Source organism: Syngnathus typhle, unplaced genomic scaffold (genome assembly GCF_033458585.1).
Source record: "Syngnathus typhle isolate RoL2023-S1 ecotype Sweden unplaced genomic scaffold, RoL_Styp_1.0 HiC_scaffold_53, whole genome shotgun sequence".
NCBI classification, from domain to species: Eukaryota; Metazoa; Chordata; class Actinopteri; order Syngnathiformes; family Syngnathidae; genus Syngnathus; species Syngnathus typhle.
Window position 1 is genome coordinate 182,212 of NW_026871959.1, and position 71,795 is coordinate 254,006.

The 71,795-nt window shown below is 42.9% G+C and overlaps 1 protein-coding gene across 1 annotated transcript; it reads left to right on the forward strand.

Moving 5' to 3' along the window:
- Positions 1 to 32,292: 32,292 nt before the first annotated feature.
- On the forward strand, positions 32,293 to 42,220 carry LOC133148311 (uncharacterized). The gene is made up of 2 exons (XM_061271405.1): positions 32,293 to 32,991; positions 39,165 to 42,220. The coding sequence occupies exon 2, from the start codon at positions 39,492 to 39,494 to the stop codon at positions 41,652 to 41,654; it is 2,163 nt and encodes a 720-aa protein (XP_061127389.1). The 5' UTR covers positions 32,293 to 32,991; positions 39,165 to 39,491; the 3' UTR covers positions 41,655 to 42,220.
- Positions 42,221 to 71,795: the final 29,575 nt, after the last annotated feature.

Sequence of the window (71,795 nt, forward strand, 5' to 3'; positions counted from 1 at the left end):
CGAGAAAATGCGATTTAAGCAATAAAATTAAAAATGCTTATAAAACATAAACCAAACGTTGGAGTGTCATTTCTTCATGCGCAGTGATAAACTCGGCACTCTAAAGCACCCGAGAGCGTTTTTTTCGATGCCAACCTAACCAGAGTGACGGGAGCGGCACAATTCAGAAAAAGCGCTCAGCTCGCCGAGAAAATGCGATTTAAGCAATAAAATTAAAAATGCTTATAAAACATAAACCAAACGTTGGAGGTGGTCATTTCTTCATGCGCAGTGATAAACTCGGCACTCTAAAGCACCCGAGAGCGTTTTTTTCGATGCCAACCTAACCAGAGTGACGGGAGCGGCACAATTCAGAAAAAGTGCTCAGCTCGCCGAGAAAATGCAATTTAAGCAATAAAATTAAAAATGCTTATAAAACATAAACCAAACGTTGGAGGTGGTCATTTCTTCATGCGCAGTGAATAACTCGGCACTCTAAAGCACCCGAGAGCGTTTTTTTCGATGCCAACCTAACCAGAGTGACGGGAGCGGCACAATTCAGAAAAAGTGCTCAGCTCGCCGAAAAAATGCGATTTAAGCAATAAAATTAAAAATGCTTATAAAACATAAACCAAACGTTGGAGGTGGTCATTTCTTAATGCGCAGTAATAAACTCGGCACTCTAAAGCACCCGTGAGCGTTTTTTTCGATGCCAACCTAACCAGAGTGACGGGAGCGGCACAATTCAGAAAAAGTGCTCAGCTCGCCGAGAAAATGCGATTTAAGCAATAAAATTAAAAATGCTTATAAAACATAAACCAAACGTTGGAGGTGGTCATTTCTTCATGCGCAGTGATAAAGTCGGCACTCTAAAGCACCCGAGAGCGTTTTTTTCGATGCCAACCTAACCAGAGTGACGGGAGCGGCACAATTCAGAAAAAGTGCTCAGCTCGCCGAGAAAATGCGATTTAAGCAATAAAATTAAAAATGCTTATTAAACATAAACCAAACGTTGGAGGTGGTCATTTCTTCATGCGCAGTGATAAACTCGGCACTCTAAAGCACCCGAGAGCGTTTTTTTCGATGCCAACCTAACCAGAGTGACGGGAGCGGCACAATTCAGAAAAAGTGCTCAGCTCGCCGAGAAAATGCGATTTAAGCAATAAAATTAAAAATGCTTATAAAACATAAACCAAACGTTGGAGGTGGTCATTTCTTCATGCGCAGTGATAAACTCGGCACTCTAAAGCACCCGAGAGCGTTTTTTTCGATGCCAACCTAACCAGAGTGACGGGAGCGGCACAATTCAGAAAAAGTGCTCAGCTCGCCGAGAAAATGCGATTTAGGCAATAAAATTAAAAATGCTTATAAAACATAAACCAAACGTTGGAGGTGGTCATTTCTTAATGCGCAGTAATAAACTCGGCACTCTAAAGCACCCGAGAGCGTTTTTTTCGATGCCAACCTAACCAGAGTGACGGGAGCGGCACAATTCAGAAAAAGCGCTCAGCTCGCCGAGAAAATGCGATTTAAGCAATAAAATTAAAAATGCTTATAAAACATAAACCAAACGTTGGAGGTGGTCATTTCTTCATGCGCAGTGAATAACTCGGCACTCTAAAGCACCCGAGAGCGTTTTTTTCGATGCCAAGTGACGGGAGCGGCACAATTCAGAAAAAGTGCTCAGTTCGCCGAGAAAATGCGATTTAAGCAATAAAATTAAAAATGCTTATAAAACATAAACCAAACGTTGGAGGTGGTCATTTCTTAATGCGCAGTAATAAACTCGGCACTCTAAAGCACCCGAGAGCGTTTTTTTCGATGCCAACCTAACCAGAGTGACGGGAGCGGCACAATTCAGAAAAAGTGCTCAGCTCGCCGAGAAAATGCGATTTAAGCAATAAAATTAAAAATGCTTATAAAACATAAACCAAACGTTGGAGGTGGTCATTTCTTAATGCGCAGTAATAAACTCGGCACTCTAAAGCACCCGAGAGCGTTTTTTTCGATGCCAACCTAACCAGAGTGACGGGAGCGGCACAATTCAGAAAAAGTGCTCAGCTCGCCGAGAAAATGCGATTTAAGCAATAAAATTAAAAATGCTTATTAAACATAAACCAAACGTTGGAGGTGGTCATTTCTTCATGCGCAGTGAATAACTCGGCACTCTAAAGCACCCGATAGCGTTTTTTTCGATGCCAACCTAACCAGAGTGACGGGAGCGGCACAATTCAGAAAAAGTGCTCAGCTCGCCGAGAAAATGCGATTTAAGCAATAAAATTAAAAATTTTAATAAAACATAAACCAAACGTTGGAGGTGGTCATTTCTTAATGCGCAGTAATAAACTCGGCACTCTAAAGCACCCGAGAGCGTTTTTTTCGATGCCAACCTAACCAGAGTGACGGGAGCGGCACAATTCAGAAAAAGTGCTCAGCTCGCCGAGAAAATGCGATTTAAGCAATAAAATTAAAAATGCTTATAAAACATAAACCAAACGTTGGAGGTGGTCATTTCTTAATGCGCAGTAATAAACTCGGCACTCTAAAGCACCCGAGAGCGTTTTTTTCGATGCCAACCTAACCAGAGTTACGGGAGCGGCACAATTCAGAAAAAGCGCTCAGCTCGCCGAGAAAATGCGATTTAAGCAATAAAATTAAAAATGCTTATAAAACATAAACCAAACGTTGGAGGTGGTCATTTCTTCATGCGCAGTGAATAACTCGGCACTCTAAAGCACCCGAGAGCGTTTTTTTCGATGCCAACCTAACCAGAGTGACGGGAGCGGCACAATTCAGAAAAAGTGCTCAGCTCGCCGAGAAAATGCGATTTAAGCAATAAAATTAAAAATGCTTACAAAACATAAACCAAACGTTGGAGGTGGTCATTTCTTAATGCGCAGTAATAAACTCGGCACTCTAAAGCACCCGTGAGCGTTTTTTTCGATGCCAACCTAACCAGAGTGACGGGAGCGGCACAATTCAGAAAAAGTGCTCAGCTCGCCGAGAAAATGCGATTTAAGCAATAAAATTAAAAATGCTTGTAAAACATAAACCAAACGTTGGAGGTGGTCATTTCTTCATGCGCAGTGATAAAGTCGGCACTCTAAAGCACCCGAGAGCGTTTTTTTCGATGCCAACCTAACCAGAGTGACGGGAGCGGCACAATTCAGAAAAAGTGCTCAGCTCGCCGAGAAAATGCGATTTAAGCAATAAAATTAAAAATGCTTATAAAACATAAACCAAACGTTGGAGGTGGTCATTTCTTAATGCGCAGTAATAAACTCGGCACTCTAAAGCACCCGAGAGCGTTTTTTTCGATGCCAACCTAACCAGAGTGACGGGAGCGGCACAATTCAGAAAAAGTGCTCAGCTCGCCGAGAAAATGCGATTTAAGCAATAAAATTAAAAATGCTTATTAAACATAAACCAAACGTTGGAGGTGGTCATTTCTTCATGCGCAGTGAATACCTCGGCACTCTAAAGCACCCGAGAGCGTTTTTTTCGATGCCAACCTAACCAGAGTGACGGGAGCGGCACAATTCAGAAAAAGCGCTCAGCTCGCCGAGAAAATGCGATTTAAGCAATAAAATTAAAAATGCTTATAAAACATAAACCAAACGTTGGAGGTGGTCATTTCTTAATGCGCAGTAATAAACTCGGCACTCTAAAGCACCCGAGAGCGTTTTTTTCGATGCCAACCTAACCAGAGTGACGGGAGCGGCACAATTCAGAAAAAGTGCTCAGCTCGCCGAGAAAATGCGATTTAAGCAATAAAATTAAAAATGCTTATTAAACATAAACCAAACGTTGGAGGTGGTCATTTCTTCATGCGCAGTGAATAACTCGGCACTCTAAAGCACCCGAGAGCGTTTTTTTCGATGCCAACCTAACCAGAGTGACGGGAGCGGCACAATTCAGAAAAAGCGCTCAGCTCGCCGAGAAAATGCGATTTAAGCAATAAAATTAAAAATGCTTATAAAACATAAACCAAACGTTGGAGGTGGTCATTTCTTCATGCGCAGTAATAAACTCGGCACTCTAAAGCACCCGAGAGCGTTTTTTTCGATGCCAACCTAACCAGAGTGACGGGAGCGGCACAATTCAGAAAAAGTGCTCAGCTCGCCGAGAAAATGCGATTTAAGCAATAAAATTAAAAATGCTTATAAAACATAAACCAAACGTTGGAGGTGGTCATTTCTTAATGCGCAGTAATAAACTCGGCACTCTAAAGCACCCGAGAGCGTTTTTTTCGATGCCAACCTAACCAGAGTGACGGGAGCGGCACAATTCAGAAAAAGTGCTCAGCTCGCCGAGAAAATGCGATTTAAGCAATAAAATTAAAAATGCTTATTAAACATAAACCAAACGTTGGAGGTGGTCATTTCTTCATGCGCAGTGAATAACTCGGCACTCTAAAGCACCCGATAGCGTTTTTTCGATGCCAACCTAACCAGAGTGACGGGAGCGGCACAATTCAGAAAAAGTGCTCAGCTCGCCGAGAAAATGCGATTTAAGCAATAAAATTAAAAATGCTTATAAAACATAAACCAAACGTTGGAGGTGGTCATTTCTTAATGCGCAGTAATAAACTCGGCACTCTAAAGCACCCGAGAGCGTTTTTTTCGATGCCAACCTAACCAGAGTGACGGGAGCGGCACAATTCAGAAAAAGTGCTCAGCTCGCCGAGAAAATGCGATTTAAGCAATAAAATTAAAAATGCTTATAAAACATAAACCAAACGTTGGAGGTGGTCATTTCTTAATGCGCAGTAATAAACTCGGCACTCTAAAGCACCCGAGAGCGTTTTTTTCGATGCCAACCTAACCAGAGTGACGGGAGCGGCACAATTCAGAAAAAGCGCTCAGCTCGCCGAGAAAATGCGATTTAAGCAATAAAATTAAAAATGCTTATAAAACATAAACCAAACGTTGGAGGATGTCATTTCTTAATGCGCAGTAATAAACTCGGCACTCTAAAGCACCCGAGAGCGTTTTTTTCGATGCCAACCTAACCAGAGTGACGGGAGCGGCACAATTCAGAAAAAGTGCTCAGCTCGCCGAGATAATGCGATTTAGGCAATAAAATTAAAAATGCTTATAAAACATAAACCAAACGTTGGAGGTGGTCATTTCTTAATGCGCAGTAATAAACTCGGCACTCTAAAGCACCCGAGAGCGTTTTTTTCGATGCCAACCTAACCAGAGTGACGGGAGCGGCACAATTCAGAAAAAGCGCTCAGCTCGCCGAGAAAATGCGATTTAAGCAATAAAATTAAAAATGCTTATAAAACATAAACCAAACGTTGGAGGTGGTCATTTCTTCATGCGCAGTGAATAACTCGGCACTCTAAAGCACCCGAGAGCGTTTTTTTCGATGCCAAGTGACGGGAGCGGCACAATTCAGAAAAAGTGCTCAGCTCGCCGAGAAAATGCCGTTTAAGCAATAAAATTAAAAATGCTTATAAAACATAAACCAAACGTTGGAGGTGGTCATTTCTTAATGCGCAGTAATAAACTCGGCACTCTAAAGCACCCGAGAGCGTTTTTTTCGATGCCAACGTAACCAGAGTGACGGGAGCGGCACAATTCAGAAAAAGTGCTCAGCTCGCCGAGAAAATGCGATTTAAGCAATAAAATTAAAAATGCTTATAAAACATAAACCAAACGTTGGAGGTGGTCATTTTTTAATGCGTAGTAATAAACTCGGCACTCTAAAGCACCCGAGAGCGTTTTTTTCGATGCCAACCTAACCAGAGTGACGGGAGCGGCACAATTCAGAAAAAGTGCTCAGCTCGCCGAGAAAATGCCATTTAAGCAATAAAATTAAAAATGCTTATTAAACATAAACCAAACGTTGGAGGTGGTCATTTCTTCATGCGCAGTGAATAACTCGGCACTCTAAAGCACCCGATAGCGTTTTTTTCGATGCCAACCTAACCAGAGTGACGGGAGCGGCACAATTCAGAAAAAGTGCTCAGCTCGCCGAGAAAATGCGATTTAAGCAATAAAATTAAAAATGCTTATAAAACATAAACCAAACGTTGGAGGTGGTCATTTCTTAATGCGCAGTAATAAACTCGGCACTCTAAAGCACCCGAGAGCGTTTTTTTCGATGCCAACCTAACCAGAGTTACGGGAGCGGCACAATTCAGAAAAAGTGCTCAGCTCGCCGAGAAAATGCGATTTAAGCAATAAAATTAAAAATGCTCATAAAACATAAACCAAACGTTGGAGGTGGTCATTTCTTAATGCGCAGTAATAAACTCGGCACTCTAAAGCACCCGAGAGCGTTTTTTTCGATGCCAACCTAACCAGAGTGACGGGAGCGGCACAATTCAGAAAAAGTGCTCAGCTCGCCGAGAAAATGCGATTTAAGCAATAAAATTAAAAATGCTTATAAAACATAAACCAAACGTTGGAGGTGGTCATTTCTTAATGCGCAGTAATAAACTCGGCACTCTAAAGCACCCGAGAGCGTTTTTTTCGATGCCAACCTAACCAGAGTGACGGGAGCGGCACAATTCAGAAAAAGTGCTCAGCTCGCCGAGAAAATGCGATTTAAGCAATAAAATTAAAAATGCTTATTAAACATAAACCAAACGTTGGAGGTGGTCATTTCTTCATGCGCAGTGAATAACTCGGCACTCTAAAGCACCCGAGAGCGTTTTTTTCGATGCCAACCTAACCAGAGTGACGGGAGCGGCACAATTCAGAAAAAGCGCTCAGCTCGCCGAGAAAATGCGATTTAAGCAATAAAATTAAAAATGCTTATAAAACATAAACCAAACGTTGGAGGTGGTCATTTCTTAATGCGCAGTAATAAACTCGGCACTCTAAAGCACCCGAGAGCGTTTTTTTCGATGCCAACCTAACCAGAGTGACGGGAGCGGCACAATTCAGAAAAAGTGCTCAGCTCGCCGAGAAAATGCGATTTAAGCAATAAAATTAAAAATGCTTATTAAACATAAACCAAACGTTGGAGGTGGTCATTTCTTCATGCGCAGTGAATAACTCGGCACTCTAAAGCACCCGAGAGCGTTTTTTTCGATGCCAACCTAACCAGAGTGACGGGAGCGGCACAATTCAGAAAAAGCGCTCAGCTCGCCGAGAAAATGCGATTTAAGCAATAAAATTAAAAATGCTTATAAAACATAAACCAAACGTTGGAGGTGGTCATTTCTTAATGCGCAGTAATAAACTCGGCACTCTAAAGCACCCGAGAGCGTTTTTTTCGATGCCAACCTAACCAGAGTGACGGGAGCGGCACAATTCAGAAAAAGTGCTCAGCTCGCCGAGAAAATGCGATTTAAGCAATAAAATTAAAAATGCTTATAAAACATAAACCAAACGTTGGAGGTGGTCATTTCTTAATGCGCAGTAATAAACTCGGCACTCTAAAGCACCCGAGAGCGTTTTTTTCGATGCCAACCTGACCAGAGTGACGGGAGCGGCACAATTCAGAAAAAGTGCTCAGCTCGCCGAGAAAATGCGATTTAAGCAATAAAATTAAAAATGCTTATAAAACATAAACCAAACGTTGGAGGTCGTCATTTCTTAATGCGCAGTAATAAACTCGGCACTCTAAAGCACCCGAGAGCGTTTTTTTCGATGCCAACCTAACCAGAGTGACGGGAGCGGCACAATTCAGAAAAAGTGCTCAGCTCGCCGAGAAAATGCGATTTAAGCAATAAAATTAAAAATGCTTATTAAACATAAACCAAACGTTGGAGGTGGTCATTTCTTCATGCGCAGTGAATAACTCGGCACTCTAAAGCACCCGAGAGCGTTTTTTTCGATGCCAACCTAACCAGAGTGACGGGAGCGGCACAATTCAGAAAAAGTGCTCAGCTCGCTGAGAAAATGCGATTTAAGCAATAAAATTAAAAATGCTTATAAAACATAAACCAAACGTTGGAGGTGGTCATTTCTTAATGCGCAGTAATAAACTCGGCACTCTAAAGCACCCGTGAGCGTTTTTTTCGATGCCAACCTAACCAGAGTGACGGGCGCGGCACAATTCAGAAAAAGTGCTCAGCTCGCCGAGAAAATGCGATTTAAGCAATAAAATTAAAAATGCTTATAAAACATAAACCAAACGTTGGAGGTGGTCATTTCTTCATGCGCAGTGATAAAGTCGGCACTCTAAAGCACCCGAGAGCGTTTTTTTCGATGCCAACCTAACCAGAGTGACGGGAGCGGCACAATTCAGAAGAAGTGCTCACTCAGCTCGCCGAGAAAATGCGATTTAAGCAATAAAATTAAAAATGCTTATAAAACATAAACCAAACGTTGGAGGTGGTCATTTCTTAATGCGCAGTAATAAACTCGGCACTCTAAAGCACCCGAGAGCGTTTTTTTCGATGCCAACCTAACCAGAGTGACGGGAGCGGCACAATTCAGAAAAAGTGCTCAGCTCGCCGAGAAAATGCGATTTAAGCAATAAAATTAAAAATGCTTATAAAACATAAACCAAACGTTGGAGGTGGTCATTTCTTAATGCGCAGTAATAAACTCGGCACTCTAAAGCACCCGAGAGCGTTTTTTTCGATGCCAACCTAACCAGAGTGACGGGAGCGGCACAATTCAGAAAAAGTGCTCAGCTCGCCGAGAAAATGCGATTTAAGCAATAAAATTAAAAATGCTTATTAAACATAAACCAAACGTTGGAGGTGGTCATTTCTTCATGCGCAGTGAATAACTCGGCACTCTAAAGCACCCGATAGCGTTTTTTCGATGCCAACCTAACCAGAGTGACGGGAGCGGCACAATTCAGAAAAAGTGCTCAGCTCGCCGAGAAAATGCGATTTAAGCAATAAAATTAAAAATGCTTATAAAACATAAACCAAACGTTGGAGGTGGTCATTTCTTAATGCGCAGTAATAAACTCGGCACTCTAAAGCACCCGAGAGCGTTTTTTTCGATGCCAACCTAACCAGAGTGACGGGAGCGGCACAATTCAGAAAAAGTGCTCAGCTCGCCGAGAAAATGCGATTCAAGCAATAAAATTAAAAATGCTTATAAAACATAAACCAAACGTTGGAGGTGGTCATTTCTTAATGCGCAGTAATAAACTCGGCACTCTAAAGCACCCGAGAGCGTTTTTTTCGATGCCAACCTAACCAGAGTGACGGGAGCGGCACAATTCAGAAAAAGCGCTCAGCTCGCCGAGAAAATGCGATTTAAGCAATAAAATTAAAAATGCTTATAAAACATAAACCAAACGTTGGAGGATGTCATTTCTTAATGCGCAGTAATAAACTCGGCACTCTAAAGCACCCGAGAGCGTTTTTTTCGATGCCAACCTAACCAGAGTGACGGGAGCGGCACAATTCAGAAAAAGTGCTCAGCTCGCCGAGAAAATGCGATTTAGGCAATAAAATTAAAAATGCTTATAAAACATAAACCAAACCTTGGAGGTGGTCATTTCTTAATGCGCAGTAATAAACTCGGCACTCTAAAGCACCCGAGAGCGTTTTTTTCGATGCCAACCTAACCAGAGTGACGGGAGCGGCACAATTCAGAAAAAGCGCTCAGCTCACCGAGAAAATGCGATTTAAGCAATAAAATTAAAAATGCTTATAAAACATAAACCAAACGTTGGAGGTGGTCATTTCTTCATGCGCAGTGAATAACTCGGCACTCTAAAGCACCCAGAGCGTTTTTTTCGATGCCAAGTGACGGGAGCGGCACAATTCAGAAAAAGTGCTCAGCTCGCCGAGAAAATGCGATTTAAGCAATAAAATTAAAAATGCTTATAAAACATAAACCAAACGTTGGAGGTGGTCATTTCTTAATGCGCAGTAATCTCGGCACTCTAAAGCACCCGAGAGCGTTTTTTTCGATGCCAACCTAACCAGAGTGACGGGAGCGGCACAATTCAGAAAAAGTGCTCAGCTCGCCGAGAAAATGCGATTTAAGCAATAAAATTAAAAATGCTTATAAAACATAAACCAAACGTTGGAGGTGGTCATTTCTTAATGCGCAGTAATAAACTCGGCACTCTAAAGCACCCGAGAGCGTTTTTTTCGATGCCAACCTAACCAGAGTGACGGGAGCGGCACAATTCAGAAAAAGTGCTCAGCTCGCCGAGAAAATGCGATTTAAGCAATAAAATTAAAAATGCTTATTAAACATAAACCAAACGTTGGAGGTGGTCATTTCTTCATGCGCAGTGAATAACTCGGAACTCTAAAGCCGATAGCGTTTTTTTCGATGCCAACCTAACCAGAGTGACGGGAGCGGCACAATTCAGAAAAAGTGCTCAGCTCGCCGAGAAAATGCGATTTAAGCAATAAAATTAAAAATGCTTATAAAACATAAACCAAACGTTGGAGGTGGTCATTTCTTAATGCGCAGTAATAAACTCGGCACTCTAAAGCACCCGAGAGCGTTTTTTTCGATGCCAACCTAACCAGAGTGACGGGAGCGGCACAATTCAGAAAAAGTGCTCAGCTCGCCGAGAAAATGCGATTTAAGCAATAAAATTAAAAATGCTTATAAAACATAAACCAAACGTTGGAGGTGGTCATTTCTTAATGCGCAGTAATAAACTCGGCACTCTAAAGCACCCGAGAGCGTTTTTTTCGATGCCAACCTAACCAGAGTTACGGGAGCGGCACAATTCAGAAAAAGCGCTCAGCTCGCCGAGAAAATGCGATTTAAGCAATAAAATTAAAAATGCTTATAAAACATAAACCAAACGTTGGAGGTGGTCATTTCTTCATGCGCAGTGAATAACTCGGCACTCTATAAAGCACCCGAGAGCGTTTTTTTCGATGCCAACCTAACCAGAGTGACGGGAGCGGCACAATTCAGAAAAAGTGCTCAGCTCGCCGAGAAAATGCGATTTAAGCAATAAAATTTAAAATGCTTATAAAACATAAACCAAACGTTGGAGGTGGTCATTTCTTAATGCGCAGTAATAAACTCGGCACTCTAAAGCACCCGTGAGCGTTTTTTTCGATGCCAACCTAACCAGAGTGACGAGAGCGGCACAATTCAGAAAAAGTGCTCAGCTCGCCGAGAAAATGCGATTTAAGCAATAAAATTAAAAATGCTTATTAAACATAAACCAAACGTTGGAGGTGGTCATTTCTTCATGCGCAGTGAATAACTCGGCACTCTAAAGCACCCGATAGCGTTTTTTTCGATGCCAACCTAACCAGAGTGACGGGAGCGGCACAATTCAGAAAAAGTGCTCAGCTCGCCGAGAAAATGCGATTTAAGCAATAAAATTAAAAATGCTTATAAAACATAAACCAAACGTTGGAGGTGGTCATTTCTTAATGCGCAGTAATAAACTCGGCACTCTAAAGCACCCGAGAGCGTTTTTTTCGATGCCAACCTAACCAGAGTGACGGGAGCGGCACAATTCAGAAAAAGTGCTCAGCTCGCCGAGAAAATGCGATTTAAGCAATAAAATTAAAAATGCTTATAAAACATCAACCAAACGTTGGAGGTGGTCATTTCTTAATGCGCAGTAATAAACTCGGCACTCTAAAGCACCCGAGAGCGTTTTTTTCGATGCCAACCTAACCAGAGTTACGGGAGCGGCACAATTCAGAAAAAGCGCTCAGCTCGCCGAGAAAATGCGATTTAAGCAATAAAATTAAAAATGCTTATAAAACATAAACCAAACGTTGGAGGTGGTCATTTCTTCATGCGCAGTGAATAACTCGGCACTCTAAAGCACCCGAGAGCGTTTTTTTCGATGCCAACCTAACCAGAGTGACGGGAGCGGCACAATTCAGAAAAAGTGCTCAGCTCGCCGAGAAAATGCGATTTAAGCAATAAAATTAAAAATGCTTATAAAACATAAACCAAACGTTGGAGGTGGTCATTTCTTAATGCGCAGTAATAAACTCGGCACTCTAAAGCACCCGTGAGCGTTTTTTTCGATGCCAACCTAACCAGAGTGACGGGAGCGGCACAATTCAGAAAAAGTGCTCAGCTCGCCGAGAAAATGCGATTTAAGCAATAAAATTAAAAATGCTTATAAAACATAAACCAAACGTTGGAGGTGGTCTTTTCTTCATGCGCAGTGATAAAGTCGGCACTCTAAAGCACCCGAGAGCGTTTTTTTCGATGCCAACCTAACCAGTGACGGGAGCGGCACAATTCAGAAAAAGTGCTCAGCTCGCTGAGAAAATGCGATTTAAGCAATAAAATTAAAAATGCTTATTAAACATAAACCAAACGTTGGAGGTGGTCATTTCTTCATGCGCAGTAATAAACTCGGCACTCTAAAGCACCCGAGAGCGTTTTTTTCGATGCCAACCTAACCAGAGTGACGGGAGCGGCACAATTCAGAAAAAGTGCTCAGCTCGCCGAGAAAATGCGATTTAAGCAATAAAATTAAAAATGCCTATTAAACATAAACCAAACGTTGGAGGTGGTCATTTCTTCATGCGCAGTGAATAACTCGGCACTCTAAAGCACCCGAGAGCGTTTTTTTCGATGCCAACCTAACCAGAGTGACGGGAGCGGCACAATTCAGAAAAAGCGCTCAGCTCGCCGAGAAAATGCGATTTAAGCAATAAAATTAAAAATGCTTATAAAACATAAACCAAACGTTGGAGGTGGTCATTTCTTCATGCGCAGTGAATAACTCGGCACTCTAAAGCACCCGAGAGCGTTTTTTTCGATGCCAACCTAACCAGAGTGACGGGAGCGGCACAATTCAGAAAAAGTGCTCAGCTCGCCGAGAAAATGCGATTTAAGCAATAAAATTAAAAATGCTTATAAAACATAAACCAAACGTTGGAGGTGGTCATTTCTTAATGCGCAGTAATAAACTCGGCACTCTAAAGCACCCGAGAGCGTTTATTTTCGATGCGCCCCTAACCAGAGTGACGGGAGCGGCACAATTCAGAAAAAGTGCTCAGCTCGCCGAGAAAATGCGATTTAAGCAATAAAATTAAAAATGCTTATATAACATAAACCAAACGTTGGAAGTGGTCATTTCTTCATGCGCAGTGATAAACTCGGCACTCTAAAGCACCCGAGAGCGTTTTTTTCGATGCCAACCTAACCAGAGTTACGGGAGCGGCACAATTCAGAAAAAGCGCTCAGCTCGCCGAGAAAATGCGATTTAAGCAATAAAATTAAAAATGCTTATAAAACATAAACCAAACGTTGGAGTGTCATTTCTTCATGCGCAGTGATAAACTCGGCACTCTAAAGCACCCGAGAGCGTTTTTTCGATGCCAACCTAACCAGAGTGACGGGAGCGGCACAATTCAGAAAAAGCGCTCAGCTCGCCGAGAAAATGCGATTTAAGCAATAAAATTAAAAATGCTTATAAAACATAAACCAAACGTTGGAGGTGGTCATTTCTTCATGCGCAGTGATAAACTCGGCACTCTAAAGCACCCGAGAGCGTTTTTTTTCGATGCCAACCTAACCAGAGTGACGGGAGCGGCACAATTCAGAAAAAGTGCTCAGCTCGCCGAGAAAATGCGATTTAAGCAATAAAATTAAAAATGCTTATAAAACATAAACCAAACGTTGGAGGTGGTCATTTCTTCATGCGCAGTGAATAACTCGGCACTCTAAAGCACCCGAGAGCGTTTTTTTCGATGCCAACCTAACCAGAGTGACGGGAGCGGCACAATTCAGAAAAAGTGCTCAGCTCGCCGAAAAAATGCGATTTAAGCAATAAAATTAAAAATGCTTATAAAACATAAACCAAACGTTGGAGGTGGTCATTTCTTAATGCGCAGTAATAAACTCGGCACTCTAAAGCACCCGAGAGCGTTTTTTTCGATGCCAACCTAACCAGAGTGACGGGAGTGGCACAATTCAGAAAAAGTGCTCAGCTCGCCGAGAAAATGCGATTTAAGCAATAAAATTAAAAATGCTTATAAAACATAAACCAAACGTTGGAGGTGGTCATTTCTTAATGCGCAGTAATAAACTCGGCACTCTAAAGCACCCGAGAGCGTTTTTTTCGATGCCAACCTAACCAGAGTTACGGGAGCGGCACAATTCAGAAAAAGCGCTCAGCTCGCCGAGAAAATGCGATTTAAGCAATAAAATTAAAAATGCTTATAAAACATAAACCAAACGTTGGAGGTGGTCATTTCTTCATGCGCAGTGAATAACTCGGCACTCTAAAGCACCCGAGAGCGTTTTTTTCGATGCCAACCTAACCAGAGTGACGGGAGCGGCACAATTCAGAAAAAGTGCTCAGCTCGCCGAGAAAATGCGATTTAAGCAATAAAATTAAAAATGCTTACAAAACATAAACCAAACGTTGGAGGTGGTCATTTCTTAATGCGCAGTAATAAACTCGGCACTCTAAAGCACCCGTGAGCGTTTTTTTCGATGCCAACCTAACCAGAGTGACGGGAGCGGCACAATTCAGAAAAAGTGCTCAGCTCGCCGAGAAAATGCGATTTAAGCAATAAAATTAAAAATGCTTATAAAACATAAACCAAACGTTGGAGGTGGTCATTTCTTCATGCGCAGTGATAAAGTCGGCACTCTAAAGCACCCGAGAGCGTTTTTTTCGATGCCAACCTAACCAGTGACGGGAGCGGCACAATTCAGAAAAAGTGCTCAGCTCGCTGAGAAAATGCGATTTAAGCAATAAAATTAAAAATGCTTATTAAACATAAACCAAACGTTGGAGGTGGTCATTTCTTCATGCGCAGTGATAAACTCGGCACTCTAAAGCACCCGAGAGCGTTTTTTTTCGATGCCAACCTAACCAGAGTGACGGGAGCGGCACAATTCAGAAAAAGTGCTCAGCTCGCCGAGAAAATGCGATTTAAGCAATAAAATTAAAAATGCTTATAAAACATAAACCAAACGTTGGAGGTGGTCATTTCTTAATGCGCAGTAATAAACTCGGCACTCTAAAGCACCCGAGAGCGTTTTTTTCGATGCCAACCTAACCAGAGTGACGGGAGCGGCACAATTCAGAAAAAGTGCTCAGCTCGCCGAGAAAATGCGATTTAAGCAATAAAATTAAAAATGCTTATTAAACATAAACCAAACGTTGGAGGTGGTCATTTCTTCATGCGCAGTGAATAACTCGGCACTCTAAAGCACCCGAGAGCGTTTTTTTCGATGCCAACCTAACCAGAGTGACGGGAGCGGCACAATTCAGAAAAAGCGCTCAGCTCGCCGAGAAAATGCGATTTAAGCAATAAAATTAAAAATGCTTATAAAACATAAACCAAACGTTGGAGGTGGTCATTTCTTAATGCGCAGTAATAAACTCGGCACTCTAAAGCACCCGAGAGCGTTTTTTTCGATGCCAACCTAACCAGAGTGACGGGAGCGGCACAATTCAGAAAAAGTGCTCAGCTCGCCGAGAAAATGCGATTTAAGCAATAAAATTAAAAATGCTTATTAAACATAAACCAAACGTTGGAGGTGGTCATTTCTTCATGCGCATTTAATAACTCGGCACTCTAAAGCACCCGAGAGCGTTTTTTTCGATGCCAACCTAACCAGAGTGACGGGAGCGGCACAATTCAGAAAAAGTGCTCAGCTCGCCGAGAAAATGCGATTTAAGCAATAAAATTAAAAATGCTTATTAAACATAAACCAAACGTTGGAGGTGGTCATTTCTTCATGCGCAGTGAATAACTCGGCACTCTAAAGCACCCGAGAGCGTTTTTTTCGATGCCAACCTAACCAGAGTGACGGGAGCGGCACAATTCAGAAAAAGCGCTCAGCTCGCCGAGAAAATGCGATTTAAGCAATAAAATTAAAAATGCTTATAAAACATAAACCAAACGTTGGAGGTGGTCATTTCTTAATGCGCAGTAATAAACTCGGCACTCTAAAGCACCCGAGAGCGTTTTTTTCGATGCCAACCTAACCAGAGTGACGGGAGCGGCACAATTCAGAAAAAGTGCTCAGCTCGCCGAGAAAATGCGATTTAAGCAATAAAATTAAAAATGCTTATTAAACATAAACCAAACGTTGGAGGTGGTCATTTCTTCATGCGCATTTAATAACTCGGCACTCTAAAGCACCCGAGAGCGTTTTTTTCGATGCCAACCTAACCAGAGTGACGGGAGCGGCACAATTCAGAAAAAGTGCTCAGCTCGCCGAGAAAATGCGATTTAAGCAATAAAATTAAAAATGCTTATAAAACATAAACCAAACGTTGGAGGTGGTCATTTCTTAATGCGCAGTAATAAACTCGGCACTCTAAAGCACCCGAGAGCGTTTTTTTCGATGCCAACCTAACCAGAGTGACGGGAGCGGCACAATTCGGAAAAAGTGCTCAGCTCGCCGAGAAAATGCGATTTAAGCAATAAAATAAAAAATGCTTATAAAACATAAACCAAACGTTGGAGGTGGTCATTTCTTAATGCGCAGTAATAAACTCGGCACTCTAAAGCACCCGAGAGCGTTTTTTTCGATGCCAACCTAACCAGAGTGACGGGAGCGGCACAATTCAGAAAAAGCGCTCAGCTCGCCGAGAAAATGCGATTTAAGCAATAAAATTAAAAATGCTTATAAAACATAAACCAAACGTTGGAGGATGTCATTTCTTAATGCGCAGTAATAAACTCGGCACTCTAAAGCACCCGAGAGCGTTTTTTTCGATGCCAACCTAACCAGAGTGACGGGAGCGGCACAATTCAGAAAAAGTGCTCAGCTCGCCGAGATAATGCGATTTAGGCAATAAAATTAAAAATGCTTATAAAACATAAACCAAACGTTGGAGGTGGTCATTTCTTAATGCGCAGTAATAAACTCGGCACTCTAAAGCACCCGAGAGCGTTTTTTTCGATGCCAACCTAACCAGAGTGACGGGAGCGGCACAATTCAGAAAAAGCGCTCAGCTCGCCGAGAAAATGCGATTTAAGCAATAAAATTAAAAATGCTTATAAAACATAAACCAAACGTTGGAGGTGGTCATTTCTTCATGCGCAGTGAATAACTCGGCACTCTAAAGCACCCGAGAGCGTTTTTTTCGATGCCAAGTGACGGGAGCGGCACAATTCAGAAAAAGTGCTCAGCTCGCCGAGAAAATGCGATTTAAGCAATAAAATTAAAAATGCTTATTAAACATAAACCAAACGTTGGAGGTGGTCATTTCTTCATGCGCAGTGAATAACTCGGCACTCTAAAGCACCCGATAGCGTTTTTTTCGATGCCAACCTAACCAGAGTGACGGGAGCGGCACAATTCAGAAAAAGTGCTCAGCTCGCCGAGAAAATTCGATTTAAGCAATAAAATTAAAAATGCTTATAAAACATAAACCAAACGTTGGAGGTGGTCATTTCTTAATGCGCAGTAATAAACTCGGCACTCTAAAGCACCCGAGAGCGTTTTTTTCGATGCCAACCTAACCAGAGTGACGGGAGCGGCACAATTCAGAAAAAGTGCTCAGCTCGCCGAGAAAATGCGATTTAAGCAATAAAATTAAAAATGCTTATAAAACATAAACCAAACGTTGGAGGTGGTCATTTCTTAATGCGCAGTAATAAACTCGGCACTCTAAAGCACCCGAGAGCGTTTTTTTCGATGCCAACCTAACCAGAGTGACGGGAGCGGCACAATTCAGAAAAAGCGCTCAGCTCGCCGAGAAAATGCGATTTAAGCAATAAAATTAAAAATGCTTATAAAACATAAACCAAACGTTGGAGGTGGTCATTTCTTCATGCGCAGTGAATAACTCGGCACTCTAAAGCACCCGAGAGCGTTTTTTTCGATGCCAACCTAACCAGAGTGACGGGAGCGGCACAATTCAGAAAAAGCGCTCAGCTCGCCGAGAAAATGCGATTTAAGCAATAAAATTAAAAATGCTTATAAAACATAAACCAAACGTTGGAGGTGGTCATTTCTTCATGCGCAGTGATAAACTCGGCACTCTAAAGCACCCGAGAGCGTTTTTTTCGATGCCAACCTAACCAGAGTGACGGGAGCGGCACAATTCAGAAAAAGTGCTCAGCTCGCCGAGAAAATGCGATTCAAGCAATAAAATTAAAAATGCTTATTAAACATAAACCAAACGTTGGAGGTGGTCATTTCTTCATGCGCAGTGAATAACTCGGCACTCTAAAGCACCCGAGAGCGTTTTTTTCGATGCCAACCTAACCCGAGTGACGGGATCGGCACAATTCAGAAAAAGTGCTCAGCTCGCCGAGAAAATGCGATTTAAGCAATAAAATTAAAAATGCTTATAAAACATAAACCAAACGTTGGAGGTGGTCATTTCTTAATGCGCAGTAATAAACTCGGCACTCTAAAGCACCCGAGAGCGTTTTTTTCGATGCCAACCTAACCAGAGTGACGGGAGCGGCACAATTCAGAAAAGTGCTCAGCTCGCCGACAAAATGCGATTTAAGCAATAAAATTAAAAATGCTTATTAAACATAAACCAAACGTTGGAGGTGGTAATTTCTTCATGCGCAGTGAATAACTCGGCACTCTAAAGCACCCGAGAGCGTTTTTTTCGATGCCAACCTAACCAGAGTGACGGGAGCGGCACAATTCAGAAAAAGCGCTCAGCTCGCCGAGAAAATGCGATTTAAGCAATAAAATTAAAAATGCTTATAAAACATAAACCAAACGTTGGAGGTGGTCATTTCTTAATGCGCAGTAATAAACTCGGCACTCTAAAGCACCCGAGAGCGTTTTTTTCGATGCCAACCTAACCAGAGTGACGGGAGCGGCACAATTCAGAAAAAGTGCTCAGCTCGCCGAGAAAATGCGATTTAAGCAATAAAATTAAAAATGATTATTAAACATAAACCAAACGTTGGAGGTGGTCATTTCTTCATGCGCAGTGAATAACTCGGCACTCTAAAGCACCCGAGAGCGTTTTTTTCGATGCCAACCTAACCAGAGTGACGGGAGCGGCACAATTCAGAAAAAGCGCTCAGCTCGCCGAGAAAATGCGATTTAAGCAATAAAATTAAAAATGCTTATTAAACATAAACCAAACGTTGGAGGTGGTCATTTCTTCATGCGCAGTGAATAACTCGGCACTCTAAAGCACCCGAGAGCGTTTTTTTCGATGCCAACCTAACCAGAGTGACGGGAGCGGCACAATTCAGAAAACGCGCTTAGCTCGCCGAGAAAATGCGATTTAAGCAATAAAATTAAAAATGCTTATTAAACATAAACCAAACGTTGGAAGTGGTCATTTCTTCATGCGCAGTGATAAACTCGGCACTCTAAAGCACCCGAGAGCGTTTTTTTCGATGCCAACCTAACCAGAGTTACGGGAGCGGCACAATTCAGAAAAAGCGCTCAGCTCGCCGAGAAAATGCGATTTAAGCAATAAAATTAAAAATGCTTATAAAACATAAACCAAACGTTGGAGGTGGTCATTTCTTCATGCGCAGTGATAAACTCGGCACTCTAAAGCACCCGAGAGCGTTTTTTTCGATGCCAACCTAACCAGAGTGACGGGAGCGGCACAATTCAGAAAAAGTGCTCAGCTCGCCGAGAAAATGCGATTTAAGCAATAAAATTAAAAATGCTTATAAAACATAAACCAAACGTTGGAGGTGGTCATTTCTTCATGCGCAGTGAATAACTCGGCACTCTAAAGCACCCGAGAGCGTTTTTTTCGATGCCAACCTAACCAGAGTGACGGGAGCGGCACAATTCAGAAAAAGTGCTCAGCTCGCCGAGAAAATGCGATTTAAGCAATAAAATTAAAAATGCTTATAAAACATAAACCAAACGTTGGAGGTGGTCATTTCTTAATGCGCAGTAATAAACTCGGCACTCTAGAGCACCCGAGAGCGTTTTTTTCGATGCCAACCTAACCAGAGTGACGGGAGCGGCACAATTCAGAAAAAGTGCTCAGCTCGCCGAGAAAATGCAATTTAAGCAATAAAATTAAAAATGCTTATAAAACATAAACCAAACGTTGGAAGTGGTCATTTCTTCATGCGCAGTGATAAACTCGGCACTCTAAAGCACCCGAGAGCGTTTTTTTCGATGCCAACCTAACCAGAGTTACGGGAGCGGCACAATTCAGAAAAAGCGCTCAGCTCGCCGAGAAAATGCGATTTAAGCAATAAAATTAAAAATGCTTATAAAACATAAACCAAACGTTGGAAGTGGTCATTTCTTCATGCGCAGTGATAAACTCGGCACTCTAAAGCACCCGAGAGCGTTTTTTTCGATGCCAACCTAACCAGAGTTACGGGAGCGGCACAATTCAGAAAAAGCGCTCAGCTCGCCGAGAAAATGCGATTTAAGCAATAAAATTAAAAATGCTTATAAAACATAAACCAAACGTTGGAGGTGGTCATTTCTTAATGCGCAGTAATAAACTCGGCACTCTAAAGCACCCGAGAGCGTTTTTTTCGATGCCAACCTAACCAGAGTGACGGGAGCGGCACAATTCAGAAAAAGTGCTCAGCTCGCCGAGAAAATGCGATTTAAGCAATAAAATTAAAAATGCTTATTAAACATAAACCAAACGTTGGAGGTGGTCATTTCTTCATGCGCAGTGAATAACTCGGCACTCTAAAGCACCCGATAGCGTTTTTTTCGATGCCAACCTAACCAGAGTGACGGGAGCGGCACAATTCAGAAAAAGTGCTCAGCTCGCCGAGAAAATGCGATTTAAGCAATAAAATTAAAAATGCTTATAAAACATAAACCAAACGTTGGAGGTGGTCATTTCTTAATGCGCAGTAATAAACTCGGCACTCTAAAGCACCCGAGAGTGTTTTTTTCGATGCCAACCTAACCAGAGTGACGGGAGCGGCACAATTCAGAAAAAGTGCTCAGCTCGCCGAGAAAATGCGTTTTAAGCAATAAAATTAAAAATGCTTATAAAACATAAACCAAACGTTGGAGGTGGTCATTTCTTAATGCGCAGTAATAAACTCGGCACTCTAAAGCACCCGAGAGCGTTTTTTTCGATGCCAACCTAACCAGAGTGACGGGAGCGGCACAATTCAGAAAAAGCGCTCAGCTCGCCGAGAAAATGCGATTTAAGCAATAAAATTAAAAATGCTTATAAAACATAAACCAAACGTTGGAGGTGGTCATTTCTTAATGCGCAGTAATAAACTCGGCACTCTAAAGCACCCGAGAGCGTTTTTTTCGATGCCAACCTAACCAGAGTGACGGGAGCGGCACAATTCAGAAAAAGTGCTCAGCTCGCCGAGAAAATGCGATTTAGGCAATAAAATTAAAAATGGTTATAAAACATAAACCAAACGTTGGAGGTGGTCATTTCTTAATGCGCAGTAATAAACTCGGCACTCTAAAGCACCCGAGAGCGTTTTTTTCGATGCCAACCTAACCAGAGTGACGGGAGCGGCACAATTCAGAAAAAGCGTTCAGCTCGCCGAGAAAATGCGATTTAAGCAATAAAATTAAAAATGCTTATAAAACATAAACCAAACGTTGGAGGTGGTCATTTCTTCATGCGCAGTGAATAACTCGGCACTCTAAAGCACCCGAGAGCGTTTTTTTCGATGCCAAGTGACGGGAGCGGCACAATTCAGAAAAAGTGCTCAGCTCGCCGAGAAAATGCGATTTAAGCAATAAAATTAAAAATGCTTATTAAACATAAACCAAACGTTGGAGGTGGTCATTTCTTCATGCGCAGTGAATAACTCGGCACTCTAAAGCACCCGATAGCGTTTTTTTCGATGCCAACGTAACCAGAGTGACGGGAGCGGCACAATTCAGAAAAAGTGCTCAGCTCGCCGAGAAAATGCGATTTAAGCAATAAAATTAAAAATGCTTATAAACCAACGTTTGGTTTATGTTTTATAAGCATTTTTAATTTTATTGCCTAAATCGCATTATCTCGGCGAGCTGAGCACTTTTTCTGAATTGTGCCGCTCCCGTCACTCTGGTTAGGTTGGCATCGAAAAAAACGCTCTCGGGTGCTTTAGAGTGCCGAGTTTATTACTGCGCATTAAGAAATGACATCCTCCAACGTTTGGTTTATGTTTTATAAGCATTTTTAATTTTATTGCTTAAATCGCATTTTCTCGGCGAGCTGAGCGCTTTTTCTGAATTGTGCCGCTCCCGTCACTCTGGTTAGGTTGGCATCGAAAAAAACGCTCTCGGGTGCTTTAGAGTGCCGAGTTTATTACTGCGCATTAAGAAATGACCACCTCCAACGTTTGGTTTATGTTTTATAAGCATTTTTTATTTTATTGCTTAAATCGCATTTTCTCGGAGAGCTGAGCACTTTTTCCGAATTGTGCCGCTCCCGTCACTCTGGTTAGGTTGGCATCGAAAAAAACGCTCTCGGGTGCTTTAGAGTGCCGAGTTTATTACTGCGCATTAAGAAATGACCACCTCCAACGTTTGGTTTATGTTTTATAAGCATTTTTAATTTTATTGCTTAAATCGCATTTTCTCGGCGAGCTGAGCACTTTTTCTGAATTGTGCCGCTCCCGTCACTCTGGTTAGGTTGGCATCGAAAAAAACGCTCTCGGGTGCTTTAGAGTGCCGAGTTATTAAATGCGCATGAAGAAATGACCACCTCCAACGTTTGGTTTATGTTTAATAAGCATTTTTAATTTTATTGCTTAAATCGCATTTTCTCGGCGAGCTGAGCACTTTTTCTGAATTGTGCCGCTCCCGTCACTCTGGTTAGGTTGGCATCGAAAAAAACGCTCTCGGGTGCTTTAGAGTGCCGAGTTTATTACTGCGCATTAAGAAATGACCACCTCCAACGTTTGGTTTATGTTTTATAAGCATTTTTAATTTTATTGCTTAAATCGCATTTTCTCGGCGAGCTGAGCGCTTTTTCTGAATTGTGCCGCTCCCGTCACTCTGGTTAGGTTGGCATCGAAAAAAACGCTCTCGGGTGCTTTAGAGTGCCGAGTTATTCACTGCGCATGAAGAAATGACCACCTCCAACGTTTGGTTTATGTTTAATAAGCATTTTTAATTTTATTGCTTAAATCGCATTTTCTCGGCGAGCTGAGCACTTTTTCTGAATTGTGCCGCTCCCGTCACTCTGGTTAGGTTGGCATCGAAAAAAACGCTCTCGGGTGCTTTAGAGTGCCGAGTTATTAAATGCGCATGAAGAAATGACCACCTCCAACGTTTGGTTTATGTTTAATAAGCATTTTTAATTTTATTGCTTAAATCGCATTTTCTCGGCGAGCTGAGCACTTTTTCTGAATTGTGCCGCTCCCGTCACTCTGGTTAGGTTGGCATCGAAAAAAACGCTCTCGGGTGCTTTAGAGTGCCGAGTTTATTACTGCGCATTAAGAAATGACCACCTCCAACGTTTGGTTTATGTTTTATAAGCATTTTTAATTTTATTGCTTAAATCGCATTTTCTCGGCGAGCTGAGCGCTTTTTCTGAATTGTGCCGCTCCCGTCACTCTGGTTAGGTTGGCATCGAAAAAAACGCTCTCGGGTGCTTTAGAGTGCCGAGTTATTCACTGCGCATGAAGAAATGACCACCTCCAACGTTTGGTTTATGTTTAATAAGCATTTTTAATTTTATTGCTTAAATCGCATTTTCTCGGCGAGCTGAGCACTTTTTCTGAATTGTGCCGCTCCCGTCACTCTGGTTAGGTTGGCATCGAAAAAAACGCTCTCGGGTGCTTTAGAGTGCCGAGTTTATTACTGCGCATTAAGAAATGACCACCTCCAACGTTTGGTTTATGTTTTATAAGCATTTTTAATTTTATTGCTTAAATCGCATTTTCTCGGCGAGCTGAGCACTTTTTCTGAATTGTGCCGCTCCCGTCACTCTGGTTAGGTTGGCATCGAAAAAAAACGCTCTCGGGTGCTTTAGAGTGCCGAGTTTATCACTGCGCATGAAGAAATGACCACCTCCAACGTTTGGTTTATGTTTAATAAGCATTTTTAATTTTATTGCTTAAATCGCATTTTCTCAGCGAGCTGAGCACTTTTTCTGAATTGTGCCGCTCCCGTCACTCTGGTTAGGTTGGCATCGAAAAAAACGCTCTCGGGTGCTTTAGAGTGCCGAGTTATTCACTGCGCATGAAGAAATGACCACCTCCAACGTTTGGTTTATGTTTTATAAGCATTTTTAATTTTATTGCTTAAATCGCATTTTCTCGGCGAGCTGAGCACTTTTTCTGAATTGTGCCGCTCCCGTCACTCTGGTTAGGTTGGCATCGAAAAAAAACGCTCTCGGGTGCTTTAAAGTGCCGAGTTTATCACTGCGCATGAAGAAATGACCACCTCCAACGTTTGGTTTATGTTTTATAAGCATTTTTAATTTTATTGCTTAAATCGCATTTTCTCGGCGAGCTGAGCGCTTTTTCTGAATTGTGCCGCTCCCGTCACTCTGGTTAGGTTGGCATCGAAAAAACGCTCTCGGGTGCTTTAGAGTGCCGAGTTTATCACTGCGCATGAAGAAATGACACTCCAACGTTTGGTTTATGTTTTATAAGCATTTTTAATTTTATTGCTTAAATCGCATTTTCTCGGCGAGCTGAGCGCTTTTTCTGAATTGTGCCGCTCCCGTAACTCTGGTTAGGTTGGCATCGAAAAAAACGCTCTCGGGTGCTTTAGAGTGCCGAGTTTATCACTGCGCATGAAGAAATGACCACCTCCAACGTTTGGTTTATGTTTTATAAGCATTTTTAATTTTATTGCTTAAATCGCATTTTCTCGGCGAGCTGAGCGCTTTTTCTGAATTGTGCCGCTCCCGTCACTCTGGTTAGGTTGGCATCGAAAAAAACGCTCTCGGGTGCTTTAGAGTGCCGAGTTATTCACTGCGCATGAAGAAATTACCACCTCCAACGTTTGGTTTATGTTTAATAAGCATTTTTAATTTTATTGCTTAAATCGCATTTTGTCGGCGAGCTGAGCACTTTTTCTGAATTGTGCCGCTCCCGTCACTCTGGTTAGGTTGGCATCGAAAAAAACGCTCTCGGGTGCTTTAGAGTGCCGAGTTTATTACTGCGCATTAAGAAATGACCACCTCCAACGTTTGGTTTATGTTTTATAAGCATTTTTAATTTTATTGCTTAAATCGCATTTTCTCGGCGAGCTGAGCACTTTTTCTGAATTGTGCCGCTCCCGTCACTCTGGTTAGGTTGGCATCGAAAAAAACGCTCTCGGGTGCTTTAGAGTGCCGAGTTTATTACTGCGCATTAAGAAATGACCACCTCCAACGTTTGGTTTATGTTTTATGAGCATTTTTAATTTTATTGCTTAAATCGCATTTTCTCGGCGAGCTGAGCACTTTTTCTGAATTGTGCCGCTCCCGTCACTCTGGTTAGGTTGGCATCGAAAAAAACGCTATCGGGTGCTTTAGAGTGCCGAGTTATTCACTGCGCATGAAGAAATGACCACCTCCAACGTTTGGTTTATGTTTAATAAGCATTTTTAATTTTATTGCTTAAATCGCATTTTCTCGGCGAGCTGAGCACTTTTTCTGAATTGTGCCGCTCCCGTCACTCTGGTTAGGTTGGCATCGAAAAAAACGCTCACGGGTGCTTTAGAGTGCCGAGTTTATTACTGCGCATTAAGAAATGACCACCTCCAACGTTTGGTTTATGTTTTATAAGCATTTTTAATTTTATTGCTTAAATCGCATTTTCTCGGCGAGCTGAGCACTTTTTCTGAATTGTGCCGCTCCCGTCACTCTGGTTAGGTTGGCATCGAAAAAAACGCTCTCGGGTGCTTTAGAGTGCCGAGTTATTCACTGCGCATGAAGAAATGACCACCTCCAACGTTTGGTTTATGTTTTATAAGCATTTTTAATTTTATTGCTTAAATCGCATTTTCTCGGCGAGCTGAGCGCTTTTTCTGAATTGTGCCGCTCCCGTAACTCTGGTTAGGTTGGCATCGAAAAAAACGCTCTCGGGTGCTTTAGAGTGCCGAGTTTATTACTGCGCATTAAGAAATGACCACCTCCAACGTTTGGTTTATGTTTTATAAGCATTTTTAATTTTATTGCTTAAATCGCATTTTCTCGGCGAGCTGAGCACTTTTTCTGAATTGTGCCGCTCCCGTCACTCTGGTTAGGTTGGCATCGAAAAAAAACGCTCTCGGGTGCTTTAGAGTGCCGAGTTTATTACTGCGCATTAAGAAATGACCACCTCCAACGTTTGGTTTATGTTTTATAAGCATTTTTAATTTTATTGCTTAAATCGCATTTTCTCGGCGAGCTGAGCACTTTTTCTGAATTGTGCCGCTCCCGTCACTCTGGTTAGGTTGGCATCGAAAAAAACGCTATCGGGTGCTTTAGAGTGCCGAGTTATTCACTGCGCATGAAGAAATGACCACCTCCAACGTTTGGTTTATGTTTAATAAGCATTTTTAATTTTATTGCTTAAATCGCATTTTCTCGGCGAGCTGAGCACTTTTTCTGAATTGTGCCGCTCCCGTCACTCTGGTTAGGTTGGCATCGAAAAAAACGCTCTCGGGTGCTTTAGAGTGCCGAGTTTATTACTACGCATTAAAAAATGACCACCTCCAACGTTTGGTTTATGTTTTATAAGCATTTTTAATTTTATTGCTTAAATCGCATTTTCTCGGCGAGCTGAGCACTTTTTCTGAATTGTGCCGCTCCCGTCACTCTGGTTAGGTTGGCATCGAAAAAAACGCTCTCGGGTGCTTTAGAGTGCCGAGTTTATTACTGCGCATTAAGAAATGACCACCTCCAACGTTTGGTTTATGTTTTATAAGCATTTTTAATTTTATTGCTTAAACGGCATTTTCTCGGCGAGCTGAGCACTTTTTCTGAATTGTGCCGCTCCCGTCACTTGGCATCGAAAAAAAACGCTCTCGGGTGCTTTAGAGTGCCGAGTTATTCACTGCGCATGAAGAAATGACCACCTCCAACGTTTGGTTTATGTTTTATAAGCATTTTTAATTTTATTGCTTAAATCGCATTTTCTCGGCGAGCTGAGCGCTTTTTCTGAATTGTGCCGCTCCCGTCACTCTGGTTAGGTTGGCATCGAAAAAAACGCTCTCGGGTGCTTTAGAGTGCCGAGTTTATTACTGCGCATTAAGAAATGACCACCTCCAACGTTTGGTTTATGTTTTATAAGCATTTTTAATTTTATTGCCTAAATCGCATTATCTCGGCGAGCTGAGCACTTTTTCTGAATTGTGCCGCTCCCGTCACTCTGGTTAGGTTGGCATCGAAAAAAACGCTCTCGGGTGCTTTAGAGTGCCGAGTTTATTACTGCGCATTAAGAAATGACATCCTCCAACGTTTGGTTTATGTTTTATAAGCATTTTTAATTTTATTGCTTAAATCGCATTTTCTCGGCGAGCTGAGCGCTTTTTCTGAATTGTGCCGCTCCCGTCACTCTGGTTAGGTTGGCATCGAAAAAAACGCTCTCGGGTGCTTTAGAGTGCCGAGTTTATTACTGCGCATTAAGAAATGACCACCTCCAACGTTTGGTTTATGTTTTATAAGCATTTTTAATTTTATTGCTTAAATCGCATTTTCTCGGCGAGCTGAGCACTTTTTCTGAATTGTGCCGCTCCCGTCACTCTGGTTAGGTTGGCATCGAAAAAAACGCTCTCGGGTGCTTTAGAGTGCCGAGTTTATTACTGCGCATTAAGAAATGACCACCTCCAACGTTTGGTTTATGTTTTATAAGCATTTTTAATTTTATTGCTTAAATCGCATTTTCTCGGCGAGCTGAGCACTTTTTCTGAATTGTGCCGCTCCCGTCACTCTGGTTAGGTTGGCATCGAAAAAACGCTATCGGGTGCTTTAGAGTGCCGAGTTATTCACTGCGCATGAAGAAATGACCACCTCCAACGTTTGGTTTATGTTTGATAAGCATTTTTAATTTTATTGCTTAAATCGCATTTTCTCGGCGAGCTGAGCACTTTTTCTGAATTGTGCCGCTCCCGTCACTCTGGTTAGGTTGGCATCGAAAAAAACGCTCTCGGGTGCTTTAGAGTGCCGAGTTTATTACTGCGCATTAAGAAATGACCACCTCCAACGTTTGGTTTATGTTTTATAAGCATTTTTAATTTTATTGCTTAAATCGCATTTTCTCGGCGAGCTGAGCACTTTTTCTGAATTGTGCCGCTCCCGTCACTCTGGTTAGGTTGGCATCGAAAAAAACGCTCTCGGGTGCTTTAGAGTGCCGAGTTTATTACTGCGCATGAAGAAATGACCACCTCCAACGTTTGGTTTATGTTTTATAAGCATTTTTAATTTTATTGCTTAAATCGCATTTTCTCGGCGAGCTGAGCGCTTTTTCTGAATTGTGCCGCTCCCGTCACTCTGGTTAGGTTAGCATCGAAAAAAACGCTCTCGGGTGCTTTAGAGTGCCGAGTTATTCACTGCGCATGAAGAAATGACCACCTCCAACGTTTGGTTTATGTTTAATAAGCATTTTTAATTTTATTGCTTAAATCGCATTTTCTCGGCGAGCTGAGCACTTTTTCTGAATTGTGCCGCTCCCGTCACTCTGGTTAGGTTGGCATCGAAAAAAACGCTCTCGGGTGCTTTAGAGTGCCGAGTTTATTACTGCGCATTAAGAAATGACCACCTCCAACGTTTGGTTTATGTTTTATAAGCATTTTTAATTTTATTGCTTAAATCGCATTTTCTCGGCGAGCTGAGCGCTTTTTCTGAATTGTGCCGCTCCCGTCACTCTGGTTAAGGTTGGCATCGAAAAAAACGCTCTCGGGTGCTTTAGAGTGCCGAGGTATTCACTGCGCATGAAGAAATGACCACCTCCAACGTTTGGTTTATGTTTAATAAGCATTTTTAATTTTATTGCTTAAATCGCATTTTCTCGGCGAGCTGAGCACTTTTTCTGAATTGTGCCGCTCCCGTCACTCTGGTTAGGTTGGCATCGAAAAAAACGCTCTCGGGTGCTTTAGAGTGCCGAGTTTATTACTGCGCATTAAGAAATGACCACCTCCAACGTTTGGTTTATGTTTTATAAGCATTTTTAATTTTATTGCTTAAATCGCATTTTCTCGGCGAGCTGAGCACTTTTTCTGAATTGTGCCGCTCCCGTCACTCTGGTTAGGTTGGCATCGAAAAAAACGCTCTCGGGTGCTTTAGAGTGCCGACTTTATCACTGCGCATGAAGAAATGACCACCTCCAACGTTTGGTTTATGTTTTATAAGCATTTTTAATTTTATTGCTTAAATCGCATTTTCTCGGCGAGCTGAGCACTTTTTCTGAATTGTGCCGCTCCCGTCACTCTGGTTAGGTTGGCATCGAAAAAAACGCTCACGGGTGCTTTAGAGTGCCGAGTTTATTACTGCGCATTAAGAAATGACCACCTCCAACGTTTGGTTTATGTTTTGTAAGCATTTTTAATTTTATTGCTTAAATCGCATTTTCTCGGCGAGCTGAGCACTTTTTCTGAATTGTGCCGCTCCCGTCACTCTGGTTAGGTTGGCATCGAAAAAAACGCTCTCGGGTGCTTTAGAGTGCCGAGTTTATTACTGCGCATTAAGAAATGACCACCTCCAACGTTTGGTTTATGTTTTATTAAAATTTTTAATTTTATTGCTTAAATCGCATTTTCTCGGCGAGCTGAGCACTTTTTCTGAATTGTGCCGCTCCCGTCACTCTGGTTAGGTTGGCATCGAAAAAAACGCTATCGGGTGCTTTAGAGTGCCGAGTTATTCACTGCGCATGAAGAAATGACCACCTCCAACGTTTGGTTTATGTTTAATAAGCATTTTTAATTTTATTGCTTAAATCGCATTTTCTCGGCGAGCTGAGCACTTTTTCTGAATTGTGCCGCTCCCGTCACTCTGGTTAGGTTGGCATCGAAAAAAACGCTCTCGGGTGCTTTAGAGTGCCGAGTTTATTACTGCGCATTAAGAAATGACCACCTCCAACGTTTGGTTTATGTTTTATAAGCATTTTTAATTTTATTGCTTAAATCGCATTTTCTCGGCGAGCTGAGCACTTTTTCTGAATTGTGCCGCTCCCGTCACTTGGCATCGAAAAAAACGCTCTCGGGTGCTTTAGAGTGCCGAGTTATTCACTGCGCATGAAGAAATGACCACCTCCAACGTTTGGTTTATGTTTTATAAGCATTTTTAATTTTATTGCTTAAATCGCATTTTCTCGGCGAGCTGAGCGCTTTTTCTGAATTGTGCCGCTCCCGTCACTCTGGTTAGGTTGGCATCGAAAAAAACGCTCTCGGGTGCTTTAGAGTGCCGAGTTTATTACTGCGCATTAAGAAATGACCACCTCCAACGTTTGGTTTATGTTTTATAAGCATTTTTAATTTTATTGCCTAAATCGCATTTTCTCGGCGAGCTGAGCACTTTTTCTGAATTGTGCCGCTCCCGTCACTCTGGTTAGGTTGGCATCGAAAAAAACGCTCTCGGGTGCTTTAGAGTGCCGAGTTTATCACTGCGCATGAAGAAATGACCACCTCCAACGTTTGGTTTATGTTTTATAAGCATTTTTAATTTTATTGCTTAAATCGCATTTTCTCGGCGAGCTGAGCACTTTTTCTGAATTGTGCCGCTCCCGTCACTCTGGTTAGGTTGGCATCGAAAAAAACGCTCTCGGGTGCTTTAGAGTGCCGAGTTTATCACTGCGCATGAAGAAATGACCACCTCCAACGTTTGGTTTATGTTTTATAAGCATTTTTAATTTTATTGCTTAAATCGCATTTTCTCGGCGAGCTGAGCACTTTTTCTGAATTGTGCCGCTCCCGTCACTCTGGTTAGGTTGGCATCGAAAAAAACGCTCTCGGGTGCTTTAGAGTGCCGAGTTTATCACTGCGCATGAAGAAATGACCACCTCCAACGTTTGGTTTATGTTTTATAAGCATTTTTAATTTTATTGCTTAAATCGCATTTTCTCGGCGAGCTGAGCGCTTTTTCTGAATTGTGCCGCTCCCGTCACTCTGGTTAGGTTGGCATCGAAAAAAACGCTCTCGGGTGCTTTAGAGTGCCGAGTTTATCACTGCGCATGAAGAAATGACACTCCAACGTTTGGTTTATGTTTTATAAGCATTTTTAATTTTATTGCTTAAATCGCATTTTCTCGGCGAGCTGAGCGCTTTTTCTGAATTGTGCCGCTCCCGTCACTCTGGTTAGGTTGGCATCGAAAAAAACGCTCTCGGGTGCTTTAGAGTGCCGAGTTTATTACTGCGCATGAAGAAATGACCACCTCCAACGTTTGGTTTATGTTTTATAAGCATTTTTAATTTTATTGCTTAAATCGCATTTTCTCGGCGAGCTGAGCGCTTTTTCTGAATTGTGCCTCTCCCGTCACTCTGGTTAGGTTGGCATCGAAAAAAACGCTCTCGGGTGCTTTAGAGTGCCGAGTTATTCACTGCGCATGAAGAAATGACCACCTCCAACGTTTGGTTTATGTTTAATAAGCATTTTTAATTTTATTGCTTAAATAGCATTTTCTCGGCGAGCTGAGCGCTTTTTCTGAATTGTGCCGCTCCCGTCACTCTGGTTAGGTTGGCATCGAAAAAAACGCTCTCGGGTGCTTTAGAGTGCCGAGTTATTCACTGCGCATGAAGAAATGACAACCTCCAACGTTTGGTTTATGTTTAATAAGCATTTTTAATTTTATTGCTTAAATCGCATTTTCTCGGCGAGCTGAGCGCTTTTTCTGAATTGTGCCGCTCCCGTCACTCTGGTTAGGTTGGCATCGAAAAAAACGCTCTCGGGTGCTTTAGAGTGCCGAGTTATTCACTGCGCATGAAGAAATGACAACCTCCAACGTTTGGTTTATGTTTAATAAGCATTTTTAATTTTATTGCTTAAATCGCATTTTCTCGGCGAGCTGAGCACTTTTTCTGAATTGTGCCGCTCCCGTCACTCTGGTTAGGTTGGCATCGAAAAAAACGCTCTCGGGTGCTTTAGAGTGCCGAGTTTATTACTGCGCATTAAGAAATGACCACCTCCAATGTTTGGTTTATGTTTTATAAGCATTTTTAATTTTATTGCTTAAATCGCATTTTCTCGGCGAGCTGAGCGCTTTTTCTGAATTGTGCCGCTCCCGTCACTCTGGTTAGGTTGGCATCGAAAAAAACGCTCTCGGGTGCTTTAGAGTGCCGAGTTTATTACTGCGCATTAAGAAATGACCACCTCCAACGTTTGGTTTATGTTTTATAAGCATTTATAATTTTATTGCTTAAATCGCATTTTCTCGGCGAGCTGAGCGCTTTTTCTGAATTGTGCCGCTCCCGTCACTTGTTGGCATCGAAAAAAACGCTCTCGGGTGCTTTAGAGTGCCGAGTTTATCACTGCGCATGAAGAAATGACCACCTCCAACGTTTGGTTTATGTTTTATAAGCATTTTTAATTTTATTGCTTAAATCGCATTTTCTCGGCGAGCTGAGCACTTTTTCTGAATTGTGCCGCTCCCGTCACTCTGGTTAGGTTGGCATCGAAAAAAACGCTCTCGGGTGCTTTAGAGTGCCGAGTTTATCACTGCACATTGTTAGATAAATTGTATATATATGTTATCATGCGTTCCCTAATGAGTACTTATTAATAAGTTATTGCGCAGAATGCTTACTGTTTCGCCTTGCAGACGTCCACCAGTCCACAACAAGTCATACGATGCTGTCTGGGGCTTCCTGACCTTCTACACCTCTGGGAATCCAAGAAAGTTGCTGATAGCTCAATCTACTCTGTTGATGTCTGGCATTCTGTCCTTGCACTCCTTTCCCATGGCGTCCTGTCTGTAACTACTTGTTTCACATAGAATACTTGTTTATGTCCTTGCGCTCCTTTATTTTCTCATGAGACTAGGCCATGCTTTCCCCCCCACCTGTTAGGGGCTAGTCTCACATTGTAGGTAGGGCATCCCTTAATAAAAAGAGCGAGGGGTGTGACAGATCTTTAGTGTATTTTGGACTGCTGTAAGTCTGGATGCACTCCTCGCGAGAAAAGACTCAACATTCTGCCTCACTGGTTTTGTCTGCTGATCCTTTTGCTGATTTTGAACCTGACAGATTTTTGGGGGCTCGTCCGGGATCTCAATAGACCTACTTCGGGTTCCGGCTGACTTTTCGACGCAGGACAAGTCCTTGGCCAAGGCATATAAAGGAAACCCTTTTCACGGGGCTGCCTCGATCAGTCAGCTGGACGCCGGAGTGGTTGACGAGATCGTCCGAGGGAAAGGCCCAGCGGACTGTGAGTATGAATGTTGATTCTGTTGAAAGGAATGGAAGTGTAGTGGCAAGAGGTCACTTGAAACCTTGACAATTCTAGACCCTATCAAGTGCATATTTAGAGACAGTTAAATTCTGTATGGGATGCTGGAGTCCCCTGACGTAAACGTCAGTTAAATTCCACAGGAGGGCAGACTCCTCTGTTTTCTAAAGAAATAAAGAAGTACAGGTAGTTGGAGCAGTTAAATCCCGCTGAGGTGTGGTGGGGCCTCCTCACTAACCTTCCTACTGTGTTAGTTTTCTGCTGCCATCTGTGGTGGGTTTTCCTTATCCCTTGTTTAGCTGGTTTGGCTTCTTTCTCCGTGAAAAGATAGGTTTTATATTTACTTTGGGAAAAAGGTAAAGATAAGTTTTCCTTACACAATAGGAAGGTTAAAGAGTTGTTAAAATCCACTGGAGGGCGGGCTCCCCTGCTTGCCTGTGAGACGATAGGAATGCGCATTGTGTGTGTGTGTGCGTGTGTATGGTTTGACTGAGAGTGACCTCATTTGAGCTCTGATTTGAGGTTTGAGTCCTCTGTATAAACACGCAGGGGTGTAAACAGTGGCTTTGTGTGGACGAAGGCAAGGATTCTCCGTTTCCTCCGGAGACCCACCACACATCGAACATTTATCCACTGTCCTGTGAACTAAATTGGCTTTAGGACACTGCGGGTGCCATTCAAATTGCCAAATCCGTAAACTAAACAAATAAATCATGGGGACAGCAAATAGCAAGCAAAAGCCGCTGCCCCGACATGAATTGAAATGCAAAGATTGGACATTGATGGAAGAAGTTGACCCCGAAAATGTAAAATATCTTGACAAATGGATAACCGATTACAAATTTGACGGTCAGCTGAAAACAAATTCGTTGAATAACCTAAAGCAATCGATTGATGCTAGATGTGGTGTAAAGAGGAATAACGTCGGATATCATCTAATAGTAAAATGGGAATTGGAGGCTGAGAAGAGAAAATGTGGGCAGATAAGTGAAAGACTGAGAGATAAGGAAGACGGAGGAAAGATAAAAAAGAACTTGTTGTTGCACAGGCAGGAGGATGATGAGACAGTGTCAGCGCGGGCTCGCTTGAAGGCCAAAGCTGACGATGCGATGAATGAGGGTGAAAAGAATGATCAATCTATAAAGACGGAGATTGCAGCACGCCAAAGTGAACCAATTTTCCCGTCTCTGTACCCCAAATTACCAAGCACAAATCATCCTCCTGAGTATGATGCTTCTGCTCGTGGTGTGTTGACGCGGAGCCGTGCTCGTGGTGTGTTGACGCGGGGCCGTGCTAAGTTGGTTCCTTCGGCTGACGCAGACGCATACCCGATGATTGAAGTGGCAAATCCTCATGATGAGGGAGGACCCACAATTTTAGTATACAGAACATGGACCCACGCTGATATAAAATCAGCAATTGAGGGTATAGCGTTGCCCACTGAAGATGTTAATCAATATTGTACCGACATGAGACAACTCATTGCTTCATACAATTTGAGAGGCGATGAAGTGCAACAGGTTTTTATGGCATCTTTAACCAAACATTGGGCAAGCGTTAAAGGCACCTGGGATCCCTTTGATTCCCGGGGCCGTCCATTGGAATGTAACGGGGTGCCATTACAAAGAGAAATTGACCAACTATTGGGCAGGATCAAAATAAAATTTGAACGTAGAGCAAATTACACAGACATTGGCCGAACCAAACAAAAAGAAGATGAGTTGTTTGAAGACTTTAGGCACAGACTCGAGAGAGTGTTCAAGGCCAATAGTGGCTTGGAGCATGGAACTGATGTTTATGACCAACAACTCAAAAACGCTCTACATGCAAATTCGCGACCAGCAATCCAGAGCTGGATCACTAAACATATGATCACTTTCCCGACATCTACCTTGCCACAGTTCATTGATCATGCTATACACGCCGAAAAAGTTGTCAATGCAAAAAGAGCAAAAGAGAAGGGGAAAATGGGCACCGTGTTTTTTGTTAAAGGAGAGCAGTCTGAGATGTTTTATCAAGATAAGACCTTCGAACCACGCCTGGAGGGGCGTGGTCGTAACAAATTCCGTGGCAAGGGTAGAGGGGGGTACAGTCGTGATTCTCCCAATTATGGAACAAATGACCAGCCCGCTTCAGGTCAGTCAAGACGGTACAATGCTGGACCTCCCGTTTGCTGGTCATGTGGGAAAACAGGCCATATAGCAAGAAACTGCCCAGATAATCACAAGGGTGGGAGTAGACCTCCCTTATGACTGGCCGAAGGTCAAAATACAGTTGAAACAACTGTCTTGCCAACAGCTCCCCCTGTTGATGTAGATTTGAACATTCAAGATTTGTTGATGAACAATGTTGAGAAGCCAGTGATAACTCTATTCGTAAACGGGACTCCAATAACCTTTTTGTGTGACTCAGGGGCATGTGTGACCACGTGTCGTGACATACCTGCAGATGTGCAAAGTAACGGTAGATCCTTTTGGGTGAGAGCAGCGAATGGGCTGGCAACCCCAGTTCCCCAGTCTCGACCAGTTTGGATACGGGACCCAGAAGGGGGAAGTTGTTGCATTCCCATTTTGCTGATGCCCAGTTGCCCTATTAATTTGCTAGGTAGAGACGCTCTCACTGCCCTTGGGCTTTCCCTTGTGTCTCTTAATGGTCAAATTGCTGTCAAAAGGCGACACCAGTTACAGATATTTGGCCAATTTCACTGCTACTATTTTTATTCATTGGATTTGGCTGACGCAGAAGTGATGGAATTTGGTTCCCCTCTTTTGGCCCGTGTGGCCACCCTTTTGCGCTGCCCTGAACAAGCAATGGAAGCCAATCAACTACACATAACTATGTGGCATAAAGACACACCGGGTCCTGATCACAACTACGAGAACATGCTTGAGGCTGCTACACCTGCCACCTTGACAACTTCTTTCCTTCTGCACGATGGTGAGAGCCGTGCTTGTGTAGTCATACAAGCGGCTCCCCCTGCTGTGCAGAAGTTACACGTGTCTCCCACTCCGCTCCACATCTCTCTCTACAGGCCTCACACCGCAGCCTGGCAGAGTTTAGGATTTATGGCTGGTGATGCCTTGGCAGCTTCTGACTGGACTCAGGTTAATCCTGACTCCTTTTACAGTCCTTCCACCAAGCTCTTCAAACAAAATATGACTAAAGCCTTGTCATTCATTAGTGGAATCCACGCTGATCCTGGTGTTGAGCAAACACCCTCATCTTGAGATTATGTGTTGACGTCCGATGACGAGCACATCCTCGCTGAGGTCCCAAGTCATCTTTGGTCTGCGGGTCCTTCTGACGTTGGTTTAGTGAAAGGTGCGCTTCCTGTTGTCATAAGACCTAAAACTGAATACCGCCCTTGTGTGAGGCAGTATCCTTTAAAACCTGATGCCTTACAGGGTATAGCACCTGTTATTTCTGATTTATTAAAAGCAGGTGTCATCGTTCCTTGCCCGGATTCTCCTTGCAATACCCCAATTTTCCCTGTAAAGAAGGCACCCCCTTCTGTGGGGTGGAGAATGGTGCAAGACTTGCAAGCTGTAAACAATGCTGTTATTCAGAGAGCACCTTGTGTCCCTGACCCGCATACTTTGTTGAATTCATTGACACCTGATACGAAAATCTTCACAGTGATTGACATTAGCAATGCTTTTTTCTCTGTCCCTATTGCAAAAGAGAGTCAGTTTTGGTTTGCGTTTACATATGCTGGCTCAAGGTACACCTTTTCAAGGTTACCACAAGGGTACTGTGAAAGCCCGACAATTTACTCCCAGGTGATGGCAGCCAGCATGGCTAAATTTGTCCCGCCAATGGGAAGTCAGATCTTGCTTTATGTTGATGACATTTTGATAGCATCTCCTGATTTTGCCTCTTGCCAAAAAGACACGCTTGCAGTGCTGCATCACTTGGCAAGTGAAGGCCACAAGGTCAGCAAGAACAAGCTTCAACTGTGGTCTGCTGAGATTAAGTATCTAGGCCACAATCTAAGTTCCCAAGGTCGATCCATAATTGAAAGCAGAAAAGCCTCTATTTTACAAGCTCCTAAGCCACTAACAAAGAAGCAAATGATGTCTTTTTTGGGTCTCACAGGTTATTGTAGAAACTGGATACTTGATTATGCCCAAATTGTTGCTCCTCTGTCCAAATTGATGTATGTGGAAGACATCTCAATGTCCGCTCACTTAAAATGGACTCCTGAAGCCGAGGATGCTTTTGTTTTGATCAAACAGGCTTTGGTCTCCAGCTCCACTCTAGCCTTACCCAACTATGATAAGGTGTTTGTCCAGACTGTTGACTGCAAAGGTCATTACATGACCTCTGTTTTGCTCCAATCACATGGCTCAAAATTGCGTCCTATTGCTTTTTATTCCTCTAAACTGGACAGTGTTGCATGTGCTCTCCCACCATGCGTGAGGGCCGTGGTGGCAGCCTCCATGGCTGTGGAGAGCAGTGCTGGTGTTGTGTTATTTCATCCTTTAACACTGAAAGTTCCTCATGCTGTCTCGGCTCTTCTGCTACAGACTAATATGACCTTTCTGTCGCCTGCGCGTCATCTTTCTTGCATGGCTACGTTGCTGTCTCAGCCGCATCTGACCGTTGAAAGATGCACGACACTCAATCCTGCCACTCTCATTCCCCTTCCTGACGATGGCGAATTCCATGATTGTGTCGATGCTGCCCAACAGATTGCAAAGGCTCGGCCTGATTTGGAAGATACGCCTCTGCCAGATGGTCATGTGGTTTTTGTTGATGGGTCTTCTAGGAAGAATGAATCTGGTGTGACCCTTACTGGGTATGCCATTGTTACTGCCGACGTGGTTTTGGAGGCTGCTAAACTGCCATCCAATATGTCGGCACAGGCCGCTGAGCTCATTGCTTTGACTGGGGCCTGCAAATTGTTTGCAAACAAGTCCGTCACTATCTGGACTGATAGTCAGTATGCTTTTGCTACAGTGCATGTTTTTGCTCAGCAGTGGAGCAACCGTGGCATGATAACTTCTACAGGGAAGCCCGTCTCCCATTCCGCTATACTAACTCAACTTTTGGATGCTGTCCAGCTGCCTTTGAAGGTAGCGGTTTGCAAGTGTGCTGCTCACACTGCGGGCTCTGATCCTGTTTCTCTCGGTAATGCTTTTGCTGACAAATCCGCTAAGGCCGCTGCGGAAGGCCTGCTTCATGTCCTCTCGTCTCTCACGGCTCATGATTCAATGTCACACATCTCCCCTGATGTGTTGCTTGACATGCAGTCTCAGAGCCCCTCCCAGGAACGACTCTCTTGGGAAAAGCGGGGTGCAACTAAAAACACCGATGGTCTTTTTGTGTGACCTTTGGGCAAACCTGTCTTGCCTCGTAGCTTGTTCAAATGGGCTGCTATTTCAAGTCACGGGGTCACCCATGTCTCGGCGGGAGGTATGGTGAAACAAGTCGAGGCTATTTATACAACATACGGCTTTGCCGCTTTTTCACAACGATTTTGCAGAGCGTGTTTGATCTGTGCTAAACATAACCCACAAGGCAATTTAAGACCTCAGAGAGGGAAATTCCCGACTCCATTGTACCCGTTTCAGACAATACATATGGATTATATCCAATTACATAAATGTGAAGGGAAAGAATATTGATTGGTCATAATAGACGCATTTTCTAAATGGGTAGAAATATTTCCTACCAAACATGCAGATGCACTCACAGTGGCAAAAGCCTTATGCAAAGACATCATTCCAAGGTACGGTATTCCAGAAACAATTTATAGCGACAATGGTCCACATTTTGTAAATCAAATAGTGCATAACATTGGGAGAATGTTCCACATAAATGTAAAGAACCATTGTTCATACAGACCGCAATCCGCTGGCCTGGTTGAGAGAGCGAACCAGTCTATAAAAAACAGATTAAAGAAATGTATGGAAGAAACAAAACGACCGTGGACTCAGTGTTTAGACCTGGTTAAAATGTACATAAATATTACAAGTACAACAGGGCTAACTCCTTATGAAACTATGTTTGGGAGACCTTACAGGCTTCCTCAGTTCAAAAACACATGGGAGATCCCCGAGGAAGCCACGTTAGCTGATTACATGAGAAAAATGTTAGAACGTAAAAAGGATCTAACCAATAACACTGATGATGAACCCATTTCTCTGCAGGAAGACCCCAAAGTGGTACCGGGAGACTGGGTTTTGATCAGGAGTATCAAGAGGAAGAATTGGCATTCACCCAAGTGGGAAGGTCCCTTTTTGGTACTACTCACGACACCTAATGCTTTAAAAATAGCCGAACGCAACACGTGGATTCATTTAACTCATTGTAAAAAAGTGATCTCCGCAGACCCAACCTAAGTACGGAAGGTGAGCAAAGTCTGGTAATAGTGCCTGATTCTGGTGTCAAGATCCAGGGTTGACACGAAAGCTAGCAGAAGAATTCCAAGACACCAACCCGAAGCTCAGGGTGTTGACTCTGGGGAGATCCAAAACATGAGCATTAGAGGGTCATTTGGTGAGTGCTTTAATCGGGCTGTAGCCTGCGCGAAGTCTACCATGTGCTTTTGGTTGTTTTTGCTGGTTTGTGTTACCATTATATTTTTTTCAGGGGTTACTTTATCTGGAGGGATAGAGTACCATGAGCCTCGCACATTATTCTCTCAGGCGACTGCTAACGCTAATTCTAGTCGATGTGGCTCATGGGGAGAACTTGCTAGACATAAGCGCGACACTAAATCCCCTTTTGGTCATGTTGTTTGTGTTCCAGGAGCCGTCCGTGTTCCAACCTGTGTACCATGGCTTTTGTCTTGGGCTTATAATAACTCATTAATGTTTACTGTGGCTCCTAACACATCTTCTTCTATTATTTTACCTTTGAAAAGTTTGAAGGGGTTTCGTAATGGTCGCCCCACTACTGGAGATAGATGGCTCGGGTATTGGTGGTATTTAACTGGCCACCCGGTTAACACCGGCTGGGGCACCCTTGTCACCACGCAAATGCGAGGGTATTGGCCCTCTGGTTCCAGTGACGAGGCTGTGTTCTTTGCTAAACGAGTGACTTTGATAAATCGGGGCACAAGCCTCCTTTTGACTCTTACACTCCCTGACGGTCATATTCGTCCTCCAAATGCCACCTTGTTTAACACTTCTTGTTGGGGTTTTCAACTGTGGGCTTGGTCCTCTGGAACCGATCCTCGCTTTCCTATTGCTATTTGCCTTAATAGAACAATGTCGGTCGCAGACCGTCCCGTTACAAATAAATACACCTTGTCAGCGGGAGCAAAAATCACAAGTACGCTCCTAACTGATGTAGACAGCTATTTTGTGGCCTCCACAGGGATAAGCGGTCATACTAACTACTGGCTTCTTATGGCTGAGCAGGCCGCAAAGATGGCTGGCGCTAGTTGCATTGCATGCATGGGTCCCAGACCTCTTTTGAAAATCATACCTGCAAATATAGGCCCTAAGTGTGCTGTCGTTTTGATGTTAGACTCGTCCATTTCACCCACTCACGATTGTTTTAGATGGGATACGGTTTACCCTGTTGCCCCTATGACAAAGCATAAACCCCTTTTTTCGTCTGTTGTAGCTAAGGGTAATTTTACATGCATTAGATTACCTGGTACCGGTGTGAAGCTCGGCGCCATACCTGCTCCGTGGTGTGGGTCCGTGACCAAGGTCACGGCCCCTTTTTTGCCCATTGCTCGTTGTGATATTTGGTTTTGGTGTAATAGTAACAAACTTTATGATAGGTTGCCTTTCGACAGCGCTGGAATTTGCGCTTTGGTAACCCTATTGCTACCTGTTCATTTGATACCAATGTCCTCTTATGATCTAACGTCTTTTGCTACGTCCGTAGTGCCCAAATTCTGGCCGAGAACGAAACGAGACGCCGAATGGCGGGGCACAGCTAATCCAACCTACATCGACGCCATTGGTGTTCCTAGGGGAGTGCCGGATGAGTATAAGCTGGTGAATCAGATAGCAGCTGGTTTTGAATCCGCCCTGTGTTGGTGGTGTACTCTTAACAAAAATGTTGACAGGATTAACTACGTCCATTACAACGTGCAGAGGCTTGGAAACTGGACCGAGGCGGGTTTCAAGGCGGTCCACTCCCAACTGGCCGCTACTTCCCTCATGGCTTTCCAGAATCGAATGGCCCTTGACATGCTACTCTCAAGAGAGGGCGGTGTCTGCGCCATGTTCGGTGAGCAATGTTGCACTTTTATTCCAAATAACACTGCGGCCGACGGAAGCCTGTCCCAGGCCCTTGAGGGCCTGCGGGCCTTGAACGGGAAGATGAAGGAGCACAGTGGAGTGAACACGGAGGTTTGGGCCAACTGGTTGAACGTGTTCGGAAAATACCGCACCCTGGTTTCCTCTGCCCTGGTCTCCGTTGCCGTTTTCTCTGCCATTTTGACCTTGTGTGGATGTTGTTGCATCCCTTGTCTCCGATCCCTAATTAACAGGCTAATTACGGCTGCTATCTCTCCACCAGCTGAGACTTTCCCGTTGCTCCTGAGGGATGACCTTTCGGTCGACGGGGGTTCCTTCTCTGTTGACGACCCGGTCAGCGAATCTGTTGTGGTAAACTTGTCCGATTTGTTTTCTGACCCGGGCTTTGCCGATTGTGACTCAGTTTCCTCCCGTGTGTAAGTTGGTTCCTGCGAATTATGATCCCTGTGGCTGAAAATCTTTTTGAAGTGGCCATATGGGTGATGGGTTGGTCTCCGGGAACTTATGATAAACAGGGGGGAATTGTTAGATAAATTGTATATATATGTTATCATGCGTTCCCTAATGAGTACTTATTAATAAGTTATTGCGCAGAATGCTTACTGTTTCGCCTTGCAGACGTCCACCAGTCCACAACAAGTCATACGATGCTGTCTGGGGCTTCCTGACCTTCTACACCTCTGGGAATCCAAGAAAGTTGCTGATAGCTCAATCTACTCTGTTGATGTCTGGCATTCTGTCCTTGCACTCCTTTCCCATGGCGTCCTGTCTGTAACTACTTGTTTCACATAGAATACTTGTTTATGTCCTTGCGCTCCTTTATTTTCTCATGAGACTAGGCCATGCTTTCCCCCCCACCTGTTAGGGGCTAGTCTCACATTGTAGGTAGGGCATCCCTTAATAAAAAGAGCGAGGGGTGTGACAGATCTTTAGTGTATTTTGGACTGCTGTAAGTCTGGATGCACTCCTCGCGAGAAAAGACTCAACATTCTGCCTCACTGGTTTTGTCTGCTGATCCTTTTGCTGATTTTGAACCTGACAGACCACCTCCAACGTTTGGTTTATGTTTTATAAGCATTTTTAATTTTATTGCTTAAATCGCATTTTCTCGGCGAGCTGAGCGCTTTTTCTGAATTGTGCCTGTCCCGTCACTCTGGTTAGGTTGGCATCGAAAAAAACGCTCTCGGGTGCTTTAGAGTGCCGAGTTATTCACTGCGCATGAAGAAATGACCACCTCCAACGTTTGGTTTATGTTTAATAAGCATTTTTAATTTTATTGCTTAAATCGCATTTTCTCGGCGAGCTGAGCGCTTTTTCTGAATTGTGCCGCTCCCGTCACTCTGGTTAGGTTGGCATCGAAAAAAACGCTCTCGGGTGCTTTAGAGTGCCGAGTTATTCACTGCGCATGAAGAAATGACAACCTCCAACGTTCGGTTTATGTTTAATAAGCATTTTTAATTTTATTGCTTAAATCGCATTTTCTCGGCGAGCTGAGCACTTTTTCTGAATTGTGCCGCTCCCGTCACTCTGGTTAGGTTGGCATCGAAAAAAACGCTCTCGGGTGCTTTAGAGTGCCGAGTTTATTACTGCGCATTAAGAAATGACCACCTCCAACGTTTGGTTTATGTTTTATAAGCATTTTTAATTTTATTGCTTAAATCGCATTTTCTCGGCGAGCTGAGCGCTTTTTCTGAATTGTGCCGCTCCCGTCACTCTGGTTAGGTTGGCATCGAAAAAAACGCTCTCGGGTGCTTTAGAGTGCCGAGTTTATTACTGCGCATTAAGAAATGACCACCTCCAACGTTTGGTTTATGTTTTATAAGCATTTTTAATTTTATTGCTTAAATCGCATTTTCTCGGCGAGCTGAGCACTTTTTCTGAATTGTGCCGCTCCCGTCACTCTGGTTAGGTTGGCATCGAAAAAAACGCTCACGGGTGCTTTAGAGTGCCGAGTTTATTACTGCGCATTAAGAAATGACCACCTCCAACGTTTGGTTTATGTTTTATAAGCATTTTTAATTTTATTGCTTAAATCGCATTTTCTCGGCGAGCTGAGCACTTTTTCTGAATTGTGCCGCTCCCTTCACTCTGGTTAGGTTGGCATCGAAAAAAACGCTCTCGGGTGCTTTAGAGTGCCGAGTTATTCACTGCGCATGGAGAAATGACCACCTCCAACGTTTGGTTTATGTTTTATAAGCATTTTTAATTTTATTGCTTAAATCGCATTTTCTCGGCGAGCTGAGCACTTTTTTCCTGAATTGTGCCGCTCCCGTCACTCTGGTTAGGTTGGCATCGAAAAAAACGCTCTCGGGTGCTTTAGAGTGCCGAGTTTATCACTGCGCATGAAGAAATGACCACCTCCAACGTTTGGTTTATGTTTTATAAGCATTTTTAATTTTATTGCTTAAATCGCATTTTCTCGGCGAGCTGAGCGCTTTTTCTGAATTGTGCCGCTCCCGTCACTCTGGTTAGGTTGGCATCGAAAAAAACGCTCTCGGGTGCTTTAGAGTGCCGAGTTTATCACTGCGCATGAAGAAATGACCACCTCCAACGTTTGGTTTATGTTTTATAAGCATTTTTAATTTTATTGCTTAAATCGCATTTTCTCGGTGAGCTGAGCGCTTTTTCTGAATTGTGCCGCTCCCGTAACTCTGGTTAGGTTGGCATCGAAAAAAACGCTCTCGGGTGCTTTAGAGTGCCGAGTTTATCACTGCGCATGAAGAAATGACCACTTCCAACGTTTGGTTTATGTTTTATAAGCATTTTTAATTTTATTGCTTAAATCGCATTTTCTCGGCGAGCTGAGCGCTTTTTCTGAATTGTGCCGCTCCCGTAACTCTGGTTAGGTTGGCATCGAAAAAAACGCTCTCGGGTGCTTTAGAGTGCCGAGTTTATCACTGCGCATGAAGAAATGACCACTTCCAACGTTTGGTTTATGTTTTATAAGCATTTTTAATTTTATTGCTTAAATCGCATTTTCTCGGCGAGCTGAGCACTTTTTCTGAATTGTGCCGCTCCCGTCACTCTGGTTAGGTTGGCATCGAAAAAAACGCTCTCGGGTGCTCTAGAGTGCCGAGTTTATTACTGCGCATTAAGAAATGACCACCTCCAACGTTTGGTTTATGTTTTATAAGCATTTTTAATTTTATTGCTTGAATCGCATTTTCTCGGCGAGCTGAGCACTTTTTCTGAATTGTGCCGCTCCCGTCACTCTGGTTAGGTTGGCATCGAAAAAAACGCTCTCGGGTGCTTTAGAGTGCCGAGTTATTCACTGCGCATGAAGAAATGACCACCTCCAACGTTTGGTTTATGTTTTATAAGCATTTTTAATTTTATTGCTTAAATCGCATTTTCTCGGCGAGCTGAGCACTTTTTCTGAATTGTGCCGCTCCCGTCACTCTGGTTAGGTTGGCATCGAAAAAAACGCTCTCGGGTGCTTTAGAGTGCCGAGTTTATCACTGCGCATGAAGAAATGACCACCTCCAACGTTTGGTTTATGTTTTATAAGCATTTTTAATTTTATTGCTTAAATCGCATTTTCTCGGCGAGCTGAGCGCTTTTTCTGAATTGTGCCGCTCCCGTCACTCTGGTTAGGTTGGCATCGAAAAAAACGCTCTCGGGTGCTTTAGAGTGCCGAGTTATTCACTGCGCATGAAGAAATGACCACCTCCAACGTTTGGTTTATGTTTAATAAGCATTTTTAATTTTATTGCTTAAATCGCATTTTCTCGGCGAGCTGAGCGCTTTTTCTGAAATGTGCCGCTCCCGTCACTCTGGTTAGGTTGGCATCGAAAAAAACGCTCTCGGGTGCTTTAGAGTGCCGAGTTATTCACTGCGCATGAAGAAATGACCACCTCCACCTTTTGGTTTATGTTTAATAAGCATTTTTAATTTTATTGCTTAAATCGCATTTTCTCGGCGAGCTGAGCACTTTTTCTGAATTGTGCCGCTCCCGTCACTCTGGTTAGGTTGGCATCGAAAAAAACGCTCTCGGGTGCTTTAGAGTTCCGAGTTTATTACTGCGCATTAAGAAATGACCACCTCCAACGTTTGGTTTATGTTTTATAAGCATTTTTAATTTTATTGCTTAAATCGCATTTTCTCGGCGAGCTGAGCACTTTTTCTGAATTGTGCCGCTCCCGTCACTCTGGTTAGGTTGGCATCGAAAAAAACGCTCTCGGGTGCTTTAGAGTGCCGAGTTTATTACTGCGCATTAAGAAATGACCACCTCCAACGTTTGGTTTATGTTTTATAAGCATTTTTAATTTTATTGCTTAAATCGCATTTTCTCGGCGAGCTGAGCACTTTTTCTGAATTGTGCCGCTCCCGTCACTCTGGTTAGGTTGGCATCGAAAAAAACGCTCTCGGGTGCTTTAGAGTGCCGAGTTATTCACTGCGCATGAAGAAATGACCACCTCCAACGTTTGGTTTATGTTTTATAAGCATTTTTAATTTTATTGCTTAAATCGCATTTTCTCGGCGAGCTGAGCGCTTTTTCTGAATTGTGCCGCTCCCGTAACTCTGGTTAGGTTGGCATCGAAAAAAACGCTCTCGGGTGCTTTAGAGTGCCGAGTTTATTACTGCGCATTAAGAAATGACCACCTCCAACGTTTGGTTTATGTTTTATAAGCATTTTTAATTTTATTGCTTAAATCGCATTTTCTCGGCGAGCTGAGCACTTTTTCTGAATTGTGCCGCTCCCGTCACTCTGGTTAGGTTGGCATCGAAAAAAACGCTCTCGGGTGCTTTAGAGTGCCGAGTTTATTACTGCGCATTAAGAAATGACCACCTCCAACGTTTGGTTTATGTTTTATAAGCATTTTTAATTTTATTGCTTAAATCCCATTTTCTCGGCGAGCTGAGCACTTTTTCTGAATTGTGCCGCTCCCGTCACTCTGGTTAGGTTGGCATCGAAAAAAACGCTCTCGGGTGCTTTAGAGTGCCGAGTTTATTACTGCGCATTAAGAAATGACCACCTCCAACGTTTGGTTTATGTTTTATAAGCATTTTTAATTTTATTGCTTAAATCGCATTTTCTCGGCGAGCTGAGCACTTTTTCTGAATTGTGCCGCTCCCGTCACTTGGCATCGAAAAAAACGCTCTCGGGTGCTTTAGAGTGCCGAGTTATTCACTGCGCATGAAGAAATGACCACCTCCAACGTTTGGTTTATGTTTTATAAGCATTTTTAATTTTATTGCTTAAATCGCATTTTCTCGGCGAGCTGAGCGCTTTTTCTGAATTGTGCCGCTCCCGTCACTCTGGTTAGGTTGGCATCGAAAAAAACGCTCTCGGGTGCTTTAGAGTGCCGAGTTTATTACTGCGCATTAAGAAATGACCACCTCCAACGTTTGGTTTATGTTTTATAAGCATTTTTAATTTTATTGCCTAAATCGCATTTTCTCGGCGAGCTGAGCACTTTTTCTGAATTGTGCCGCTCCCGTCACTCTGGTTAGGTTGGCATCGAAAAAAACGCTCTCGGGTGCTTTAGAGTGCCGAGTTTATCACTGCGCATGAAGAAATGACCACCTCCAACGTTTGGTTTATGTTTTATAAGCATTTTTAATTTTATTGCTTAAATCGCATTTTCTCGGCGAGCTGAGCACTTTTTCTGAATTGTGCCGCTCCCGTCACTCTGGTTAGGTTGGCATCGAAAAAAACGCTCTCGGGTGCTTTAGAGTGCCGAGTTTATCACTGCGCATGAAGAAATGACCACCTCCAACGTTTGGTTTATGTTTAATAAGCATTTTTAATTTTATTGCTTAAATCGCATTTTCTCGGCGAGCTGAGCACTTTTTCTGAATTGTGCCACTCCCGTCACTCTGGTTAGGTTGGCATCGAAAAAAACGCTCTCGGGTGCTTTAGAGTGCCGACTTTATCACTGCGCATGAAGAAATGACCACCTCCAACGTTTGGTTTATGTTTTATAAGCATTTTTAATTTTATTGCTTAAATCGCATTTTCTCGGCGAGCTGAGCACTTTTTCTGAATTGTGCCGCTCCCGTCACTCTGGTTAGGTTGGCATCGAAAAAAACGCTCACGGGTGCTTTAGAGTGCCGAGTTTATTACTGCGCATTAAGAAATGACCACCTCCAACGTTTGGTTTATGTTTTATAAGCATTTTTAATTTTATTGCTTAAATCGCATTTTTTCGGCGAGCTGAGCACTTTTTCTGAATTGTGCCGCTCCCGTCACTCTGGTTAGGTTGGCATCGAAAAAAACGCTCTCGGGTGCTTTAGAGTGCCGAGTTATTCACTGCGCATGAAGAAATGACCACCTCCAACGTTTGGTTTATGTTTTATAAGCATTTTTAATTTTATTGCTTAAATCGCATTTTCTCGGCGAGCTGAGCACTTTTTCTGAATTGTGCCGCTCCCGTCACTCTGGTTAGGTTGGCATCGAAAAAAACGCTCTCGGGTGCTTTAGAGTGCCGACTTTATCACTGCGCATGAAGAAATGACCACCTCCAACGTTTGGTTTATGTTTTATAAGCATTTTTAATTTTATTGCTTAAATCGCATTTTCTCGGCGAGCTGAGCACTTTTTCTGAATTGTGCCGCTCCCGTCACTCTGGTTAGGTTGGCATCGAAAAAAACGCTCACGGGTGCTTTAGAGTGCCGAGTTTATTACTGCGCATTAAGAAATGACCACCTCCAACGTTTGGTTTATGTTTTATAAGCATTTTTAATTTTATTGCTTAAATCGCATTTTCTCGGCGAGCTGAGCACTTTTTCTGAATTGTGCCGCTCCCGTCACTCTGGTTAGGTTGGCATCGAAAAAAACGCTCTCGGGTGCTTTAGAGTGCCGAGTTATTCACTGCGCATGAAGAAATGACCACCTCCAACGTTTGGTTTATGTTTTATAAGCATTTTTAATTTTATTGCTTAAATCGCATTTTCTCGGCGAGCTGAGCGCTTTTTCTGAATTGTGCCGCTCCCGTAACTCTGGTTAGGTTGGCATCGAAAAAAACGCTCTCGGGTGCTTTAGAGTGCCGAGTTTATTACTGCGCATTAAGAAATGACCACCTCCAACGTTTGGTTTATGTTTTATAAGCATTTTTAATTTTATTGCTTAAATCGCATTTTCTCGGCGAGCTGAGCACTTTTTCTGAATTGTGCCGCTCCCGTCACTCTGGTTAGGTTGGCATCGAAAAAAACGCTCTCGGGTGCTTTAGAGTGCCGAGTTTATTACTGCGCATTAAGAAATGACCACCTCCAACGTTTGGTTTATGTTTTATAAGCATTTTTAATTTTATTGCTTAAATCGCATTTTCTCGGCGAGCTGAGCACTTTTTCTGAATTGTGCCGCTCCCGTCACTCTGGTTAGGTTGGCATCGAAAAAAACGCTCTCGGGTGCTTTAGAGTGCCGAGTTTATTACTGCGCATTAAGAAATGACCACCTCCAACGTTTGGTTTATGTTTTATAAGCATTTTTAATTTTATTGCTTAAATCGCATTTTCTCGGCGAGCTGAGCACTTTTTCTGAATTGTGCCGCTCCCGTCACTTGGCATCGAAAAAAACGCTCTCGGGTGCTTTAGAGTGCCGAGTTATTCACTGCGCATGAAGAAATGACCACCTCCAACGTTTGGTTTATGTTTTATAAGCATTTTTAATGTTATTGCTTAAATCGCATTTTCTCGGCGAGCTGAGCGCTTTTTCTGAATTGTGCCGCTCCCGTCACTCTGGTTAGGTTGGCATCGAAAAAAACGCTCTCGGGTGCTTTAGAGTGCCGAGTTTATTACTGCGCATTAAGAAATGACCACCTCCAACGTTTGGTTTATGTTTTATAAGCATTTTTAATTTTATTGCCTAAATCGCATTTTCTCGGCGAGCTGAGCACTTTTTCTGAATTGTGCCGCTCCCGTCACTCTGGTTAGGTTGGCATCGAAAAAAACGCTCTCGGGTGCTTTAGAGTGCCGAGTTTATCACTGCGCATGAAGAAATGACCACCTCCAACGTTTGGTTTATGTTTTATAAGCATTTTTAATTTGATTGCTTAAATCGCATTTTCTCGGCGAGCTGAGCACTTTTTCTGAATTGTGCCGCTCCCGTCACTCTGGTTAGGTTGGCATCGAAAAAAACGCTCTCGGGTGCTTTAGAGTGCCGAGTTTATCACTGCGCATGAAGAAATGACCACCTCCAACGTTTGGTTTATGTTTAATAAGCATTTTTAATTTTATTGCTTAAATCGCATTTTCTCGGCGAGCTGAGCACTTTTTCTGAATTGTGCCGCTCCCTTCACTCTGGTTAGGTTGGCATCGAAAAAAACGCTCTCGGGTGCTTTAGAGTGCCGACTTTATCACTGCGCATGAAGAAATGACCACCTCCAACGTTTGGTTTATGTTTTATAAGCATTTTTAATTTTATTGCTTAAATCGCATTTTCTCGGCGAGCTGAGCACTTTTTCTGAATTGTGCCGCTCCCGTCACTCTGGTTAGGTTGGCATCGAAAAAAACGCTCACGGGTGCTTTAGAGTGCCGAGTTTATTACTGCGCATTAAGAAATGACCACCTCCAACGTTTGGTTTATGTTTTATAAGCATTTTTAATTTTATTGCTTAAATCGCATTTTTTCGGCGAGCTGAGCACTTTTTCTGAATTGTGCCGCTCCCGTCACTCTGGTTAGGTTGGCATCGAAAAAAACGCTCTCGGGTGCTTTAGAGTGCCGAGTTATTCACTGCGCATGAAGAAATGACCACCTCCAACGTTTGGTTTATGTTTTATAAGCATTTTTAATTTTATTGCTTAAATCGCATTTTCTCGGCGAGCTGAGCACTTTTTCTGAATTGTGCCGCTCCCGTCACTCTGGTTAGGTTGGCATCGAAAAAAACGCTCTCGGGTGCTTTAGAGTGCCGAGTTTATCACTGCGCATGAAGAAATGACCACCTCCAACGTTTGGTTTATGTTTTATAAGCATTTTTAATTTTATTGCTTAAATCGCATTTTCTCGGCGAGCTGAGCGCTTTTTCTGAATTGTGCCGCTCCCGTCACTCTGGTTAGGTTGGCATCGAAAAAAACGCTCTCGGGTGCTTTAGAGTGCCGAGTTTATCACTGCGCATGAAGAAATGACACTCCAACGTTTGGTTTATGTTTTATAAGCATTTTTAATTTTATTGCTTAAATCGCATTTTCTCGGCGAGCTGAGCGCTTTTTCTGAATTGTGCCGCTCCCGTCACTTGTTGGCATCGAAAAAAACGCTCTCGGGTGCTTTAGAGTGCCGAGTTTATCACTGCGCATGAAGAAATGACCACCTCCAACGTTTGGTTTATGTTTTATAAGCATTTTTAATTTTATTGCTTAAATCGCATTTTCTCGGCGAGCTGAGCACTTTTTCTGAATTGTGCCGCTCCCGTCACTCTGGTTAGGTTGGCATCGAAAAAAACGCTCTCGGGTGCTTTAGAGTGCCGAGTTTATCACTGCACATGAAGAAATGACCACCTCCAACGTTTGGTTTATGTTTTATAAGCATTTTTAATTTTATTGCTTAAATCGCATTTTCTCGGCGAGCTGAGCGCTTTTTCTGAATTGTGCCTGTCCCGTCACTCTGGTTAGGTTGGCATCGAAAAAAACGCTCTCGGGTGCTTTAGAGTGCCGAGTTATTCACTGCGCATGAAGAAATGACCACCTCCAACGTTTGGTTTATGTTTAATAAGCATTTTTAATTTTATTGCTTAAATCGCATTTTCTCGGCGAGCTGAGCGCTTTTTCTGAATTGTGCCGCTCCCGTCACTCTGGTTAGGTTGGCATCGAAAAAAACGCTCTCGGGTGCTTTAGAGTGCCGAGTTATTCACTGCGCATGAAGAAATGACAACCTCCAACGTTCGGTTTATGTTTAATAAGCATTTTTAATTTTATTGCTTAAATCGCATTTTCTCGGCGAGCTGAGCACTTTTTCTGAATTGTGCCGCTCCCGTCACTCTGGTTAGGTTGGCATCGAAAAAAACGCTCTCGGGTGCTTTAGAGTGCCGAGTTTATTACTGCGCATTAAGAAATGACCACCTCCAACGTTTGGTTTATGTTTTATAAGCATTTTTAATTTTATTGCTTAAATCGCATTTTCTCGGCGAGCTGAGCGCTTTTTCTGAATTGTGCCGCTCCCGTCACTCTGGTTAGGTTGGCATCGAAAAAAACGCTCTCGGGTGCTTTAGAGTGCCGAGTTTATTACTGCGCATTAAGAAATGACCACCTCCAACGTTTGGTTTATGTTTTATAAGCATTTTTAATTTTATTGCTTAAATCGCATTTTCTCGGCGAGCTGAGCACTTTTTCTGAATTGTGCCGCTCCCGTCACTCTGGTTAGGTTGGCATCGAAAAAAACGCTCACGGGTGCTTTAGAGTGCCGAGTTTATTACTGCGCATTAAGAAATGACCACCTCCAACGTTTGGTTTATGTTTTATAAGCATTTTTAATTTTATTGCTTAAATCGCATTTTCTCGGCGAGCTGAGCACTTTTTCTGAATTGTGCCGCTCCCTTCACTCTGGTTAGGTTGGCATCGAAAAAAACGCTCTCGGGTGCTTTAGAGTGCCGAGTTATTCACTGCGCATGGAGAAATGACCACCTCCAACGTTTGGTTTATGTTTTATAAGCATTTTTAATTTTATTGCTTAAATCGCATTTTCTCGGCGAGCTGAGCACTTTTTTCCTGAATTGTGCCGCTCCCGTCACTCTGGTTAGGTTGGCATCGAAAAAAACGCTCTCGGGTGCTTTAGAGTGCCGAGTTTATCACTGCGCATGAAGAAATGACCACCTCCAACGTTTGGTTTATGTTTTATAAGCATTTTTAATTTTATTGCTTAAATCGCATTTTCTCGGCGAGCTGAGCGCTTTTTCTGAATTGTGCCGCTCCTGTCACTCTGGTTAGGTTGGCATCGAAAAAAACGCTCTCGGGTGCTTTAGAGTGCCGAGTTTATCACTGCGCATGAAGAAATGACCACCTCCAACGTTTGGTTTATGTTTTATAAGCATTTTTAATTTTATTGCTTAAATCGCATTTTCTCGGCGAGCTGAGCGCTTTTTCTGAATTGTGCCGCTCCCGTAACTCTGGTTAGGTTGGCATCGAAAAAAACGCTCTCGGGTGCTTTAGAGTGCCGAGTTTATCACTGCGCATGAAGAAATGACCACTTCCAACGTTTGGTTTATGTTTTATAAGCATTTTTAATTTTATTGCTTAAATCGCATTTTCTCGGCGAGCTGAGCGCTTTTTCTGAATTGTGCCGCTCCCGTAACTCTGGTTAGGTTGGCATCGAAAAAAACGCTCTCGGGTGCTTTAGAGTGCCGAGTTTATCACTGCGCATGAAGAAATGACCACTTCCAACGTTTGGTTTATGTTTTATAAGCATTTTTAATTTTATTGCTTAAATCGCATTTTCTCGGCGAGCTGAGCACTTTTTCTGAATTGTGCCGCTCCCGTCACTCTGGTTAGGTTGGCATCGAAAAAAACGCTCTCGGGTGCTCTAGAGTGCCGAGTTTATTACTGCGCATTAAGAAATGACCACCTCCAACGTTTGGTTTATGTTTTATAAGCATTTTTAATTTTATTGCTTGAATCGCATTTTCTCGGCGAGCTGAGCACTTTTTCTGAATTGTGCCGCTCCCGTCACTCTGGTTAGGTTGGCATCGAAAAAAACGCTCTCGGGTGCTTTAGAGTGCCGAGTTATTCACTGCGCATGAAGAAATGACCACCTCCAACGTTTGGTTTATGTTTTATAAGCATTTTTAATTTTATTGCTTAAATCGCATTTTCTCGGCGAGCTGAGCACTTTTTCTGAATTGTGCCGCTCCCGTCACTCTGGTTAGGTTGGCATCGAAAAAAACGCTCTCGGGTGCTCTAGAGTGCCGAGTTTATTACTGCGCATTAAGAAATGACCACCTCCAACGTTTGGTTTATGTTTTATAAGCATTTTTAATTTTATTGCTTGAATCGCATTTTCTCGGCGAGCTGAGCACTTTTTCTGAATTGTGCCGCTCCCGTCACTCTGGTTAGGTTGGCATCGAAAAAAACGCTCTCGGGTGCTTTAGAGTGCCGAGTTATTCACTGCGCATGAAGAAATGACCACCTCCAACGTTTGGTTTATGTTTTATAAGCATTTTTAATTTTATTGCTTAAATCGCATTTTCTCGGCGAGCTGAGCACTTTTTCTGAATTGTGCCGCTCCCGTCACTCTGGTTAGGTTGGCATCGAAAAAAACGCTCTCGGGTGCTTTAGAGTGCCGAGTTTATCACTGCGCATGAAGAAATGACCACCTCCAACGTTTGGTTTATGTTTTATAAGCATTTTTAATTTTATTGCTTAAATCGCATTTTCTCGGCGAGCTGAGCGCTTTTTCTGAATTGTGCCGCTCCCGTCACTCTGGTTAGGTTGGCATCGAAAAAAACGCTCTCGGGTGCTTTAGAGTGCCGAGTTATTCACTGCGCATGAAGAAATGACCACCTCCAACGTTTGGTTTATGTTTAATAAGCATTTTTAATTTTATTGCTTAAATCGCATTTTCTCGGCGAGCTGAGCGCTTTTTCTGAAATGTGCCGCTCCCGTCACTCTGGTTAGGTTGGCATCGAAAAAAACGCTCTCGGGTGCTTTAGAGTGCCGAGTTATTCACTGCGCATGAAGAAATGACCACCTCCACCTTTTGGTTTATGTTTAATAAGCATTTTTAATTTTATTGATTAAATCGCATTTTCTCGGCGAGCTGAGCACTTTTTCTGAATTGTGCCGCTCCCGTCACTCTGGTTAGGTTGGCATCGAAAAAAACGCTCTCGGGTGCTTTAGAGTTCCGAGTTTATTACTGCGCATTAAGAAATGACCACCTCCAACGTTTGGTTTATGTTTTATAAGCATTTTTAATTTTATTGCTTAAATCGCATTTTCTCGGCGAGCTGAGCACTTTTTCTGAATTGTGCCGCTCCCGTCACTCTGGTTAGGTTGGCATCGAAAAAAACGCTCTCGGGTGCTTTAGAGTGCCGAGTTTATTACTGCGCATTAAGAAATGACCACCTCCAACGTTTGGTTTATGTTTTATAAGCATTTTTAATTTTATTGCTTAAATCGCATTTTCTCGGCGAGCTGAGCACTTTTTCTGAATTGTGCCGCTCCCGTCACTCTGGTTAGGTTGGCATCGAAAAAAACGCTCTCGGGTGCTTTAGAGTGCCGAGTTTATCACTGCGCATGAAGAAATGACCACCTCCAACGTTTGGTTTATGTTTAATAAGCATTTTTAATTTTATTGCTTAAATCGCATTTTCTCGGCGAGCTGAGCACTTTTTCTGAATTGTGCCGCTCCCGTCACTCTGGTTAGGTTGGCATCGAAAAAAACGCTCTCGGGTGCTTTAGAGTGCCGACTTTATCACTGCGCATGAAGAAATGACCACCTCCAACGTTTGGTTTATGTTTTATAAGCATTTTTAATTTTATTGCTTAAATCGCATTTTCTCGGCGAGCTGAGCACTTTTTCTGAATTGTGCCGCTCCCGTCACTCTGGTTAGGTTGGCATCGAAAAAAACGCTCACGGGTGCTTTAGAGTGCCGAGTTTATTACTGCGCATTAAGAAATGACCACCTCCAACGTTTGGTTTATGTTTTATAAGCATTTTTAATTTTATTGCTTAAATCGCATTTTCTCGGCGAGCTGAGCACTTTTTCTGAATTGTGCCGCTCCCGTCACTCTGGTTAGGTTGGCATCGAAAAAAACGCTCTCGGGTGCTTTAGAGTGCCGAGTTATTCACTGCGCATGAAGAAATGACCACCTCCAACGTTTGGTTTATGTTTTATAAGCATTTTTAATTTTATTGCTTAAATCGCATTTTCTCGGCGAGCTGAGCGCTTTTTCTGAATTGTGCCGCTCCCGTAACTCTGGTTAGGTTGGCATCGAAAAAAACGCTCTCGGGTGCTTTAGAGTGCCGAGTTTATTACTGCGCATTAAGAAATGACCACCTCCAACGTTTGGTTTATGTTTTATAAGCATTTTTAATTTTATTGCTTAAATCGCATTTTCTCGGCGAGCTGAGCACTTTTTCTGAATTGTGCCGCTCCCGTCACTCTGGTTAGGTTGGCATCGAAAAAAACGCTCTCGGGTGCTTTAGAGTGCCGAGTTTATTACTGCGCATTAAGAAATGACCACCTCCAACGTTTGGTTTATGTTTTATAAGCATTTTTAATTTTATTGCTTAAATCCCATTTTCTCGGCGAGCTGAGCACTTTTTCTGAATTGTGCCGCTCCCGTCACTCTGGTTAGGTTGGCATCGAAAAAAACGCTCTCGGGTGCTTTAGAGTGCCGAGTTTATTACTGCGCATTAAGAAATGACCACCTCCAACGTTTGGTTTATGTTTTATAAGCATTTTTAATTTTATTGCTTAAATCGCATTTTCTCGGCGAGCTGAGCACTTTTTCTGAATTGTGCCGCTCCCGTCACTTGGCATCGAAAAAAACGCTCTCGGGTGCTTTAGAGTGCCGAGTTATTCACTGCGCATGAAGAAATGACCACCTCCAACGTTTGGTTTATGTTTTATAAGCATTTTTAATTTTATTGCTTAAATCGCATTTTCTCGGCGAGCTGAGCGCTTTTTCTGAATTGTGCCGCTCCTGTCACTCTGGTTAGGTTGGCATCGAAAAAAACGCTCTCGGGTGCTTTAGAGTGCCGAGTTTATTACTGCGCATTAAGAAATGACCACCTCCAACGTTTGGTTTATGTTTTATAAGCATTTTTAATTTTATTGCCTAAATCGCATTTTCTCGGCGAGCTGAGCACTTTTTCTGAATTGTGCCGCTCCCGTCACTCTGGTTAGGTTGGCATCGAAAAAAACGCTCTCGGGTGCTTTAGAGTGCCGAGTTTATCACTGCGCATGAAGAAATGACCACCTCCAACGTTTGGTTTATGTTTTATAAGCATTTTTAATTTTATTGCTTAAATCGCATTTTCTCGGCGAGCTGAGCACTTTTTCTGAATTGTGCCGCTCCCGTCACTCTGGTTAGGTTGGCATCGAAAAAAACGCTCTCGGGTGCTTTAGAGTGCCGAGTTTATCACTGCGCATGAAGAAATGACCACCTCCAACGTTTGGTTTATGTTTAATAAGCATTTTTAATTTTATTGCTTAAATCGCATTTTCTCGGCGAGCTGAGCACTTTTTCTGAATTGTGCCACTCCCGTCACTCTGGTTAGGTTGGCATCGAAAAAAACGCTCTCGGGTGCTTTAGAGTGCCGACTTTATCACTGCGCATGAAGAAATGACCACCTCCAACGTTTGGTTTATGTTTTATAAGCATTTTTAATTTTATTGCTTAAATCGCATTTTCTCGGCGAGCTGAGCACTTTTTCTGAATTGTGCCGCTCCCGTCACTCTGGTTAGGTTGGCATCGAAAAAAACGCTCACGGGTGCTTTAGAGTGCCGAGTTTATTACTGCGCATTAAGAAATGACCACCTCCAACGTTTGGTTTATGTTTTATAAGCATTTTTAATTTTATTGCTTAAATCGCATTTTTTCGGCGAGCTGAGCACTTTTTCTGAATTGTGCCGCTCCCGTCACTCTGGTTAGGTTGGCATCGAAAAAAACGCTCTCGGGTGCTTTAGAGTGCCGAGTTATTCACTGCGCATGAAGAAATGACCACCTCCAACGTTTGGTTTATGTTTTATAAGCATTTTTAATTTTATTGCTTAAATCGCATTTTCTCGGCGAGCTGAGCACTTTTTCTGAATTGTGCCGCTCCCGTCACTCTGGTTAGGTTGGCATCGAAAAAAACGCTCTCGGGTGCTTTAGAGTGCCGACTTTATCACTGCGCATGAAGAAATGACCACCTCCAACGTTTGGTTTATGTTTTATAAGCATTTTTAATTTTATTGCTTAAATCGCATTTTCTCGGCGAGCTGAGCACTTTTTCTGAATTGTGCCGCTCCCGTCACTCTGGTTAGGTTGGCATCGAAAAAAACGCTCACGGGTGCTTTAGAGTGCCGAGTTTATTACTGCGCATTAGGAAATGACCACCTCCAACGTTTGGTTTATGTTTTATAAGCATTTTTAATTTTATTGCTTAAATCGCATTTTCTCGGCGAGCTGAGCACTTTTTCTGAATTGTGCCGCTCCCGTCACTCTGGTTAGGTTGGCATCGAAAAAAACGCTCTCGGGTGCTTTAGAGTGCCGAGTTATTCACTGCGCATGAAGAAATGACCACCTCCAACGTTTGGTTTATGTTTTATAAGCATTTTTAATTTTATTGCTTAAATCGCATTTTCTCGGCGAGCTGAGCGCTTTTTCTGAATTGTGCCGCTCCCGTAACTCTGGTTAGGTTGGCATCGAAAAAAACGCTCTCGGGTGCTTTAGAGTGCCGAGTTTATTACTGCGCATTAAGAAATGACCACCTCCAACGTTTGGTTTATGTTTTATAAGCATTTTTAATTTTATTGCTTAAATCGCATTTTCTCGGCGAGCTGAGCACTTTTTCTGAATTGTGCCGCTCCCGTCACTCTGGTTAGGTTGGCATCGAAAAAAACGCTCTCGGGTGCTTTAGAGTGCCGAGTTTATTACTGCGCATTAAGAAATGACCACCTCCAACGTTTGGTTTATGTTTTATAAGCATTTTTAATTTTATTGCTTAAATCGCATTTTCTCGGCGAGCTGAGCACTTTTTCTGAATTGTGCCGCTCCCGTCACTCTGGTTAGGTTGGCATCGAAAAAAACGCTCTCGGGTGCTTTAGAGTGCCGAGTTTATCACTGCGCATGAAGAAATGACCACCTCACACGTTTGGTTTATGTTTTATAAGCATTTTTAATTTTAATGCTTAAATCGCATTTTCTCGGCGAGCTGAGCGCTTTTTCTGAATTGTGCCGCTCCCGTCACTCTGGTTAGGTTGGAATCGAAAAAAACGCTCTCGGGTGCTTTAGAGTGCCGAGTTATTCACTGCGCATGAAGAAATGACCACCTCCAACGTTTGGTTTATGTTTAATAAGCATTTTTAATTTTATTGCTTAAATCGCATTTTCTCGGCGAGCTGAGCGAATTGTGCCGCTCCCGTCACTCTGGTTAGGTTGGCATCGAAAAAAAACGCTCTCGGGTGCTTTAGAGTGACGAGTTATTCACTGCGCATGAAGAAATGACCACCTCCAACGTTTGGTTTATGTTTAATAAGCATTTTTAATTTTATTGCTTAAATCGCATTTTCTCGGCGAGCTGAGCACTTTTTCTGAATTGTGCCGCTCCCGTCACTCTGGTTATGTTGGCATCGAAAAAAACGCTCTCGGGTGCTTTAGAGTGCCGAGTTTATCACTGCGCATGAAGAAATGACCACCTCCAACGTTTGGTTTATGTTTTATAAGCATTTTTAATTTTAATGCTTAAATCGCATTTTCTCGGCGAGCTGAGCGCTTTTTCTGAATTGTGCCGCTCCCGTCACTCTGGTTAGGTTGGCATCGAAAAAAACGCTCTCGGGTGCTTTAGAGTGCCGAGTTATTCACTGCGCATGAAGAAATGACCACCTCCAACGTTTGGTTTATGTTTAATAAGCATTTTTAATTTTATTGCTTAAATCGCATTTTCTCGGCGAGCTGAGCGCTTTTTCTGAATTGTGCCGCTCCCGTCACTCTGGTTAGGTTGGCATCGAAAAAAACGCTCTCGGGTGCTTTAGAGTGCCGAGTTATTCACTGCGCATGAAGAAATGACCACCTCCAACGTTTGGTTTATGTTTAATAAGCATTTTTAATTTTATTGCTTAAATCGCATTTTCTCGGCGAGCTGAGCGAATTGTGCCGCTCCCGTCACTCTGGTTAGGTTGGCATCGAAAAAAAACGCTCTCGGGTGCTTTAGAGTGACGAGTTATTCACTGCGCATGAAGAAATGACCACCTCCAACGTTTGGTTTATGTTTAATAAGCATTTTTAATTTTATTGCTTAAATCGCATTTTCTCGGCGAGCTGAGCGCTTTTTCTGAATTGTGCCGCTCCCGTCACTCTGGTTAGGTTGGCATCGAAAAAAACGCTCTCGGGTGCTTTAGAGTGCCGAGTTATTCACTGCGCATGAAGAAATGACCACCTCCAACGTTTGGTTTATGTTTAATAAGCATTTTTAATTTTATTGCTTAAATCGCATTTTCTCGGCGAGCTGAGCACTTTTTCTGAATTGTGCCGCTCCCGTCACTCTGGTTAGGTTGGCATCGAAAAAAACGCTCTCGGGTGCTTTAGATTGCCGAGTTTATTAAGAAATGACCACCTCCAACGTTTGGTTTATGTTTTATAAGCATTTTTAATTTTATTGCTTAAATCGCAATTTCTCGGCGAGCTGAGCGCTTTTTCTGAATTGTGCCGCTCCCGTCACTCTGGTTAGGTTGGCATCGAAAAAAACGCTCTCGGGTGCTTTAGAGTGCCGAGTTATTCACTGCGCATGAAGAAATGACCACCTCCAACGTTTGGTTTATGTTTAATAAGCATTTTTAATTTTATTGCTTAAATCGCATTTTCTCGGCGAGCTGAGCACTTTTTCTGAATTGTGCCGCTCCCGTCACTCTGGTTAGGTTGGCATCGAAAAAAACGCTCTCGGGTGCTTTAGATTGCCGAGTTTATTAAGAAATGACCACCTCCAACGTTTGGTTTATGTTTTATAAGCATTTTTAATTTTATTGCTTAAATCGCATTTTCTCGGCGAGCTGAGCGCTTTTTCTGAATTGTGCCGCTCCCGTCACTCTGGTTAGGTTGGCATCGAAAAAAACGCTCTCGGGTGCTTTAGAGTGCCGAGTTTATCACTGCGCATGAAGAAATGACCACCTCCAACGTTTGGTTTATGTTTTATAAGCATTTTTAATTTTATTGCTTAAATCGCATTTTCTCGGCGAGCTGAGCACTTTTTCTGAATTGTGCCGCTCCCGTCACTCTGGTTAGGTTGGCATCGAAAAAAACGCTCTCGGGTGCTTTAGAGTGCCGAGTTTATTACTGCGCATGAAGAAATGAACACCTCCAACGTTTGGTTTATGTTTAATAAGCATTTTTAATTTTATTGCTTAAATCGCATTTTCTCGGCGAGCTGAGCACTTTTTCTGAATTGTGCCGCTCCCGTCACTCTGGTTAGGTTGGCATCGAAAAAAACGCTCCCGGGTGCTTTAGAGTGCCGAGTTATTCACTGCGCATGAAGAAATGACCACCTCCAACGTTTGGTTTATGTTTAATAAGCATTTTTAATTTTATTGCTTGAATCGCATTTTCTCGGCGAGCTGAGCACTTTTTCTGAATTGTGCCGCTCCCGTCACTCTGGTTAGGTTGGCATCGAAAAAAACGCTCTCGGGTGCTTTAGAGTGCCGAGTTTATCACTGCGCATGAAGAAATGACCACCTCCAACGTTTGGTTTATGTTTTATAAGCATTTTTAATTTTATTGCTTAAATCGCATTTTCTCGGCGAGCTGAGCGCTTTTTCTGAATTGTGCCGCTCCCGTCACTCTGGTTAGGTTGGCATCGAAAAAAACGCTCTCGGGTGCTTTAGAGTGCCGAGTTTATTACTGCGCATGAAGAAATGACCACCTCCAACGTTTGGTTTATGTTTTATAAGCATTTTTAATTGTATTGCTTAAATCGCATTTTCTCGGCGAGCTGAGAGCTTTTTCTGAATTGTGCCGCTCCCGTCACTCTGGTTAGGTTGGCATCGAAAAAAACGCTCTCGGGTGCTTTAGAGTGCCGAGTTATTCACTGCGCATGAAGAAATGACCACCTCCAACGTTTGGTTTATGTTTAATAAGCATTTTTAATTTTATTGCTTAAATCGCATTTTCTCGGCGAGCTGAGCACTTTTTCTGAATTGTGCCGCTCCCGTCACTCTGGTTAGGTTGGCATCGAAAAAAACGCTCTCGGGTGCTTTAGAGTGCCGAGTTTATTACTGCGCATTAAGAAATGACCACCTCCAACGTTTGGTTTATGTTTTATAAGCATTTTTAATTTTATTGCTTAAATCGCATTTTCTCGGCGAGCTGAGCACTTTTTCTGAATTGTGCCGCTCCCGTCACTCTGGTTAGGTTGGCATCGAAAAAAACGCTCTCGGGTGCTTTAGAGTGCCGAGTTTATCACTGCGCATGAAGAAATGACCACCTCCAACGTTTGGTTTATGTTTAATAAGCATTTTTAATTTTATTGCTTAAATCGCATTTTCTCGGCGAGCTGAGCACTTTTTCTGAATTGTGCCGCTCCCGTCACTCTGGTTAGGTTGGCATCGAAAAAAACGCTCTCGGGTGCTTTAGAGTGCCGAGTTTATCACTGCGCATGAAGAAATGACCACCTCCAACGTTTGGTTTATGTTTTATAAGCATTTTTAATTTTATTGCTTAAATCGCATTTTCTCGGCGAGCTGAGCGCTTTTTCTGAATTGTGCCGCTCCCGTCACTCTGGTTAGGTTGGCATCGAAAAAAACGCTCTCGGGTGCTTTAGAGTGCCGAGTTTATCACTGCGCATGAAGAAATGACCACCTCCAACGTTTGGTTTATGTTTTATAAGCATTTTTAATTTTATTGCTTAAATCGCATTTTCTCGGCGAGCTGAGCGCTTTTTCTGAATTGTGCCGCTCCCGTAACTCTGGTTAGGTTGGCATCGAAAAAAACGCTCTCGGGTGCTTTAGAGTGCCGAGTTTATCACTGCGCATGAAGAAATGACCACTTCCAACGTTTGGTTTATGTTTTATAAGCATTTTTAATTTTATTGCTTAAATCGCATTTTCTCGGCGAGCTGAGCGCTTTTTCTGAATTGTGCCGCTCCCGTAACTCTGGTTAGGTTGGCATCGAAAAAAACGCTCTCGGGTGCTTTAGAGTGCCGAGTTTATCACTGCGCATGAAGAAATGACCACTTCCAACGTTTGGTTTATGTTTTATAAGCATTTTTAATTTTATTGCTTAAATTGCATTTTCTCGGCGAGCTGAGCACTTTTTCTGAATTGTGCCGCTCCCGTCACTCTGGTTAGGTTGGCATCGAAAAAAACGCTCTCGGGTGCTCTAGAGTGCCGAGTTTATTACTGCGCATTAAGAAATGACCACCTCCAACGTTTGGTTTATGTTTTATAAGCATTTTTAATTTTATTGCTTAAATCGCATTTTCTCGGCGAGCTGAGCACTTTTTCTGAATTGTGCCGCTCCCGTCACTCTGGTTAGGTTGGCATCGAAAAAAACGCTCTCGGGTGCTTTAGAGTGCCGAGTTTATCACTGCGCATGAAGAAATGACCACTTCCAACGTTTGGTTTATGTTTTATAAGCATTTTTAATTTTATTGCTTAAATCGCATTTTCTCGGCGAGCTGAGCACTTTTTCTGAATTGTGCCGCTCCCGTCACTCTGGTTAGGTTGGCATGAGAAAAAAACGCTCTCGGGTGCTCTAGAGTGCCGAGTTTATTACTGCGCATTAAGAAATGACCACTTCCAACGTTTGGTTTATGTTTTATAAGCATTTTTAATTTTATTGCTTAAATCGCATTTTCTCGGCGAGCTGAGCACTTTTTCTGAATTGTGCCGCTCCCGTCACTCTGGTTAGGTTGGCATCGAAAAAAACGCTCTCGGGTGCTCTAGAGTGCCGAGTTTATTACTGCGCATTAAGAAATGACCACCTCCAACGTTTGGTTTATGTTTTATAAGCATTTTTAATTTTATTGCTTAAATCGCATTTTCTCGGCGAGCTGAGCACTTTTTCTGAATTGTGCCGCTCCCGTCACTCTGGTTAGGTTGGCATCGAAAAAAACGCTCTCGGGTGCTTTAGAGTGCCGAGTTATTCACTGCGCATGAAGAAATGACCACCTCCAACGTTTGGTTTATGTTTTATAAGCATTTTTAATTTTATTGCTTAAATCGCATTTTCTCGGCGAGCTGAGCACTTTCTCTGAATTGTGCCGCTCCCGTCACTCTGGTTAGGTTGGCATCGAAAAAAACGCTCTCGGGTGCTCTAGAGTGCCGAGTTTATTACTGCGCATTAAGAAATGACCACCTCCAACGTTTGGTTTATGTTTTATAAGCATTTTTAATTTTATTGCTTAAATCGCATTTTCTCGGCGAGCTGAGCACTTTTTCTGAATTGTGCCGCTCCCGTCACTCTGGTTAGGTTGGCATCGAAAAAAACGCTCTCGGGTGCTTTAGAGTGCCGAGTTATTCACTGCGCATGAAGAAATGACCACCTCCAACGTTTGGTTTATGTTTTATAAGCATTTTTAATTTTATTGCTTAAATCGCATTTTCTCGGCGAGCTGAGCACTTTTTCTGAATTGTGCCGCTCCCGTCACTCTGGTTAGGTTGGCATCGAAAAAAACGCTCTCGGGTGCTTTAGAGTGCCGAGTTTATCACTGCGCATGAAGAAATGACCACCTCCAACGTGTGGTTTATGTTTTATAAGCATTTTTAATTTTATTGCTTAAATCGCATTTTCTCGGCGAGCTGAGCGCTTTTTCTGAATTGTGCCGCTCCCGTCACTCTGGTTAGGTTGGCATCGAAAAAAACGCTCTCGGGTGCTTTAGAGTGCCGAGTTATTCACTGCGCATGAAGAAATGACCACCTCCAACGTTTGGTTTATGTTTAATAAGCATTTTTAATTTTATTGCTTAAATCGCATTTTCTCGGCGAGCTGAGCGCTTTTTCTGAATTGTGCCGCTCCCGTCACTCTGGTTAGGTTGGCATCGAAAAAAACGCTCTCGGGTGCTTTAGAGTGCCGAGTTATTCACTGCGCATGAAGAAATGACCACCTCCACCGTTTGGTTTATGTTTAATAAGCATTTTTAATTTTATTGCTTAAATCGCATTTTCTCGGCGAGCTGAGCACTTTTTCTGAATTGTGCCGCTCCCGTCACTCTGGTTAGGTTGGCATCGAAAAAAACGCTCTCGGGTGCTTTAGAGTGCCGAGTTTATTACTGCGCATTAAGAAATGACCACCTCCAACGTTTGGTTTATGTTTTATAAGCATTTTTAATTTTATTGCTTAAATCGCATTTTCTCGGCGAGCTGAGCACTTTTTCTGAATTGTGCCGCTCCCGTCACTCTGGTTAGGTTGGCATCGAAAAAAACGCTCTCGGGTGCTTTAGAGTGCCGAGTTTATTACTGCGCATTAAGAAATGACCACCTCCAACGTTTGGTTTATGTTTTATAAGCATTTTTAATTTTATTGCTTAAATCGCATTTTCTCGGCGAGCTGAGCGCTTTTTCTGAATTGTGCCGCTCCCGTAACTCTGGTTAGGTTGGCATCGAAAAAAACGCTCTCGGGTGCTTTAGAGTGCCGAGTTTATCACTGCGCATGAAGAAATGACCACTTCCAACGTTTGGTTTATGTTTTATAAGCATTTTTAATTTTATTGCTTAAATCGCATTTTCTCGGCGAGCTGAGCGCTTTTTCTGAATTGTGCCGCTCCCGTAACTCTGGTTAGGTTGGCATCGAAAAAAACGCTCTCGGGTGCTTTAGAGTGCCGAGTTTATCACTGCGCATGAAGAAATGACCACTTCCAACGTTTGGTTTATGTTTTATAAGCATTTTTAATTTTATTGCTTAAATTGCATTTTCTCGGCGAGCTGAGCACTTTTTCTGAATTGTGCCGCTCCCGTCACTCTGGTTAGGTTGGCATCGAAAAAAACGCTCTCGGGTGCTCTAGAGTGCCGAGTTTATTACTGCGCATTAAGAAATGACCACCTCCAACGTTTGGTTTATGTTTTATAAGCATTTTTAATTTTATTGCTTAAATCGCATTTTCTCGGCGAGCTGAGCACTTTTTCTGAATTGTGCCGCTCCCGTCACTCTGGTTAGGTTGGCATCGAAAAAAACGCTCTCGGGTGCTTTAGAGTGCCGAGTTATTCACTGCGCATGAAGAAATGACCACCTCCAACGTTTGGTTTATGTTTTATAAGCATTTTTAATTTTATTGCTTAAATCGCATTTTCTCGGCGAGCTGAGCACTTTTTCTGAATTGTGCCGCTCCCGTCACTCTGGTTAGGTTGGCATCGAAAAAAACGCTCTCGGGTGCTTTAGAGTGCCGAGTTTATCACTGCGCATGAAGAAATGACCACCTCCAACGTTTGGTTTATGTTTTATAAGCATTTTTAATTTTATTGCTTAAATCGCATTTTCTCGGCGAGCTGAGCGCTTTTTCTGAATTGTGCCGCTCCCGTAACTCTGGTTAGGTTGGCATCGAAAAAAACGCTCTCGGGTGCTTTAGAGTGCCGAGTTTATCACTGCGCATGAAGAAATGACCACTTCCAACGTTTGGTTTATGTTTAATAAGCATTTTTAATTTTATTGCTTAAATCGCATTTTCTCGGCGAGCTAAGCGCGTTTTCTGAATTGTGCCGCTCCCGTCACTCTGGTTAGGTTGGCATCGAAAAAAACGCTCTCGGGTGCTTTAGAGTGCCGAGTTATTCACTGCGCATGAAGAAATGACCACCTCCAACGTTTGGTTTATGTTTAATAAGCATTTTTAATTTTATTGCTTAAATCGCATTTTCTCGGCGAGCTGAGCGCTTTTTCTGAATTGTGCCGCTCCCGTCACTCTGGTTAGGTTGGCATCGAAAAAAACGCTCTCGGGTGCTTTAGAGTGCCGAGTTATTCACTGCGCATGAAGAAATGACCACCTCCAACGTTTGGTTTATGTTTAATAATCATTTTTAATTTTATTGCTTAAATCGCATTTTCTCGGCGAGCTGAGCACTTTTTCTGAATTGTGCCGCTCCCGTCACTCTGGTTAGGTTGGCATCGAAAAAAACGCTCTCGGGTGCTTTAGAGTGCCGAGTTTATTACTGCGCATTAAGAAATGACCACCTCCAACGTTTGGTTTATGTTTTATAAGCATTTTTAATTTTATTGCTTAAATCGCATTTTCTCGGCGAGCTGAGCGCTTTTTCTGAATTGTGCCGCTCCCGTCACTCTGGTTAGGTTGGCATCGAAAAAAACGCTCTCGGGTGCTTTAGAGTGCCGAGTTATTCACTGCGCATGAAGAAATTACCACCTCCAACGTTTGGATTATGTTTAATAAGCATTTTTAATTTTATTGCTTAAATCGCATTTTGTCGGCGAGCTGAGCACTTTTCTGAATTGTGCCGCTCCCGTCACTCTGGTTAGGTTGGCATCGAAAAAAACGCTCTCGGGTGCTTTAGAGTGCCGAGTTTATTACTGCGCATTAAGAAATGACCACCTCCAACGTTTGGTTTATGTTTTATAAGCATTTTTAATTTTATTGCTTAAATCGCATTTTCTCGGCGAGCTGAGCACTTTTTCTGAATTGTGCCGATCCCGTCACTCGGGTTAGGTTGGCATCGAAAAAAACGCTCTCGGGTGCTTTAGAGTGCCGAGTTATTCACTGCGCATGAAGAAATGACCACCTCCAACGTTTGGTTTATGTTTAATAAGCATTTTTAATTTTATTGCTTGAATCGCATTTTCTCGGCGAGCTGAGCACTTTTTCTGAATTGTGCCGCTCCCGTCACTCTGGTTAGGTTGGCATCGAAAAAAACGCTCTCGGGTGCTTTAGAGTGCCGAGTTTATCACTGCGCATGAAGAAATGACCACCTCCAACGTTTGGTTTATGTTTTATAAGCATTTTTAATTTTATTGCTTAAATCGCATTTTCTCGGCGAGCTGAGCGCTTTTTCTGAATTGTGCCGCTCCCGTCACTCTGGTTAGGTTGGCATCGAAAAAAACGCTCTCGGGTGCTTTAGAGTGCCGAGTTATTCACTGCGCATGAAGAAATTACCACCTCCAACGTTTGGTTTATGTTTAATAAGCATTTTTAATTTTATTGCTTAAATCGCATTTTGTCGGCGAGCTGAGCACTTTTTCTGAATTGTGCCGCTCCCGTCACTCTGGTTAGGTTGGCATCGAAAAAAACGCTCTCGGGTGCTTTAGAGTGCCGAGTTTATTACTGCGCATTAAGAAATGACCACCTCCAACGTTTGGTTTATGTTTTATAAGCATTTTTAATTTTATTGCTTAAATCGCATTTTCTCGGCGAGCTGAGCACTTTTTCTGAATTGTGCCGCTCCCGTCACTCGGGTTAGGTTGGCATCGAAAAAAACGCTCTCGGGTGCTTTAGAGTGCCGAGTTATTCACTGCGCATGAAGAAATGACCACCTCCAACGTTTGGTTTATGTTTAATAAGCATTTTTAATTTTATTGCTTAAATCGCATTTTCTCGGCGAGCTGAGCACTTTTTCTGAATTGTGCCGCTCCCGTCACTCTGGTTAGGTTGGCATCGAAAAAAACGCTCTCGGGTGCTTTAGAGTGCCGAGTTTATTACTGCGCATTAAGGAATGACCACCTCCAACGTTTGGTTTATGTTTTATAAGCATTTTTAATTTTATTGCTTAAATCACATTTTCTCGGCGAGCTGAGCACTTTTTCTGAATTGTGCCGCTCCCGTCACTCTGGTTAGGTTGGCATCGAAAAAAACGCTCTCGGGTGCTTTAGAGTGCCGAGTTATTCACTGCGCACGAAGAAATGACCACCTCCAACGTTTGGTTTATGTTTTATAAGCATTTTTAATTTTATTGCTTAAATCGCATTTTCTCGGCGAGCTGAGCGCCTTTTCTGAATTGTGCCGCTCCCGTCACTCTGGTTAGGTTGGCATCGAAAAAAACGCTCTCGGGTGCTTTAGAGTGCCGAGTTTATCACTGCGCATGAAGAAATGACCACCTCCAACGTTTGGTTTATGTTTTATAAGCATTTTTAATTTTAATGCTTAAATCGCATTTTCTCGGCGAGCTAAGCGCGTTTTCTGAATTGTGCCGCTCCCGTCACTCTGGTTAGGTTGGCATCGAAAAAAACGCTCTCGGGTGCTTTAGAGTGCCGAGTTATTCACTGCGCATGAAGAAATGACCACCTCCAACGTTTGGTTTATGTTTAATAAGCATTTTTAATTTTATTGCTTAAATCGCATTTTCTCGGCGAGCTGAGCGCTTTTTCTGAATTGTGCCGCTCCCGTCACTCTGGTTAGGTTGGCATCGAAAAAAACGCTCTCGGGTGCTTTAGAGTGCCGAGTTATCCACTGCGCATGAAGAAATGACCACCTCCAACGTTTGGTTTATGTTTAATAATCATTTTTAATTTTATTGCTTAAATCGCATTTTCTCGGCGAGCTGAGCACTTTTTCTGAATTGTGCAGCTCCCGTCACTCTGGTTAGGTTGGCATCGAAAAAAACGCTCTCGGGTGCTTTAGAGTGCCGAGTTTATTACTGCGCATTAAGAAATGACCACCTCCAACGTTTGGTTTATGTTTTATAAGCATTTTTAATTTTATTGCTTAAATCGCATTTTCTCGGCGAGCTGAGCGCTTTTTCTGAATTGTGCCGCTCCCGTCACTCTGGTTAGGTTGGCATCGAAAAAAACGCTCTCGGGTGCTTTAGAGTGCCGAGTTATTCACTGCGCATGAAGAAATTACCACCTCCAACGTTTGGTTTATGTTTAATAAGCATTTTTAATTTTATTGCTTAAATCGCATTTTGTCGGCGAGCTGAGCACTTTTTCTGAATTGTGCCGCTCCCGTCACTCTGGTTAGGTTGGCATCGAAAAAAACGCTCTCGGGTGCTTTAGAGTGCCGAGTTTATTACTGCGCATTAAGAAATGACCACCTCCAACGTTTGGTTTATGTTTTATAAGCATTTTTAATTTTATTGCTTAAATCGCATTTTCTCGGCGAGCTGAGCACTTTTTCTGAATTGTGCCGCTCCCGTCACTCGGGTTAGGTTGGCATCGAAAAAAACGCTCTCGGGTGCTTTAGAGTGCCGAGTTATTCACTGCGCATGAAGAAATGACCACCTCCAACGTTTGGTTTATGTTTAATAAGCATTTTTAATTTTATTGCTTGAATCGCATTTTCTCGGCGAGCTGAGCACTTTTTCTGAATTGTGCCGCTCCCGTCACTCTGGTTAGGTTGGCATCGAAAAAAACGCTCTCGGGTGCTTTAGAGTGCCGAGTTTATCACTGCGCATGAAGAAATGACCACCTCCAACGTTTGGTTTATGTTTTATAAGCATTTTTAATTTTATTGCTTAAATCGCATTTTCTCGGCGAGCTGGGCGCTTTTTCTGAATTGTGCCGCTCCCGTCACTCTGGTTAGGTTGGCATCGAAAAAAACGCTCTCGGGTGCTTTAGAGTGCCGAGTTATTCACTGCGCATGAAGAAATTACCACCTCCAACGTTTGGTTTATGTTTAATAAGCATTTTTAATTTTATTGCTTAAATCGCATTTTGTCGGCGAGCTGAGCACTTTTTCTGAATTGTGCCGCTCCCGTCACTCTGGTTAGGTTGGCATCGAAAAAAACGCTCTCGGGTGCTTTAGAGTGCCGAGTTTATTACTGCGCATTAAGAAATGACCACCTCCAACGTTTGGTTTATGTTTTATAAGCATTTTTAATTTTATTGCTTAAATCGCATTTTCTCGGCGAGCTGAGCACTTTTTCTGAATTGTGCCGCTCCCGTCACTCGGGTTAGGTTGGCATCGAAAAAAACGCTCTCGGGTGCTTTAGAGTGCCGAGTTATTCACTGCGCATGAAGAAATGACCACCTCCAACGTTTGGTTTATGTTTAATAAGCATTTTTAATTTTATTGCTTAAATCGCATTTTCTCGGCGAGCTGAGCACTTTTTCTGAATTGTGCCGCTCCCGTCACTCTGGTTAGGTTGGCATCGAAAAAAACGCTCTCGGGTGCTTTAGAGTGCCGAGTTTATTACTGCGCATTAAGGAATGACCACCTCCAACGTTTGGTTTATGTTTTATAAGCATTTTTAATTTTATTGCTTAAATCACATTTTCTCGGCGAGCTGAGCACTTTTTCTGAATTGTGCCGCTCCCGTCACTCTGGTTAGGTTGGCATCGAAAAAAACGCTCTCGGGTGCTTTAGAGTGCCGAGTTATTCACTGCGCACGAAGAAATGACCACCTCCAACGTTTGGTTTATGTTTTATAAGCATTTTTAATTTTATTGCTTAAATCGCATTTTCTCGGCGAGCTGAGCGCTTTTTCTGAATTGTGCCGCTCCCGTCACTCTGGTTAGGTTGGCATCGAAAAAAACGCTCTCGGGTGCTTTAGAGTGCCGAGTTTATTACTGCGCATTAAGAAATGACCACCTCCAACGTTTGGTTTATGTTTTATAAGCATTTTTAATTTTATTGCTTAAATCGCATTTTCTCGGCGAGCTGAGCACTTTTTCTGAATTGTGCCGCTCCCGTCACTCTGGTTAGGTTGGCATCGAAAAAAACGCTCTCGGGTGCTTTAGAGTGCCGAGTTTATTACTGCGCATTAAGAAATGACCACCTCCAACGTTTGGTTTATGTTTTATAAGCATTTTTAATTTTATTGCTTAAATCGCATTTTCTCGGCGAGCTGAGCACTTTTTCTGAATTGTGCCGCTCCCGTCACTCTGGTTAGGTTGGCATCGAAAAAAACGCTATCGGGTGCTTTAGAGTGCCGAGTTATTCACTGCGCATGAAGAAATGACCACCTCCAACGTTTGGTTTATGTTTAATAAGCATTTTTAATTTTATTGCTTAAATCGCATTTTCTCGGCGAGCTGAGCACTTTTTCTGAATTGTGCCGCTCCCGTCACTCTGGTTAGGTTGGCATCGAAAAAAACACTCTCGGGTGCTTTAGAGTGCCGAGTTTATTACTGCGCATTAAGAAATGACCACCTCCAACGTTTGGTTTATGTTTTATAAGCATTTTTAATTTTATTGCTTAAATCGCATTTTCTCGGCGAGCTGAGCGCTTTTTCTGAATTGTGCCGCTCCCGTCACTCTGGTTAGGTTGGCATCGAAAAAAACGCTCTCGGGTGCTTTAGAGTGCCGAGTTATTCACTGCGCATGAAGAAATGACCACCTCCAACGTTTGGTTTATGTTTAATAAGCATTTTTAATTTTATTGCTTAAATCGCATTTTCTCGGCGAGCTGAGCACTTTTTCTGAATTGTGCCGCTCCCGTCACTCTGGTTAGGTTGGCATCGAAAAAAACGCTCTCGGGTGCTTTAGAGTGCCGAGTTTATTACTGCGCATTAAGAAATGACCACCTCCAACGTTTGGTTTAAGTTTTATAAGCATTTTTAATTTTATTGCTTAAATCGCATTTTCTCGGCGAGCTGAGCACTTTTTCTGAATTGTGCCGCTCCCGTCACTCTGGTTAGGTTGGCATCGAAAAAAACGCTCTCGGGTGCTTTAGAGTGCCGAGTTATTCACTGCGCACGAAGAAATGGCCACCTCCAACGTTTGGTTTATGTTTTATAAGCATTTTTAATTTTATTGCTTAAATCGCATTTTCTCGGCGAGCTGAGCGCTTTTTCTGAATTGTGCCGCTCCCGTCACTCTGGTTAGGTTGGCATCGAAAAAAACGCTCTCGGGTGCTTTAGAGTGCCGAGTTTATTACTGCGCATTAAGAAATGACCACCTCCAACGTTTGGTTTATGTTTTATAAGCATTTTTAATTTTATTGCTTAAATCGCATTTTCTCGGCGAGCTGAGCACTTTTTCTGAATTGTGCCGCTCCCGTCACTCTGGTTAGGTTGGCATCGAAAAAAACGCTCTCGGGTGCTTTAGAGTGCCGAGTTTATTACTGCGCATTAAGAAATGACCACCTCCAACGTTTGGTTTATGTTTTATAAGCATTTTTAATT

Bases quoted from the DNA above. Each gene is read 5' to 3' on its own strand.
- LOC133148311 (XM_061271405.1), top strand. From the start codon at position 39,492: ATGAGCATTAGAGGGTCATTTGGTGAGTGCTTTAATCGGGCTGTAGCC.